Here is a 72089-nt window from a genome sequence, read left to right as displayed (position 1 = left end):
AGCAGCGCTATCAACAATAGTCAATTATGGAAAGAGCCCTCCATCAACTGATGAATGGATAAAGAAGATGTGTGTACATACATACACAAAGGACTACTACTCAGCGATGAAAAAGAATGAAATCTTGCCATTTGCAACAATGTGGATGGAACTAGAGGGTATTTAAGTCACAGAAAGATATATGATTTCACCTGTGGAATTTGAGAAACTGAAGAGGTGAACATAGGGGAAGGGAAGGAAAAAAAAGAGGGAGGCAAACCATAAGAGACTCTTAAATACAGAGAACAAACTGAGGGTTGCTGGAGGCAGGGGAATGGGTTAACTGGGTGACAGGCATTAAGGATGGCACTTTTTGGGATGAGCACTGGGTGTCATATGTAAGAAATAAATCCCTGGCTTCTACGCCTGAAGCCAAGACTACACTGTATGTTAACTAACTTGAATATAAATTTTAAAAAAAGAAAGAAAGAAAACACCATATATATACAAAGGAAGCCAGATAACTTGAAAAAAACTTGAAGAAAAAAAAAAAGAAGCCAGATGAAAGGAGAGTACATATCATATGAGTCCATTTATAGAAAACTTTAGGAAATGCAAATCATCTATTGGGACAGAACAGGGATTTGAGAGGAGGTACAGGAGGATAGGAGAGTAGGATTACAAAGAGGCACGAGGAAACTCTCAGAGGTAATGGATATGTTAGCAATATTGTGATGGTTTCACATGTGTATACATATGTCAAAATGTACATTTTGACTTGTACATTTAAATATGTGTAGTTTATATTTGTTAATTATACTCCAATAAAGACTAAAAAAACATAATTCTCACCATATGACTTTTGTTATAAATTCTACATTTTCCATAAAGAAACTGACAACTATAAAAGTAGTATGTGTAACAACCTTTTTAGTTCCTTCTATTTATTCTACATCAGGTGCATGCATTTTAATCTCAAAAATACACAATTAGGTTAAAGTTATTGCCTTCCTTTTACAAATAAAGAGCCACAGCTCAATGGAGGTTAATTCCATACCTTAGTTAATTCCACACCACAAGATACAGAGCTAGCATTTTAAGAACAGTCATTTTAGGACTTCTGGTTAAGCATAATAAATTGACTACATGTCTTCTTCCTGGAAACACATAAAATAACAGTAGGAATTAATTCACATGGAAAAAAGAGAACAAGTAAGGAGAAAACATGGGTAAAGATTTCAAATATTGTCAGTTCTGTAATAATCCTTTTAAAATGTATTAACATGATTATAAGGAAATAATTGGAGTTTACTATGGATTTTGATTTGCTTAAGTGTAATTTCATTTGAGAAACACTAAGTGAATGCAAAAAGTGCACTCAGCTGAACCAAGCTATATAGAACACTAACCACATATAGACACACACCTCATAAAAACAATGAGCCACACTCATGCATGTGTTACAACTTTCCGTCCAATTTCAGATAAGCATCCTCCCACCACTTCACAGTAACAAGATGGTCCTCAGGGCCTTGCAGCCTCACACCTCCCTTTCATTTCCCCTTCTTTCTTCTCAACCTGTTTGGTATTTTCCCTCTGTCTTTTGCTGTATTTCTGTCTTTTCTGTTACTGTTATTCTCTCTCTCTTTCATTTACTTCTTGCACATGGGGTGGTGGGAGTGACAGCGGGATTGGCTGGCCACTGAGAGTGTAGATACCCACATCCAAAACTTCAGGTCTTTTTCGAGGTGAATTACTATATATTGTAATACTTAATGTACTTAGCCATTTAAAACTGTGCTGCCATTTTTATTAAGTTCCTGTATTTTCTAATGAGTCACTGGTGAAATTTTTGGACATTGTGCCTTTATCCTTGTTTAAAAGCCTTGTGGTTTTTATCAGGTAACTTAGCATAACATGATGATTTTTAGGACTGCATATGTTGCATATAGAGACTGTATAGTTTTTCAAAGAAGATTAAAGTATGGAATACTGATGACTGATTCAGCATAGCATAAAATTCTGCAATTTAGTACATGTAAAAAGACATACCAGTGTGAAATTTGAGGTGATTTGCCTCAACAGAGCCCTAGACTCAGGAGATGCAAGAAAAAGGAGGCTGAAAATAGGAAGTTTGTTTCAAATCTGTATTCAGAACAAATAGATTTCCAAGTTTGCTGTCATCCACAAAGCCAAAAAACTACACCCACAAGGAAACTGATGACACCAGCCTAGGTGGCAAGGGCAAGGAGGCACAGAAATTAAATAAGAAGTAAAATTCTGAATATTGTATAGTAATAGGAAAGAAAGTCAGAAATAACAACAAAGGAGACATTAAAGAAATAAAATATTAGGAGCCACTATACACAATTAACTTTGAAAGCCAAAATGAATTGGACAAATTATTTATAATACAAAACTAGGTACAAGAGGAAATAGAACACTAGAATGTATCAATAACCTTTAAAGGAATTTAGTAATCAAAGCCTACTTCTCATTCAGGTAAATTTTATTCTAGGACTATAAGAATGGTTCAACATACCAAAAGCCAACTAAATAATTCCCCACACTAATGGTGTAAAGGGAAAAAATACAATTATCTCAATAGGTGAATACTGAATTGATTTAATTCAAGAACTAGTCACTGAAAAACAAAAGCAAAAAAAAAACTCTAACAAATTACAGATAAAAGAGATCTTTGATAATTAGATGCAGCTTACCAAAATCGCATGGCAAAATGTAATTCATAATGAAGAAACCTTAGAGTCAGTCTTTTAAATATAAATATAGGACAAGAATGACCACTACTGTAACATATTACTAGAATTCCTGAACAATGCTCTAAGACAGTAAGATGTGCAAGGACTAGAAAGGAAGGAAGAAAACTATCAATGTTTGAAGAAACTAAGATCATCTACTTAGACAATCCGATCAAATCAACATGTAAACTATTAGACAATTAAAAGAATTTAGCTAGTTTGCTGGATTCAAGATTATTTTATTAGAAACAACAGCATTTCTCTACATGAGCATTGAGTAGGAATTAACACAGAACACACAAACCTCTATGGAAAAACTTTTGAATTCTTAAAGGAGAAATTTTGAATAAAGATAAAGATATTCTATGTTCTTGGATCAGATGACATAGCAAAATAAAGATACCAATTTTCTCTAAATTAATATATAAATCCAGTGAGATTCCCAAGAAGATTCCAGTGGGACTTTTGAGTTATCTTAATATCTTATTCCAAAATCTATTCAGAGGAATAAAATCCATGAATAGCTAAGTCAACTGCAGAAAAGAGTATCAGGAAGTGACTTGCCTTACCAGATTAAAAACAAACTACAAAGCTGTATGTAGTAATGAAAATGGCATCGTACTAGCATAAGATCAGACAAATAGACTGTGTAGTAAAGAATTTAACCTTGCCCAAAAGGAGTTCTGGCCTTTTCTCTTGGCTTCCAGGAGGTAGTGTCTAGGCCCTTATGTGATGAGAAAACAACCTTTGAGGAAAACAACTTTGTTTTTCTGAGGTGCTGCCTCGGCATTTTATAGTACGATAACCCTGCTCACACCCAGAGTCTAAACATTTAGATAAGGACTTGAGTTTAGGATGCCGAACACAAGTTCCCACTTTATTTTCGAGGCACCTTTTTAAATAACCACTTAGAGGTAAGCCGATGAAAAGTTAGTGACCTCCACCCCAACCACCTGGTAAGTAATAGGTGCTCACTACCCTCCTCATTACCTCCTGCTTGCTCCTGACCTGGGATGGAGGACTCCCCTTCCCCCTGGCTTCCAACTTCACCCTTTCACTTCTGGGATCCATAAGTGATAATAAATCTTGTGACTCTACTTCCTTTATGTGGGGGTACTGAAACTACACTTTCAATCAAAATTACCCTGTGGGTCCCATTTCCCCAGAAGGGGAGCCTGGATGCTGAGAGAACTACCTATCAATCCCATGTGGGTGGCCTGTGCCCCCTCATTCATCAGGTCATAATCTCCATATTCTTAATTCAATACACTAGTTCCAGCCTCTCAACATATCTTTGAATGTCATGCATGGTAGGAATGTCTTTGCTTAGGGGCTTTAGATCACACTGGAGAGTCTAACAATGTGATTTAAAGTGGGAGTTTCAGGCATGTGGGCTCAATCAACCTCTGGAGGGGCTGGAAACAAGAGACTCAGAACTACCACATGCACAATCGGTGATGCCTATGTGCTGGAGCCTCAGTATAAACTCTGAACACCAAGGCTCAGGTGAACTTCCCTGATTGCAGTACTCTCTGTGTATTATTACACATCAGTGTTGGAAAAACACTGTCTTGACCTCATAGGGAGAGGACAACAGAAGCTTCACATCTCGTCCTTTTCCTGGACACATTTCTATCTACTTCTTCCCTTGACTTATTTTAATCTATATCTTTTCCCTGTAATAAGTCATACCTGTGAATATAAAAGCTTTCAGTGAGTCCTGAGCCTATCTAGCAAATTATGAGAACTGAGGGTAGTTTTAGGAGCCCCCCCCAACTTGCAACTGGTATTGGAAGTGAGTGTGATTTTGTGTGGACTCTTTCCTCTAACTTAATAGTTGCTTACTTTCTGTAGGAGGAGGTCTTCAAGACTCCAGTTGACCCATGAGTGGACTCAGACACTTGGAGGCTCCTTACCTCCTTCCCGCCCTTGGGATGTACATTCCACCACTCTTCCCATACTAGAAGCCACTTCAAGGACAAGCCTTGAGTCATGTGTTGTTGAGACCATCTGGATGGTATATGTGACTGAATCCTGTTAAGGTCTCTATATAAACCTTTAGGATTCTGATAGGCAGATGCGGGGATCTACTGGTCTTGCAGCCACCCAAGACAAGCCTCATATGTAAGTTCCCTTGCTTATTAAAACTACCACCTAAAAACAAAACAAATAAATAAAAATAAACAACAACAACAAAACCCTGCCACCTACCCAATCTGGAGTGGTGGGCCTCTTTCTTGAGTCTCTCCTTGCCCTCTGTGTATAGGGGCCAATTTCAAATTTCACATGGGGAACTATAGAGGTTGAGAACCAACACTTAAACATAGACCAATGGAATGGAATAAATACACACACTCTCTTTGTCAATGAGGAAATGATAAACTTTTAGAAAATAGTATTAGGAAACTGCTCATTACAGAGAAAAATAAAAGTGAGTTATTACCATGTGCCATATACAAATAATGATTCCATGTGGAATAAACTCCTAATTGTGAAAGATAAAATTAATGGGAGAAAGTCTTATAGAATATTTTTGTGACCTAAATTGGGGAGATCTTAAACAGGAGCCAAGAACAGCAGAAATTGTAAGTAAAAACAAAAGGAATTAATGGCTTTTACTACATAATTAATAGTTAACAAAAAATAATAATTAATTTACTAATAAATTAATGTTTATTAAGCAAAGCACCCCAAAGTTACTAGGAAAAAAATGACAGTCTAAGAGAAGATATTTGTAACATCTAACACTAACATAAATATCAACTAGTCTATGATGTAGAATACACAGCTAAGCTATACAAACCAAAAAGAAAAAGATAAATATCCCAGTTAAAAAAAAAAAAAAAGATATGAGAAGTCAATTTATAGAATGGGAAAACCAAATAGTTAACAAGTCAAATAAACAATATTTGAACTTTTCAATAGATAAATAAAACTTAAACAAGATACCACTTATACTTACCTGAATCTGAAGAGTTAGAAAGCTAGATAAATGCCAGATGTTGATTAGTAGTGTGGTAAAGAAGAACTCCTGTATGCTACTGGCAGGAATAGCCAGCCCTTCTCTTCTGGAAAGTGGCCTGGCAGTTTTTAGTCAAATGAAGCACAAGTGAGCCCTATATTACAGCAATCCCATTCCCAGGTATATAACCCAAAGAAATTTTTACATTTCCGTAAGAGAGATATAGAAGAATTTTAATCAGTCTTGTTTGTTGTGTTGTTGAAGGGGTGGTGTTTGATGGTGGGAGAGAAGCAATCTAGTATCCATCACTCAGGCAGTGGGCAAATAAAGTTGCAATGTTATGGAGCAGTTAAATAAAGAACTAGACATAGTTTTGCTGGGTAAAAGAAGTCTAACACCAAAAAAAAATCTGATTAAAAAATGGGCAAAAGACTTAGACATTTTTCCAAAAAATGACATACAGATGGCCAACAAACACATGAAAACATGCTCAGCATCATTAGTCATCATGAAAATGCAAATCAAAACCACAATTAGATATCAACTCACACCAGTCAGAGTGGCTAATATCAAAAAGACAAGAAATTTAACAAGTGCTGGTGAGAATGTAGAGAAAAAGGAGCCATTGTACACTGCTGGTAGGAATGGAAACTGGTGTAGTCACTATGGAAAACAGTTCTTCAAAAAAATTAAAAAGCAAAATACCATACAACCTAGTAATTCCATTTCTGGATATTTACTGAAGAAAACAAAAACACTAATTTGAAAAGATATATGCACCCCTATGTATATTGCAGCATTATTTACAATAGCCAGGATATGGAGGCAACCTAGATGTCCATAGATAAATGAATGGATAAAGAAGATGTGGTATACAAAGAATACAAAAATACTAGTTCAAAGGGATACATGCACCCCAATGTTTATAGCAATTATCAACAACAGCCAAATAATGGAAAGAGCCTGAATGTCCATCGACTGATGAATGGATAAAGAAGATGTGGTGTGTGTGTGTATATATATAATGGGATATTACTCTGCCATAAAAAAAGAATGAAATCTTGCCATTTGCAACAACATAGATGGAGCTATAGAGTATCACGCTAAGTGAAATACATCAGAGAGAGACAAATACCATATGATTTCACTCATATATGGAATTTAAGAAATAAAACAAATGAGCAAAGGGGGGGGGGGGTGAAAAGAGGCAAAACAGGAAACAGACTCTTAACTATAGAGAACTGGGTGGGGGGGATGGGTTTAAATAGGTGATGGGGATTAAGGAGGGAAATTGTTGTATGTAAGTGTTGAATCAGTAAAGTGTACACCTGAAACTAATATTACACCATATGTTAACTAACTGGAATTTAAATAAAAACTTAAAAAAAAAAAGATGTGGTATATATACACAAAGGAATGTTAGCCATAAAAAAAGAAACCATTTGCAACAACACGGATGGACCTTGGCAACATCATGCTAAGTGAAATAAGTCAGAGACAAACACCATATTATTTCACTGATCTGTGGAATCTAAAAACAAAACAAACAAAAAATAGAAGCAGACTCATAAATACAGAGAACAACTGGTGGTTGCCAGAGGAGAAAGGGAAAAGGGCTAGGCAAAATAGGTGAAGGAGATTAAGAGATACAAAAACTTCCAGGGTGCCTGTCTGGCTCAGTTGGAAGAGCATGTAACTCTTGATCTTGGGGTCATGAGTTCAAGTCCCACATTGGGGGTAGAGATTACTTGGATAAATAAATAAAACTTAAAAAATATTTTTAAAAAAGAGGTATAAACTTCCAGTTATAACATAAGTAAGTCACAAAAATGAAAAGTATAGAGAATATAGTCAATAATACTGTAATAGCTTTGTATGGTGACAGATGGTAACCACTTATTGTGGTATTTCATAATGCACATTATTGCCAAATCGCTATGTTGTACACCTGAAACTAATATGTCAGCTACACTTCAATTAAAAAAAAAAAAAAAAAATAAGGGAGGCTGGGTGTCTCAGTTGGTTAAGCATCCGACTTTGGCTCAGGTCATGATCTCATGGCTCGTGGGTTCAAGTCCCTCATTGGGCTCTGTGCTGACAGCTTGGAGCCTGGAGCCTGCTTCATATTGTGTCTCCCTCGCTCTCTCTACACCTCCCCTGCTCATTCTCTGTCTCTCTCTGTCTCTCAAAAACAAACATTTAAAAAAATTTTTTTAATTTTTTTTACTACAAATATTATTTAAATACAATTTAATTTCTGGAGTATTCTGGTTCATCGTGGTGAATATTAGCTAATATTTTTCCTAGTGACATTTTTTGTTTAATTTTTCTGTGATTTATTTCAAAAAGTAGGAATTTTTTAAATATCTACCTATGTCAAGAGAATGAGAAAAAAAGCAACAGATTGCAAGAAAATTTTTGCAGAAGATATATCTGATAAAGGAGTTAAACAAAATATATAAAGACCTCTTAAAACACAACAATAAGAAAACAAATAACCTGATTTAAAAATGGGCAAAAGACCGGGACACCTCACCAAAAAAGACATACAGATGATAAAGCATATGAAAAGACGCTCCATATCATGTCATCAGGGAAATGAAATTAAAACAAGATACCACCGGGGCGCCTGGGTGGCTCAGTCGGTTAAGCGTCCGACTTCGGCTCAGGTCACGTTCTCACGGTCCGTGAGTTCCAGCCCCGCGTCGGGCTCTGTGCTGATGGCTCAGAACCTGGAGCCTGTTTCAGATTCTGTGTCTCCCTCTCTCTCTGCCGCTCCCCCATTCATGCTCTGTCTCTCTCTGTCTCAAAAATAAATAAACGTTAAAAAAAAATTAAAAAAAAAAAAAAAAACAAGATACCACCACACGCCTATTAAAATGGCCAAAATCCAGAACACTGACAACAAATGCTAAAAGGATGTGGAATAGGAACTCTCATACATTAATGGTGGGAATGCAAAATGGTACAGCCATTTGGAAGTTTGGCAGTTTCTTACAAAACAAAACATACTCTTTTTTCATTTTTTAATGTTTATATATTTGAGAGAGAGAGAAAGAGTGTGAACATGGAAGAGGCAGATAGAGAAGGAGACACAGAATCCAAAGCAGGCTCCAGGCTCTGAGTGGTCAGCACAGAGCCTGATGCAGGGCTCGAACTCATGAACCACGAGGTCATGACCTGAGCTGAAGTCAAATGCTTAACCAACTGAGCCACCCAGGTGCCCTAAAACTAAACTTACTCTTAACGATCTGATCAAGCAGTCACACTCCTTGGTATTTACCCAATGAGCTAAAAACTTATGTCCACACAAAAATCTGTACACAGATGTTTATAGCAGCTTTATTCACAACTGCCAAAACTTGGAAATAACCAAGATATCCTTGAGTAGGTAAATGGATAAATAAATTGTGGTACATGCAGACAACAGAATATCATTCAGCACTAAAAAAATGTATTAAGAAGCCATGAAAAGACATGCAAGAAGCTTAAATGCATATTACTAACTGAAAGAAGTCAATCTTAAAAGTTTATATACAATATGATTCCAACCATATGACATTGTGGAGAAAACAAAACTACAGTAAAAAGATCAGTAGTTGCCAGAGATTGGGGGCGGGGAGGGGTGGTGAGGGATGCACAGAGTATTTTTAGGGCTGTGAAAATACTCTGTATGATACTATAATAATGGATACATGTCACTATACACTTGTCCAAACCCAATGACTGTACAACACAAAGAGTGAACCCTAATGTAAACCAGGGACTTGGGTGACATGATGTGGTAGTGTAAGTTCATCAACTGTGTACCACTCTGGTGGGTGATGTTAGTAATAGGGAAAGCTATGCATGTCTTGGGACAAGATACATATGGGAAATCTCTGTACCTTCTTCTTAACATTGCAATGTACCTAAAACCGTTCTAAAAAATAAAGTCTTGGAGAAGCCAAGATGGTGCAACAGCACAGAAGGTTTTGTTGCATCTTGCATCCATGAAATACAGTCAGATCGACACTAAACCATCCTGCACACCTAGAAAACTGATTTGAGGATTAACACAACAATTTGCACAACGTGAGCCACAGATCTCAGAAAGTACACGGCGTGGAGAGGTAAACTGGGGGAGAGAGTAGCCACGGAGGGCAGGGAGTTGTTTTTGCTTGCAGAGAGAGGACAGAGACTGGAGGAGAGTATGGGAAAAGCACTCTCCCAAAAAGCAGCTGGAGAGAAAGTGGAAAAGTGGAAACAGTCACAGGGACTGAACTAAAAAGGGAGAAAGGAGAAAGGAGAGGGTTTAAATTCCACTAAGACTCTATAAACAGGGGGAGCACAGAGTCTGAAACTCCGCAGCTCAATACCTGGCGGTGTGCTGGTAGGAAGGGCGAATCCCCAAGAGCAGAGTGAAGTCCAGGCAGTCCTCGGGCAACATGGGGAGAGGCCGTTCCCCTGCTGGGAGGACATTTGGTAGAAGCTGTGTGGCCCCCCCTACAGGCAAAGGTGCCAGCAGACCCCAGAGGAAAACCACATTAGCTGGTGCTGGAACAAGGTCACTAAGGGTGAAGCCTGGTGCCAGATGTGTGTTATGATTTTCCATAATCCTGAAATGCTGCTGCTACACAGTCACGTGAATGTTTTCTGGGGCGGGCTGGCACTCAGCTGCAGTCTCTGGGCATTGGCAGCAGCACAGTCCCGCAAACGTTCCTGGGTGTGGTCGGCACCCAGCCATTGCTCAGTGAGACCCTCCCCCAGAAGGTCTGAGTGGGACAAAGCCGCAGTCTCTCAGAAGTGAGGGGTTGGGAAACACAGCCACATCTGAGATAAAACTCAGGAGGGAGGTGCCACCTGGCAACCTGATGGCTCGGTGACAGTGTAAAAGCAGGGAGTGACAGAAGCCGGAGACAGAGGACGGGTGCGCAATTGCTGATCAGGGAGAACAGAGTTCTGATACTAAAGACTGGGTAGCTGGGTGATCCATTTTCACCCCTCCCATGCATACACATACACACCTACAAGCGCCACAACCATCCACCCAGTAAGCTCAGCAGTGCTATCTAGTGGAGAATGGAACCATTACACTAAGCCCTGCCCAACTGGGCCAACCTCGCTCTTCAGGAACACCACAAGTTTCTCTGCCTGCTTAGTTTACAGACTATAAGTTGCTTCATAGTTTGACTTGTAGGGGAAAATGATGTAATTTCAATTGTATTTCAGTCTGTTTGCTGGTCCACCTATTCAATATTCTTTTTTTTGTTTTCTTTTTTTTTCTCTTTTTCATTTCTTTTTTCTTGAATACAGAAAGAAAAAATTTATTTTTATTTTCAATTTTTATTAAAAATGTTTTCCCTTAATTCTACTATATTTTTTTATTTTTTTGTAAATTTTTCAAATTCTATTTTACTTCCATCATTTCATTTTATTCTATTTCATTGTGTTCATTTTTTCAAATTTTCAAACTTTTTTTTTCTTTTTTCCCCTTTTTCTCTAATCTGTCAAGCTCCTTTCAACAACTAGACCAAAACACACCTAGGATCTAGCATCATTTATTTGATTTGTGTGTGTGTGTGTGTGTGTGTGTGTGTGTGTGTGTTGTTTTTAATTTTTTAATTTTAATTTTTTTACCTTATTAACTTCTTTCTCCCTTCAAAATGACAAAATGAAGGAATTCACCCCAAAAGAAAGAGTAGGAAGAAACTACAGCCAGGGACTTAATGAACACAGATACAAGCAAGATGTCTGAACCAGAATTTGGAATCACGATAATAAGAATACTAGCTGGGATTGAAAACAGATTAGAATCCCTCTCTGTGGAGATAAAAAGTAAAAGCTAGTCAGGATGAAATAAAAATGTTGTAGCTGAGCTGCCATCTCAGATGGATGTCACAGTGGCAAGGATGGATGAGACAGAACAGCCAATCAGCGATATAGAGGACAAATTTATGGAGAATAATGAAGCAGGAAAAAAGAGGGAGACAAAGGCAAAAAAGCACAATTTAAGAATTAGAGAAATCAGTGACTCATTAAAAAGGTACAACATCAGAATCATAGGGGTCCCAGAAGATGAAGAGAGAGAAAAAGGGGTAGAAGGGTTATGTGAGCAAATCAGAGCGGAAAACTTTCCTAACCTGGAGAAAGACACAGACATCAAAATCCAGGAAACACAGAGGACTCCCATTAGATTCAACAAAAACCGACCATCAACAAGGCATATCATAGTCAAATTCCAAAAATACTCAGGCAAGGAGAGAATCATGAAAGCAGCAAGGGAAAAACAGTCCTTAATCTACAAGGGAAGACAGATCGGGTTTGCAGCAGACCTATCCACAGAAACTTGGCAGGCCAGAAAGGAGTGGCAGGATATATTCAATGTGCTGAATAGGAAAATTATGCAGCCAAGAATTCTTTATCCAGCAAGGCTATCATTCAAAACAGAAGGAGAGATAAAAAGTTTCCCAAACAAAAATTAAAGGAGTTTGTGACCACTGACCCAGCCCTGCAAGAAATTTTAAGGGGGGATTCTCTGAGGGGAGAAAAGATGGGGGGGAAAAAGACCAAAAGCAACAAAGACTAGAAAGGACCAGAGAACACCACCAGAAACTCCAACTCTACAAGAAACACAATGGCAGTAAACTCATACCTTTCAGTACTCACTCTAAACGTCAATGGACTAAATGCTCCAATCAAAAGACATAGCATAACAGAATGGATAAGAAAACAAGATCCATCTATATGCTGTTTACAAGAAACCCACTTTAGACCTAAAGACACCTTCAGATTGAAAGTAAGGGGATGGAGAACCATCTATCATGCTAATGGTCGACATGAGAAAGCTGGAGTAGCCATACTTACATCAGACAATCTGGAGTTTAAAATAAAGACTGTAACAAGAGATGAAGAAGGGCATTATATCATAATTAAGGGCTCTATCCACCAAGAGGACCTAACAATTGTAAACATTATGCTCCAAATGTGAAACACCCAAATATATAAATCAATTAATTACAAAAATAAAGAAACTCATTGATAATACCATAATATTAAGGGATTTTAACACCCCACTTACAGCAATAGACAGATAATCTAAACAGAAAAATCAATAAGGAAACAACAGCTTTGAATGACACACTGGACCAGATGGACTTATCAGATATATTCAGACCATTTCATCCTAAAGCGGCGGAATATATATTCTTCTCCAGTGCACATGGAACATCCTCCAGAATACATCACATACTGGGATACAAATCCGCCCTCAACAAGTACAAAAAGATCGAGATCATACCTTGCATACTTTCAGACCACAGCACTGTGAAACTCGAAATCAACCACAAGAAAAAATTTAGAAGGATAACAAATACTTGGAGACTGAAGAACATCCTACTAAAGAATGAATGGGCTAACCAAGAAGTTAAAGAAGAAATTAAAAAATACATGGAAGCCAATGAAAATGATAACACCACAGCCCACAACCTCTGGGATGCAGCAAAGGCAGTCATAAGAGGGAAGTATATAGCAATCCAGGCCTTCCTAAAGAAGGAAAAAAGGTTTCAGATACACAACCTAAGCTTACACCTTAAAGAGCTGGGAAAAGAACAGCAAATAAAACCCCAAACTAGCAGAAGACAGGAAATAATGAAGATTAAAGCAGAAATCAATGCTATCGAAATCAAGAACACAGTAAAACACATCAATGAAACCAGAAGCTGGTTCTTTGAAAAAGTTAACAAAATTGATAAACTGCTAGCCAGTTTGATCAAAAAGAAAAAAGGAAAGGACCCAAATGAATAAAATCAAGAATGAAAGAGACGATCACAACAACACAGCAGAAATAAAAACAATAATAAGAGAATATTATGAGCAATTATACACCAATAAAATGGGCAATCTGGAAGAAATGAACAAATTCCTAGAAACATATAAACTACCAAAACTGAAACAGGAAGAAATAGAACTTTTGAACAGACCCATAACCAGTAAAGAAATCGAATTAGTCATCAAAAATCTCCCAAAAAACAAGAGTCAAGGGCCAGATGGCTTTCCAGGGGAATTCTACCAAACATTTAAGGAAGAGTTAACACCTATTCTCTTGAAGCTGTTCCAAAAAATAGAAATGGAAGGAAAACTTCCAAACTCTTTCTATGAAGCCAGCATTACCTTGATTCCAAAACCAGACAAAGACCCCACTAAAAAGGAAAACCAGTTTCCCTGATGAACATGGACACAAAAATCCTCAACAAGACATTAGTGAACCGGATCCAACAATACATTAAAAAAATTATTCACCACAACCAAGTGGGATTTATACCTGGGATGCAGGGCTGGTTCAATATCCACAAAACAATCAATGTGATTCATCACATCAATAAAAGAAAGGAAAAGAACCACATGATCGTCTCAATAGATGCAGAGAAAGCATTTGACAAAATATGGCATCCTTTCTTGATAAAAACCCTCAAGAAAGCAGGGATAGAGGGATCACACCTCAAGATCATAAAAACCATATATGAAAGACCCAACGCTAATATCATCCTCAATGGAGAAAAACTGAGAGCTTTCCCCCTAAGGTCAGGAACAAGACAGCGATGTTCACTGTTGCCACAGTTAATCAACATAGTATTGGAAGTCTTAGCCTCAGCAATCAGACAACACAAAGAAATAAAAGGCATCCAAATCAGCCAGGAGGAGGTCAAACTTTCACTCTTTGCAGATGACATGATACTCTATATGGGAAACCCAAAAGATTCCACAAAAAAACTGCTAGAACTGATCCATGAATTCAGCAAAGTGGCAGGATATAAAATCAATTCGCAGAAATCAGTTGCATTCCTATACACCAATAATGAAGCAACAGAAAGAGAAATCAATGAATTTATCCCATTTGCAATTGCACCAAAACCATAAAATACCTAGGAATAAATCTAACCAAAGAGGTGAAAAATCTATATGCTGAAAACTGTAGAAAGCTTATGAAAGAAATTGAAAAAGATACCAAAAAATGGAAAAAGATTCCATGCTCCTGGATAGAAAGAACAAATATTGTCAATACTACCCAAGGCAATCTACATATTCAATATAATACCTAGCAAAATAACACCACATTCTTCACAGAGCTAGAACAAACAATCCTAAAATTTGTATGGAGCCAGAAAAGACCCTGAATAGCCAAAGCAATCTTGAAAAATAAAACCAAAGCTGGAGGCATCACAATCCCGTACTTCAAGCTGTACTACAAAGTTGTCATCATCAAGACAGTATGGTACTGTCACAAGAACAGACACTCAGATCAATGGAACAGAATAAAAAACCCAGAAATGGACCCATAAACATATGGCCAACTAATCTTTGACAAAGCAGGAAGGAATATCCAAGGGAATAAAGACTATCTTTTCAGCAAATGGTGCTAGGAAAACTGGACAGCAACACGCAGAAAAATGAACCTGGACTATTTTCTTACACCATACACAAAAATAAACTCAAAATGGATGAAAGACCTAAATGTAAAACAGGAACCCATCAAAATCCTCTAGAAGAAAGCAGGCAAAAACCTCTTTGACCTCGGCCGCAGCAACTTCTTACTCAACACGCTTCCAGAGGCAAGGGAAACAAAAGCAAAAATGAACCATTGGAACCTCATCAAAATAAAAGACTTATGCACAGTGAAGGAAACAACCAGCAAAACTAAAAGGCAACCAATGGAATGGGAGAAGATATTCGCAAACAACATATCAGATAAAGGGTTAGTATCCAAAATCTATAAAGAACTTATCAACTCAATACCCAAGAAACAAATAATCCAGTGAAGAAATGGGCAAAAGACATGAATAGATACTTCTCCAAAGAAGACATCCAGATGGTCAACCAACACATGAAAAAATGTTCAACATCACTCATCATCAGGGAAATACAAATCAAAACTACAATGAGATACACACAGGTCAGAATGGCTAACATTAACAACTCTGACAACAACAGATGCTGGTGAGGATGCAGAAAGAGAGAATCTCTTTTGCACTGCTGGTAGGAAGGCAAACTGGTGCAGCCACTCTGGAAAACAGTATGGAGGCTCCTCAAAAAAGTTAAACATAGAACTACCCTATGACCCAGCAATTACACTATTAGGTATTTATCCAAGGAATACAGGTATGCTGTTTCAAAGGGGCATATGCACTCCAGTGTTTATAGCAGCACTATCAACAATAGCCAAAGTATGGAAAGAGCCCAAATGTCCATCGATGGATGAATGGATAAAGAAGATGTCGGGGCGCCTGGGTGGCTCAGTCGGTTAAGCGTCCGACTTCAGCTCAGGTCATGATCTCACAGCCTGTGAGTTCAAGCCCCACATCAGGCTCTGTGCTGACAGCTCAGAGCCTGGAGCCTGCTTCTGATTCTGTGTCTCCCCCTCTCTCTGCCCCTCCTCTGCTCATGCTCTGTCTCTGTTTCAAAAATAAATTTAAAAAAACATTTAAAAAAAAGATGTGGTATATATATACAATGGAGTATTACTCAGCAATCAAAAAGAATGAAATCTTGCCATTTGCAACTACGTGGATGGGACTAGAGGGTATTATGCTAAGCGAAATTAGTCAGAGAAAGACAAATATATGACTTCACTCATATGAGGACTTTAAGATACAAAACAGACGAATATAAGGGAAAGGAAGCAAAAATAATATAAAAACAGGGAGAGAGACAAAACATAGGAGACTCTTGAATGTGGAGAACAACCAGAGGGTTGCTGGAGGGGTTGTGGGAGGGGGGATGGGCTAAATGGGTGCGGGGCATTAGGGAATCTATTCCTAAAGTCATTGTTGCACTGTATGATAACTGACTTGAATGTAAATTTAATAATAAATAAATGAAACAAAATTTTAAAAAATAAAATAAAAAATAAAATCTTTTAAAAATGATTTTTAAAAATGGTTTTATTGTGAAATTTTTCTAATATACAAAGGAAAGCAATGAACAGGCTCATAATCATCACTTATATTTAATGATTGTTCACATAGTGCCATATTTTATTTATGTATATTGCTAAACTACTTTAAATTAGATATGACTACATTTCAGCTCTAAATAGTTTAGATTACATCTCTAAAAAATAGCATCTCACAAAATGGCACCACACTAACAAAATTAACAATAAGTCTTCACATCACGTAATATCCAGTCTATATTCAGCTGTAATTGTGAACAATCAAATATGATTTATGGCTGTACAAAGTTCTATGGTATGTACAAATTACTTAGCTACATGTTTATGGTAAGTATAAATTACTTAGCTATACATTCACAGTTATATACCAATTCAGGGCAAGATTATTGCAAACACCCTTGCCAGTTCTTACAGTACAGTCTAGGGGTTCTTAACACTTTGGGGGTTGTTATGGACTGAACACATCTTCCCAAAATTCACATGTTGAAATCTAATACCCAATATGATGGTATTTGGAGGTGGGGCTTTTCGGAGGCAATTAGGCCTTGGGGATAAAGCCCTCATGAATGGGGGGGGTGGGGGCAGGTGCTTTATATAAGACAAAAAAGGGACCAGAGCGCCCAAAGGGATTCTTTGGGCGATGTGAGGATATAAGAAGTTGCCAGTCTGCGGCCTGGAATAGGGTCCCTACCAGAACCCAACCATGCTAACACGCTAAATCTGGCTTCTAGACTCCAGAACTGTGAGAAATGAATGTTATGTAAGTCACCCAGTTTATGGTATTCTGTTATAGGAGCCTGAACTAACACAGGAATTATATATCTCTTTAGGAATCTAAGCCAAATTCCAGACCTGGTGCCTAGAAAAATACAGCTAGGCCCCAACATGCAATATATACAACTCACTGTGCATACATCGAGAGTTCATGGGCTTCCAGGAACTTGTCTAGGGAGTCCCCAAACTTCAGGTTAAGGAGATCATCTCCCTACTTGTGACTTGTAACTGTCCACTGGACACCACCACACCCTGACGAACTGGGGAGGCTGACCCAGAGTTGCACATACATGTTCACGGCCCAAACCTTCAACTTTAACCGGACCCTTCAGAAATAATAATGAACTCTGTGCTTCATCTCCCATCAATTCTCTGCCCAAACTTACCTGTTGACCCACATCTCTGTGCTAAAGGCCTCAATCACAAACCTTTTAAAGCCCTCCTAAAGCAGGTGGCCCCTGTCAGGTGTCAGGACTATCTCCTTTGTGGCTTTAAAAACTGCTATGCATGATGCTGGCAAGGTTACTGTTATTTCATTAAACTGAACTGACTGAAAAACAAGCATCCCAACTTCAGAAATGTTAAAATGCAAAGAGAATGTGTCAGTCTTAGAGCCTTACAGATTGATAAAATGGTTGGTAAACAGCTGCTGCACCAACCACCCTCCAAACTGAGCTATTCAAATCCCCTTCCCCAATTTCCCCAATCTTGAAACTAAAGGTTAACATCAGATCTAGCAGGCGGCTTCCAAGGCCTTGCTTCATCCGGGACCTGTGTCTTTCTGGCTGGGTAGTGCCTGTGCTTCATAGGCTGGTAAATACTCCAGATGACCCCACAAGTTGCAAAGCTAATTCTCTCCAGGGTATGTATTTCTGCACCATCAGAGCTGTGCAGAGCACCGAGTTCCCTGGATGTGTGGAATAATTTCCGAATTACATGAAGACAGGGTGGGGAGGGAAGGAACAATCAGAGTGGGGAGTGGGCTAATTGCGAGCATATCTTTAGCCCTCTCACCCACTGTAGTGAGAGGACTGAGGACCAACTGCCCAGAGAAGCCTGTCAGGATAGCAACCTTTAGACAAAATATGGAGCATAAGCCATGAAAAATAAGACGGTGTTTGAAGAAAGAGGGAAGATACAACTCACCTGGCCAAGACTTTAAGGCTTTAAGTAGTGCAAACTTCTTCCCTCAGGCTCCTCTTGTTAGGACTAGAGTTCTAGAAGTCTGGAGGAAGAAAAAGGAGACAGAAGACTCCACACCTGTCTCGCAGCTTCCAAACATGCATGATTTCAAACTCATTCCGCTTCCTTCTCTGGCCCCTGATACACATTAAGATTCTTCACGCCGCCCCCCCCCCCCCCCCCCCCCGCAAAAAAACCCCAAAAGTCTGGTTTTGAGTCACTCAAACACCAAAGAGGGCCTGCATCCGGGTCAAAACGGCTGCATTCTTCCACAGAACTTGCCCCTAGGCTCTGGGAGTTTGAGTTCACAACTTTTTTTCCTGACGGGGAGTGGGAGGGAGGAAGAGGGGCAGGAGGCCGCACCACCTCACGTGCAGCAGGAGAGAAGCAGCGCCCAACGCCTTTGCGAAAATCATACCGAAACACACACACCCCGCCCCCTCCTCTCACCTTAAAGAAAGGCCAGGCACGCAGGCTGCCACGCGCTTCAGAGGGCCCAAAAGGGCCCCGGTGGACTCTGGGAAATGTAGTTGGGGGAAGGCTGGAAACGATCGTCTCGAAGGACGTTGGGGCTCGTAGTTCAGGAGGGAGAAGCAGGTGCTCCGAGTGATCTAACCCGCACAACTGGCGGGCACTGGTGCGCCCCAGAGCCAAATCCCCTCGGCTTCCGGTTCCAGCCAGCCAAGCTAGGGCTAGGGCCTCAAGTGGTGTTCTTGCACAAGAGAAGGGGTACTGGCGGGGGGCGGATGAAGGGCACCGAAGTCAGAGGTGGAAAGGAATCAACTCTGAAGGGTGGAGGAAGGACAGTTCTATGGACCCCTGCCCACCAGTGCAGCCCCCAGGTGCTGTTGTCAAGAAGCCCTGGAAGTGTGAGGCTCCTCCTGGGAGAGGAGCGCTCTAGTGGGGCTCGTCCAAAGGTACCAGTAAGCCAAGGAGCCCGAAGTTCATATTAATTTTGGCAGCTTCTTGCCTTATGACCTAGCTCAGAAGCATGGAGATAAACTTTGGGAGGCTTGGTTTTCCTGGTGTCACTGTTCGACTCAGACCGGGCAGAGCAGAAGAAAGACTTGTGAGAGCTGCGGAAACAGCAATGAAAGTATCTTTCTTGAAGGAGGCAGAACTCCTGTCTCCCAGATAGGAAAGGAACCCATGAGGAAACACTATGCCAGGGCAACTCATGATGCAGTACAGTCTTTCACGGGTGCTGGGCTCCTGGGGGGGGATTGTGGATGGGGACATCCTGGGGACTTCCAGCATTGAGGCTCACCAAGCTTTACTCCAGGTGCAACCCAAAGCAAGGTAATGGTCAACACCCCCATATGCCCAATTTTTCTGCAAGAATTGGGGGTATCCAATCTCTATCTTGGGACCAGAATAAGCTACATACCTGAATGGGTAGGAGGGAAAGGATTTCCCCCTTGATGACACTGGGGAGGAGGAGTTAGCAAAAGGGACAAAGAAGAAATGGTCCAGGTCATGGTGATTCCCAACCTTCATCACGGCACAAACAGAAACAAAATGAATATTTGTATGGCACACTGAGGCAGTATAAGCTAGGGTCTAGATTAAGCTGATATAACAAAGACCCCAAAACACAGTGATCTAAAAAATATATATCATATGATACATATATGATATATTTTTTAAGTTTATTTATTTTGTTAATGTTTACTTTTGAAAGAGAGAGAGAGAGAGAGAGAGAGAGAGAGAGAGAACCCGTACGAGTGGGGGAGGGGCAGAGAGAGGGGGAGACACAGAATCCAAAGCAGGCTCCAGGCTCTGAACTGTCAGCACAGAGCCCACCGAACGGCTCGAACTCACAAACCATGAGATCATGACCTAAGCCGAAGTCTGATGCTCAACCGACTGAGCCACGCAGGTGCCCCCAAAGTTTATTTATTTTTGAGAAAGAGAAAACACAACCAGGTGAGGGGCAGAGAGAGAGGGAGAGGGAAAGAATCCCAAGCAGGCTTCACACCATCAGCGTGGAGCCCGATGTGGGACTCAAACTCACAAACCATAAGATCATGACCTGAGCAGAAATCAAGAGTTGGAAGCTTAAATATATATTTTCTTCCTCCCTCATATGAGAGTCTAGGGAAGAGCAGTCCACGACTGGTGGAATTGCTCTGCTTTTCCTAACCAAGTAATTTCCATCTTTGGGGCAAAAGGGGATGTTAAAATTCTCAGTATCTCCCAGCCAGTAGGGCAGAGGAAGGTCAGAGAAAGCAGGCACAGAAACGACAATCATCCCCTTTGCTTACATCTCATTGTTCAAGTAAATTTGGCTTGATAAAAATTTAAAACTACTGTGCACTAATGGACATCATCAAGAAAATGAAAAGATAACATACAGAATGGGAGAAAATCTTTGCAAATCTTTTACAGACAATAGGATCTAGAATCCAATATATATAAAGAACCCTTTATGACCCAACAACAAAAAAGATAAATGACCCAGTTAAAATTTGGGCAAAGGACTTGAAAAGACATTTCTCCAAAAAAGATATACAGGAAAAGTTGTTTAACATCACCAGTCATTAGGGAAATGCAAATCAAAACCACATGAGGTACCACTTCACATCCATTACTATGGCTATAATTTTAAAAAGGAAAATAAGTGTTAGGGTATGGAGAAGCTGGAAACCTTGTACAGTGCTGCTGGGAATGCAAAATGCTTCAGCCGCTGTAGAAAAACAGTTAGCAGGTCCTCAAAAAATTAAGCACAGAATAACCATATGAGCCAACAGTTCTCCTAGGTATATATCCCAAAGAACTGAACATGTACATGCATGTTCATAGCAGCACTACACTATTCACAATAGCCTAAAGGTGTAACTATCCCAAATCTCTACCAAAATATCAACAGATAAACAAAATGTGGCATATACATACAGTGGAGTATTATTCAACCATAAAAAAAGGAGTACAGAAGTAACAGATAAGGCTTACATGAACGAACCTGCAAGCCATTATGCTAAAGAAGTCAGATACAGAAGGTCACATATTATATGATTCCATCTATATGGAATATCCAAAATGGATAGATCACACTTTACGTGTTCCTTTTTTTTTTTTTTTAACCTCCATGTATCTGTGCTCCTTCCACATTTTTTCTCGTAGTTGATTTTTAGTTTCATAGCGCTGTGGTTAGAAAAGATGCATGGTTTGACTTCAATGCTTTAAATTTTTTGAGAAAGTTTTGTGCATAATATGTGATATATTCTGGAGAATATTCCATGTGCATTTGACAAGAATGTGTATTCTGCTGTTTTAGGATGGAATGTTCTGAATATATATGTAGATCCATCTGGTCTAGTGTATCATTCAAAGCCATGGTTTCCTTTTTGATTTTCTGTTTAGATGATATGTCCATTGATGTAAGTGGGATGTCAAAGTCCCCTACCATTATTGTATTACTATCAATTATTTCCTTTATGTTTGTTATTATTTGTCTTATGTATTTGGGTACACTCATATTGGGTGCATAATTATTTACAATTTTTGTATCTTCTTATTGGATTGTCCCCTTTGTGATTATATAGTGTCCTTCTTTGTCTCTTGTTACATATAGTCTTTGTTTTAAATTCTATTTTGTCCAAACAGAAACCCATGGGGGAGGGGAAGGAAAAAAAAAAAAAAAAGAGGTTAGAGTGGGAGAGAGCCAAAGCATAAGAGACTGTTAAAAACTGAGAACAAACTGAGGGTTGATGGGGGGTGGGAGGGAGGGGAGGGTGGGTGATGGGTATTGAGGAGGGCACCTTTTGGGATGAGCACTGGGTGTTGTATGGAAACCAATTTGACAATAAATTTCATATATTAAAAAAATAAATAAATAAAAAATAAAATGCAGTACAGACAGAAAATAAATAAATAAATAAATAAATAAATTCTATTTTGTCCAATATAAATAATGCTATCCTGGCTTTCTTTTGACATCCATTTATTCAGCACTGTTTTTAGATATATCATGTTCCTCTATGGACAGTCACCTAATGCCATTATCACTTCTAACACTTGCATAGTAATTAATAGTATATATCTATTACGTTTTATTTATTCTTTTCTGGCTGAAGTGAAGGATACAACTCCTGGCTGCAACAAAGAACGTTCCAGAGTGTATCCCCTTGCAGATCTGAACTAGTTTAGAATATTTACCCAGGAGTATCGCATCTGCTTTTTTGTTTTTGTTTTTTTTTCAACACAATTTTTGTAGGTACAACCAGCTTACTTTCTATAGTGGCTGCATCTGTTTACATTCTCACCAGCAGCACCTTTTTCTATGTCCTGGTAAAACTTAATAATATCTTCCTTGGTTGTTTTTGTTTGTTTGTTTGTTTGTTTGTTTAGTTTGCATTCTTATTGACTACTGGTGAGTTGGAGCATATCTTCATATACTTCTAAGTCATTTGGACTCTATCAAATGTTGTTTCTTACCTTGTTTGTCTCCTATCAAATATGTAAACAACTGCATTCATAAAAGTTTGGTTAAAATTTACTTGTAAATCTATCTGGGCTTAAGGTGTTTTCCTTTGAGGAACTGTTTGTATACCATTTCAACTTATCAGGTTTATTCAAATTTTCTGTTTCTTATGCCAATTTTGGTATTTTTTAAGAAATATATTCATTTGTCTAAGGTATAAAATTTGTAAATAGTCATTCATAAGATTCTTTTATTATTCTTCTAACTTCATTTGGTTTCTTATTAATTTTCTTTTTTAAATAATTTATTTATTTTTAAATTTATATCCAAGTTAGTTAGCATATAGTGCAACAATTATATCAGGAGTAGATTCTTTAATGTCTCTTACCCATTTAGCCCATCTCCCCTCCCACAACCCCCCCCCCCAGCAACCCTCTGTTTGTTCTCCATATTTAAGAGTCTCTTATGTTTTGTCCCCCTTCCTGTTTTTATATTATTTTTGCTTCCCTTCCCTTATGTTCATCTGTTTTGTATCTTAAAGTCCTCATATGAGTGAAGTCATATGATATTTGTCTTTCCCTAATTTCACTTAGCATAATACCCTCTAGTCCCATCCACATAGTTGCAAATGGCAAGATTTCATTCTTTTTGATTGCCGAGTAATACTCCATTGTATATATATACCACATCTTCTTTTTTTTTTTTTATTTTATATCTAGTAATTTCTTTCTTTTTTTTTATTTTTATTTTATTTTTTAATATATGAAATTTACTGTCAAATTGGTTTCCATACAACACCCAGTGCTCATCCCAAAAGGTGCCCTCCTCAATACCCATCACCCACCCTGCCCTCCCTCCCACCCTGCCCTCCCTCCCACCCCCCATCAACCCTCAGTTTGTTTTCAGTTTTTTTTTTTTTTTAATGTTTTTTTTTTTTTCAATTTTTTTTTAACGTTTATTTACTTTTGAGACAGAGAGAGACAGAGCATGAATGGGGGAGGGTCAGAGAGAGAGAGGGAGACACAGAATCTGAAACAGGCTCCAGGCTCTGAGCTGTCAGCACAGAGCCCGACGTGGGGCTCGAACTCACAGACCGCGAGATCATGACCTGAGCCGAAGTCGGACGCTTAGCCGACTGAGCCACCCAGGCGCCCCTGTTTTCAGTTTTTAACAGTCTCTTATGCTTTGGCTCTCTCCCACTCTAACCTCTTTTTTTTTTTTTTTTTTTTTTTCCTTCCCCTCCCCCATGGGTTTCTGTTATGTTTCTCAGGATCCACATAAGAGTGAAACCATATGGTATCTGTCTTTCTCTGTATGGCTTATTTCACTTAGCATCACACTCTCCAGTTCCATCCATGTTGCTACAAAAGGCCATATTTCATTTTTTCTCATTGCCACGTAGTATTCCATTGTGTATATAAACCACAATTTCTTTATCCATTCATCAGTTGATGGACATTTAGGCTCTTTCCATAATTTGGCTATTGTTGAGAGTGCCGCTATAAACATTGGGGTACAGGTGCCCCTATGCATCAGTACTCCTGTATCCCTTGGATAAATTCCTAGCAGTGCTATTGCTGGGTCATAGGGTAGGTCTATTTTTAATTTTCTGAGGAACCTCCACACTGCTTTCCAGAGCGGCTGCACCAATTTGCATTCCCACCAACAGTGCAAGAGGGTTCCTGTTTCTCCACATCCTCTCCAGCATCTATAGTCTCCTGATTTCTTCATTTTGGCCACTCTGACTGGCGTGAGGTGGTATCTGAGTGTGATTTTGATTTGTATTTCCCTGATAAGGAGCGACGTTGAACATCTTTTCATGTGCCTGTTGGCCATCCGGATGTCTTCTTTAGAGAAGTGTCTATTCATGTTTTCTGCCCATTTCTTCACTGGGTTATTTGTTTTTCGGGTGTGGAGTTTGATGAGCTCTTTATAGATTTTGGATACTAGCCCTTTGTCCGATGATACCACATCTTCTTTATCCATTCATCCATCAATGGACATTTGGGCTCTTTCCATACTTTGGCTATTGTTGATAATGCTACTATAAACATTGGGGTGCATGTGCCCCTTTGAAACAGCATACCTGTATCCCTTGGATAAATACCTAGTAGTGCAATTGCTGGGTCATAGGGTAGTTATATTTTTAATTTTTTAAGGAATTTCCATACTGTCTTCCAGAGTGGCTGCACCAGTTTGCATTCCCATCTTACTCATTTTCTTATTTGCATCTTTGTACTTATCATCCTTGACAGAGGTTTATATAACTTATTGACCATTGATCTTTTAAAAATCTATCTCTTGGTTTGCTATTCCTTTCTCTTATTTCTTCTAATTCTCTATTGATTTCTGCCCTTTATGTTTATAATTTAATTCTTTGTTTGAGTGTGCTCTGTCCCTACATTTTTGAGTTGCGGATTTAGATTTTTTTGTTTTTCTTTAAAAAAAATTTTTTTAATGTTTATTTTTGAGAGAGACAGAGACAGAGATAGAACACGAGCAGGAGGGGCAGAGAGAGAGGGAGACACAAAATCTGAAACAGGCTTCAGGCTCTGAGCTGTCAGCACAGAGCCCAACACAGGGCTTGAACAGCTTGGGAACAGTGAGATCATGACCAGAGCCAAAGTCAATCCCTTAACTGATTGAGGCACCCAGGTGCCCCTGCTGCATTTCCCTCTACTATATAAGTTGTGTCCTACAATTTAGCATTTAGTGTTTTCACTGTTACTCATTTCCACATTTTGGAACTTGAAAATGAAAATACAATGGTCCAAAATATTTGGGCTTCAGCAAAAAGCAGTTCTAAGTGCAAAGTTTATAGCAATATAGGTCTCCCTCAAGAAGCAAGAAAAAATCTCAAACAATCTAACCTTACACCTCAAGGAGCTAGAAAAGATCAAAACCCAAAACTAGCAGAAGGAAGAAAATAATAAAGATTAAAGCAGAAATAAATGATTTAGAAATTTAAAAAACAATAGAACAGATCAATGAAACCAGGAGCTAGTTCTTTGAAAAGATCAACAAAATTAATAAACCTTTGGCCAGACACATTAAGAAAAAGAGAGAGGGGGAATGAAAATAAATAAAATCACTAATGAAAAAGGAGGAATAACAACCAACACTATAGAAATACAAACAATTACAAGAGAATATTATGAACAATTATATCCCAACAAATTAGACAATCTAGAAGAAATGGATAAGGTCCTAGAAACATATAACCTCCCAAAATTGGAGCAGGAAGAAATTGAAAATTTGAACAGACCAATTACCAGCAAAGAAATTGACTCAGTAATCAAAAAACTCCAACAAACAGATGTCCAGGACCAGCCAGCTTCACAGGGAAATTTTACCAAACATTTAAAGAAGAGTTAATACCTATTCTTCTCAAAATATTCCAAAAAACAACAAACAAACAAAAACAAAAAATAGAAGAGAAAGGAAAACTTCCAAATTCATTATATGAGGCTAGCCTTACTCTGATACCAAAACCAGATGAAGACAACACCAAAAAAAGAAAACTACAGGCCAATATCTCAATAAATATAGATGAAAAAATTCTCAACATTATACTAGCAAACCGAATCCAACAATATGTTAAAAAAATCATTCACCACAAGTAAGTGAGATTTATTCCCAGGATTCAAGGGTGGTTTAATACTCAGAAATCAATCAACATGATACCTCACATCAGTAAACTAGAATAAAAACCATATGATCATTTCAATAGACACAGAAAAAGCATTTGACAAAGTACAACATCCATTAATGATTAAAAAAAAAAAAACCTCTAAAAAGGAGGTTTAGAGAGAACATACCTCAACATAATAAAGGCCTTATATGAAAAACCCACAGCAAACATCATATTCAACAGGGAAAAACTGAGCTTTTCCCGTAAGCTCAGGAACAAGACAAGGATATACTCTCTCACCACTTTTACTCAACATAGTACTGGAAGTCCTAGCCACAGCAATCAGACAACAAAAAGGAATTAAAGACATCCAGATTGGCAAGGAAGAAGTAAAAGTTTCACTATTTGCAGATGACATGATACTACATATAGAAAAACCTAAAGAGCCTCCCCCCACACACACACTACTAGAATTGATAAATTCAGTAATGTCACAGGATACAAAACCAATGTATAGAAAACTGTTGCATTTCTATACACTAACAATGAAGTAGCAGAAAAAGAAATTAAGAAAACAATCTCATTTACAATTGTATCAAAAATAATAAAATATCTAGGTGAAAGACCTATACTCTGAAAACTATATATAAAAAACATTGATGAAAGAAATTCAGGATGACACAAAGAAATGGAAAGACAATCCACACTCATGGACTGGAAAAACAAATATTGTTAAAATGTCCACATTACCCAAAGCAATCTACAGATTTAATGTGATCCCTATCAAAATACCAACAGCATTTTTCATAGAACTAGAACAAACAATCCTAAAATGTGTATGGAACCACAAAAGACCCAAATAGCCAAAGCAATCCTGAAAAAGAACAAAGCTGGTAGTACCACAATTCCAGACTCTAAGTTATATTACAAAGCTGTAGTAATCAAAATACTATGGTACTGGCATTAAAAAAAACTACATAGATCAATTTCTATTGACCAGAATAGAAGTCCCAGAAATAAACTCACAATTATTGGTTAATTAATCTTCAACAAAGGAGGCAAGAGTATGCAATGGGAAAAAGACAGTCTCTTCAACAAAGGGTGTTGGGAAAACTGGACAGCTACATGCAAAAGAACGAAACTGGACCACTTTCTTACACTATGCACAAAAATAAACTCAAAATGGATTAAAGACTTAAATGTGACACCTGAAACCAAAACCATAAAAATCGTACAAGAGAGCGTAGTCAGTAACCTTTGATATCAGCCATAGCATTTTTCTAGATATGTTACCTGAGGCAAGGGAAATAAAATCAAAACTAAACTCCTGGGACTATGTCAAAATAAAACACTTCTGCACAACAACAACAACAACAAAAATCACAAAAACTAAAAGGCAACCTACTGAATAGGAGAAGATAAGGGACGCCTGGCTGCCTCAGTCAGCAGAGTATGTGACTCTTGACCTTAGAGTGTGAGTGCGAGCCCCACGTTGGGCATGAAGCCTCCTTAAAATTAAAAAAGAAAAACCTGGGAGAACACATTTGCAAATGACTATCCAATAAGGGGTTAGTATCCAAAATATATAAAGAACTGATACAACTCAACACCCAAAAAGCAAATAATACAATTAAAAAATGCACAAAAGACATGAACAGACATTTCTCCAAAGAAGACATACAGATGGCCAACAGACCCATGAGGATCATCAGATACTCAGGAAAATGCACATCAAAACTACAATAAGATGTCACTTCACCCCTGTCAGAATGGCTAAAATCAACAACACAAAAAACAACAGGTATTGGCAATGATGTAGAGAAAAAGGAATCTTTGTACACTGTTTCTAGGAATGCAAACCAATGCAGCCACTGTGGAAAACATTATGGAGTTTCATAAAAAAATTAAAAATAGAACTACCCTATGATCTAATAATCACACTACTAGGTATTTACCTCCAAAATACAAAAACACTAATTCAAAGGGATACATGCACCCCTATGTTTATCACAGCACTATTTACAATAACCAAAATATGGAAGCAGTTCAAGTATCCATTGATAGATGAATGGATAAAGAATATGTGGTATATATATAAAACAATATTATTCAGCCATAAAAAGAATGAAATCTTGCCATTTGCAACAATAGGAATAGAGCTAGAGAGTATAATGTGAAGCAAAATAAGTCAATCAGAGAAAAAAAATACTATATGATTTCACTCATTTGTGGAAATTAAGAAACAAAACAAATGAGCAAAGGGGAAAAAAAAAGAAACCAAGAAAAAGACTCTTCACTATAGAGAACAAACTGATGATTACCAGAGGGGAGAAGGGGGTAGGGGAATGGGTGAAATAGGTGATGGGAATTAAAGAGTACATTTATCATGATGAACACTGAGTAATGTATAAAATTGCTGAATCACTGTATTGTACACCTAAAACTAATATAATATTACATGTTAACTCTACTGAAATTAAAATGAAAACTTTAAACACACACACACACACACACACACACACACACACACACACACCACAAACAAACAAAAACAGTGAATAGGAAAAAATGACACTTTTATAGCATAATACCATTGGTATAAATTTCAAGCATATATGTGACTGATTTTATAAGCGATTTATACACACTTAAGGATGCATGCCTATGGAGAATCAGAATTGGGAATTATGAGGGAAAAAATAAACCAAGAAATGAGTGTTGGACTAAACAATTTTGATAATGTACTATGAAGTCCAAAAATATAAATGGAAATTTAAATAACCAAGAGCCATACCTTCTTGGCCTCTATCTTAATAGAAGGCAGAGTCCTAACAGCCTCAAACATCCAAACAGAGGGAACTCCGAGACTCTGGAGCTGCAAATTCACAGGGGCTGAATTTACAGTTCTGTCTCACATGAGCAGCTGGCTCTCAGGCATGCAATTGAACTTTCTGCTTGATTTCATGATTAATAAATCCCATCTTAACCGTTTACACATATTACATTCTTTCAAGTAATCCTTACAAAAACTTGAAAGGCTAGAATTATCACTTCAGTTTTATAGTTAACTAAATTGAGCTTGAAAGAAGTAGTCAGGGACATGTGGGAGGCTCAGTTGATTAAGCGTCTGATTTTTTTTTTAATTAAAAAAAATTTTTAACGCTTATTTATTTTTGAGACAATATGAGAGACAGAGTGCAAGCAGCAGAGGGGCAGACAGAGGAAGACACAGAATCCAAAGCAGGCTCCAGGCTCTGAGCTATCAGCCCAGAGCCCGACACGGGACTTGAACTCACAAACCATGAGATCATGACCTGAGCCAAAGTTGGACACTTAACCGACAGAGCCACTCAGGCGCCTCATGTGTCTGACTCTTGGTTTCATGGCTGAAGCCATGATCTCACGGTCATGGGGCTCTGCACTGAACATGGAGTCTGCTTGGGATTCTCTCTCCCTCTCCCTCTCTCTCTCTCTCTGACCCTCCCCCTGTACTTGCTTGCTCTGTTTCTCTCTCTCTCTCTCTCTCTCTGAAAATAAACATTAAAAGAAAGAAAGAAAGAAAGAAAGAAAGAAAGAAAGAAAGAAAGAAAGAAAGAAAGAAAGAAAGAAAGAAAGAAAGTATAATCACTTTTCAGTTTTTCCTAAAAGAGTTGACATCCATATGAAGGTCTAACTCCAACACCTCTACTTGTGCCAATAAACAAAAGAGCAGATCTTTTCTGGAAGAATATGTGATGAATGATCATGCAAGTGCCTTTAAGAAAGCTGACCAGTCAGTTCTCTGTCACTAATATATCCTCACCTCATGGCCTCAAGGAATCTGCTTTTCTCCACCATATAACCCATTGTCTCTCTTTTGAGCTTTATGGACAAAGTAGAAAATCTTAGTAGGATACAGCAAATTAACATGCTAGGTAGGAACTCAAAATCAATATGAAATTATATTCAAAAAAGGAAACATTTTTCCAGCTGTCTCTAAAAGAGGCCCTATCATAATGACAGCAATTTTGCCCTAAATTCACGCAAAGTCCTAGCATACAAATATAGTAACTACAAAAAGGTACAGGACTCTGTGGGAAATTTACGTATATATCAAAGTTTTGTATTGTGTTTGCTCAGGAAGAGAGATCTGGAAAACTTTAGAAAAGGATGGAAAACGTCTGTGTGCAGAAGAGAACAAGTGGAATCATAACACACCTGAAGAAGCTTAGCCACATTTCCTTTTGACTCATTTACAACAGTTGAGGTAATTTTAAATTATCATTAATTTTAAATTGGTAATTTTTAACTTAAAACAGTGTTTCAAAAATTCTGAAACAAATTCAAGTTTTATAAAAGGTAATTAATACATAGTTCTTATTAGTGTGAGCTTAGTATATACTTATTTAAAGTAAGTTCTACCATGAAATTGGGATTTTTCTTGTTGGGCAACAGGAATGATAGAAAATACAGTACGTATGGCAAATGCAATCTTACTTTACACTCTTTCTTAGGTCCCCAAGTCTAGCTAGCAATACCTTTAACTGAAGAACATTATTTCCTTTCATAAGGGGGGAAACGACATCCAGATGGCTAACAGACACATGAATAGATGCTCAACATCACTCATCATTAGGGAAATACAAATCAGAACCACGAGATATCACTTCACACCTGTCAGAATGACTAAAATTAACAACTCAGGCAACAACAGATGTTGGTGAGGATGCAGAGAAAGAGGAACCCTTTTGCGCTGCTGATGGGAATGCAAACTGGTGCAGCCACTCTGGAAAACAGTACGGAGGTTCCTCAAAAAATTAAAAACAGAATGACCCAGCAATTGCACTACTAGATATTTATCCAAAGGATACAGGAGTGCTGATTCAAAAGGGGCACATGCATCCCAATGTTTATAGCAGCGCTATCGGCAATAGCCAAAATTTAGAAAGAGCCAAATATCCATTGACATGTGAATGGATAAAGATGTGGTGTGTGTGTGTGTGTGTGTGTGTGTGTGTGTGTGTGTGTGTGTATATATATATATATATATATATATATATATATAGGAGTATCACTCCGCAATCAAGAATGAAATCTTGCCATTTGCAACAACGTGGATGGAACTAGAGTGTATTATGTTGAGAGAAATAAATCAGTCCAGAGAAAGACAAATATCATATGATTTCACTCATACGAGGACTTTAAAATACAAAACAGATGAACATAAGGGAAGAGAAGCAAAAATAAGATAAAAATAGAGAGGGAGACAAACCATGAGACTCTTAAATACAGAGAACAAACTAAGGGTTACTAGTGGGGTGTTGGGTGGGGGGGATGGGCTGAATGGGCAAAGGGTATTAAGGACACTTGTCGGGATGAGCACTGGGTGTTAAATGTAAGTGATGAATCACCAAATTCTATTCCCAAAATCATTATTACACTATATGTTAACTTGGATTTAAATTTTTAAAAAAGAGGGAAATTTATCTTTCTGATTTCATATCCCCTTTGGAATGCATGCTTGTTTTCTCCCTCCCTAAATTCCTTGCAAGGTAGCTAACTTCATGACTTTAGGCAGGAAACAATGATGATGGGCCTGGAACATCCTATTAATGCCAGAAAGTACGGATGCTTGCAACAATGTCAGAGCAGTGCTGAAGGGAGCAAAGAGTTAGCCTAAAGCAGCTCCCAATGGCTCATTCTGACAATGAGCATCAAAAAATATACATAATCAATTGAAATGTATTAGGATTTTAAAAGACCATGAATGCATGAAACTAAAAAGAAAAATGTTAAAATGCAATAATGCAAATACAGAGGCATAATAAAATATGAGAATGAATTTGGTAAGTATAAAGTGTAATATTTACATACATGGATTACATATATATAAATATATCTATATGGATTATCTTTCCAATAGGCATATAACTCTGTGTGTGTGTGTGTGTGTGTGTGTGTGTGTGTGTGTACACAGTATAGGTAGACAGATCTCTTACCTTTCCCAGGTCTTTAATCAAAAGTCAACTTCAAAGGTGGCTTCCTTCCCTGGCCATACAATCTAAAATATCAACCCAGTCCCCTACCTCTTCTTTCATCTTCTTCTCCTTAGAATTTTCTCTCTTACATACTATATTTTTTCATGTGTATATATATATATATATATATATATATATATATATATATATTTATTGTTGGTCTTCCTCACTAGAAATTAGCTCTATAAAAAAGCAGTGATTTTTGTCCGTGTAGTTCACTACTGTATCTCCAATGCCTAGGTTAGAACAAAGCCTGGCACACAGCAGGTACTCTATACAAAGTTTTTCAATAAAACACACACACAGGCACACACCCCTCCTGTTTAATCAAGAGTAAATAAAAGAAAACTTTTAAATATGAGAAGCAAAAATTGCATAAACTGACAAGGCAGAAAGATATGTTCAGCATAATAACCAGATTAAAAAAGGAATCCAATAGTTCCATCACCATTGATCATATCGAATAACCAAGTGGAAAGGGTTTTGCCATTGTGTTTAAATCAATTAGTCCATGTTCTAAAGAGAATTAACTGAACAAACTCAAACCACATCTCTTTGGACAAGAAATCTCTAGATGATCCTAATAACTCTAAGATACTAATAATGCATAATTTTTTTTATTTTTTTCAACGTTTATTTATTTTTGAGAGACAGAGAGAGACAGATCATGAGGAAGGGAGGGGCAGAGAGAGAGGGAGACACAGAATCTGAAGCAGGCTCCAGGCTCCAAGCTGTCAGCACAGAGCCCGACACAGGGCTTGAACCCATAAACCATGAGATCATGACCCAGGCCGAAGTCAGACACTTAACTGAGCCACCCAGGCATCCCAATAATGCATAAGTTTTTAATAATGCTAAAAGATCAAGTCACTATATCACAATAAGACAGTGGGTTGTATAGTTGCAGATAAATAAAATTTAATACCTCACTGTGAGGTAAAACACCAGATATAAGTACAAACACCTATGCTAAAGGCATGGGTGTAAAAGATTTTACAACATTACAAGTGAAGTTTAATTGAAAAAACAATCAATCAGAGGAAGAAATCAGGTGCCATACTTAGATCAGAATCAGTTAGTGAATAACTCAAACTCTTCTTTGGTCTGAGTCATTATTCTTTTTCCTTTAGGCCTGTTAAGTTTACTGTAACCTTGGGGAGTGTTCCAAAATAAGTTATTACTCAACTCTTAGAAAGTATTAAAATAAGTATTTCTATACACCTAGGAAATATAAGAAAGAATAAAGAAGTGACATGGATTTTTAGCATATGATTTTGACATTTTAGGTTAGATGTGGTATGTTTGGCAGCGTTTTATAATCATTTTTTTCTGTTCAAGGTTTGAAGTATTAAATCATACTAAATCTATGGTTTAAGTTGTTTCAAGGCCATTTGTCTTAATATTTGGGAAATTTTCAGATTTGTATTAGATATAAGAATAAGTTGACTAATAAAGAACTTTTAAGAGTAGTAGTCATTGTTTCACTCCATGCGCATATATAAATCCTTTATTCTTTCATAATTCCTTTGTTCTGTTGTTTTCATAGATGCTGTCCAGACAATGTCCAAAATTCTAATGGTTCTAACTGTTCAAGGTGGCCCCATTACCATATCATCAAAGTTTACTTCCCTACATCCACTCAAATAAAATAGGAATATACTGCCCTATACCCTCATATGCCCTATTACTCTGAAGAATGGTAATAATTTATGCCCTCAAAATTTTACGCTCCAACTGTTTTACCTTCGCCATGAGTTGAAAATGTCTCATCCTTTCTGCCAGTAATGTCTGTCTGAATCTCTAGTTCCAAACAAGATAAAAATTTCTTAAACCAAAATTATAATCTACCCACAAACGAAGACCTCATTTACAATTCTGTTATATTCTATTACACAGTATATTTAAATCCATACTGTAAACAGAAAATCAAATAATTCCTTTAAGATGAAGAGCCATTCATGAACTTTTCTCTCAGCTTGTCATTCTTTCTTTAAAGGCCTACGGTGAGTCATTACCACAGATGTTTTTAATTCCTTATGGGAAAGCCTGTTAAGGAGTTTTACTAAGTGAATTTTTAAAAAAATTATCCTTATTATGAAGCAGTCTAATAAATACTAACTTTTATCAACAAATAAAATGTAAAAATTCTCTCAGCTTTGTGAAGGCTGTATATTGAACTTCCATAAACTTGTCTCAGCAAAAGGTTTCTCAGGATAATTACACCATGTAAAATATTAAGGCTTTCTCACATGTAGCAAATACAGGGTGCATAAATCAGTACTATAATTCCAAGAGGCAAAAATCCAATTCAAATTAACTTAAGCAAAAAAAGGAAATTTATTGTATCACAAAAATGAAAAAGTAAAAGATGGTATAGGCTTCAGGCATGATTGAATTAAGAAGATAAAACAATGTCATCAGATTTCTGTCTCTCTGTGTTGGACTGATCCTGGGAAGGCTTTCCTCATGTGGTGGCAAAAAGGCTACTGGTGAGTTTTTAACCTGGAAAAAAAGTCCTTGCAGCTTGCAATTCCAGGAAAAACATTATCTTCTCTGACTATCCATAACAATACCCTGTTATAGGGTTCTAGTGGTCGAGACAAGGCCATCTGCCAATCCCTTATTAACTAGCTTGTGGCCAGCCCATGACCAATCCACTGCTTTCCCTGATTAATAGTTTCATCAGAATGATATGCAATGAGGGTGAGGTAAATTTCAAACGGGGCATAGAACAGATCCAAAAGTAACAGATGTCTACTATTCAGGCTATTTCAAATAAGGGATGCTCATAAACTGAAGGCTTTTTCCATATTTACTACATTCATAGAATCATTAACCAAAGAATTAATTGACTGATATTTATTTAATAAGGACTGAGTGGTGACTGTTTTCTTCCTTATACTTGTTATAATCAGAGAGTTTCTTTATTATGAATTTTCTGATGTCGTCTAAGGGCTGAGGCACAGCTAAAATTAGTCCCACATTCACTGCAGTTATAGGGTTTGTCTCCAGCATGAATTCTCTGGTGTAGCCTAAGGGACAAGATCTGATGGAAAGCCTTCCCACATTCATTACATTCATAGGGTTTCTCTCCAGTATGAATTCTCTGATGTTGATTAAGGTATGAGCCACAACTGAAGGCCTTCCCACATTTGTTACATTCATAGGGTTTCTCTCCTGCATGACTTCTCTTATGATGAATTAGAACTAAAGCATCACTGAAGGCTTTCCCACATTTACTGCATTCAAAAGGTCTCTCTCCAGTATGTATTCTATGATGTCGATTAAGTTGTGAGTCAGTCCTAAAAAACTTCCCACATTTGATGCATTCATAGGGCTTTTCACCTGTATGAATTCTCTGATGTTGATTAAGGTGTGAGCGATAGCCAAAAGTCTTCCCACATTCGTTACATTTAAAGGGTTTCTCTCCTGTATGAATCCTTTGATGCAGAGTAAGGGCAATGCGTCTGCTGAAGGCTTTTCCACATTGATTACATTCATAGGGTTTCTCTCCAGTGTGAATTCTCTGATGTTGATTGAGGTGTGCGCTCTGTCTGAAGGCTTTGTTACATTCCTTACATTCATATGGTTTCTCCCCTGTGTGAATTCTCTGATGTTCAACAAGGAAGGCATAACGGCTAAAGGCCTTCCCACATTCATTGCATGCAAAGGGTTTCTCTCCGGTGTGGATTCTCTGATGTTGAGCAAGGTGTGCACTCTGTCTGAAAGCTTTGTTACATTCCTTACACTCATAGGGTTTCTCTCCAATATGAGTTCTTTGATGTTCACTGAGAAAGAAGTCATGGCTAAAGGCTTTTCCACAGTCATTGCATGTGTATGGTTTCTCTCCACTGTGAATTCTCTGAGGTTGAGTAAAGAATGAGTAACAGCTAAAGGCATCATCACATTCATTGAATCCATGTGGTAATTTTCCAAAATGAGTCGTCTGATGTTGAGTAAGTAATGAATGGAAACTTAAGAGATTTGAAAAATCATTACTTTCATAAGGTTTCTCCCCAGGAGGACTTCCTATATCTTTACTAAGGTATGTATTCTGGTTGAATTCTTCACATTCATTATCTATCAAAGATTCTTTCTCAGCAGGTAATCTTTTATGTTCAATTAGGATGGAATGTGGGGGAAACATTTTATCATAAATATCAAATTTATGCATTTGCTCTACTGTGGGAACTCTCTCTTGTGTCGAAAGTACTGACTTCAAGAGAACACTTCTCTCGGAATTGTTATATTTATTGTCTCTTTTCACAGCAGAGATTTCCCTAAGAGTTGTCACTTGCCTGAAATGCCTCTCCTGATTTTGTTGATGCCGCTCAAATTCACCCTCGTATTTCCAGGCTTCTCTGAAACTGGAATATTCAAGGTTATAACTTGTAAGTCTTTCCATTACCATGCCCTGGGATATTTCCTCTTCATCAATGTACCATTTTGGAGGTAATTCCTTGATTTCATACCAAGACTCCCAGTCTGAAAAATATCAAGAAAGCAAATGTGTCCTTTTTTTTCCTTTGCAAGGAGAAAACTGTTATAGAAGAAATAAGAATTTATTTGGGGGGGGATGGAGGGGAGAAAGTACGTGGTTTTGACACCTTTCAAATATGGCCATGCAATATGAACAAAACACAAAGAAAGAAGAACGAAGAGAGCTGATAAAGGAAGATATATGTGTTGGTGATGGTGAGGAGGTGATGGAGGAAACATAGGGCACAAAGCACATTTATATACAGATAAAATGTAGGGTACTTAGATGCAGACAAAGGTAAAGGCTGAGAAAATAAGAAATTGAAAACAACTGATTAGATCATAATCAGTTTCCCTGCCTTGAAGTCTCAAGTCCTATTCACTATCTAGTCCTATTCATAAGACTAAAAGCTCCATGAGTCAGTGACTAATGTTTACTTCTTTTTCTTCTTACTGCTGCATTTAGTGCCTAGGACAATGGTAGCATTTTGTTGAATGAATGAATGAATGAATGCTAACAAAAAGCTCAACAACTTCTAAGATTTTACCAAGGACCAGAAAAAAATTATCATGGTTTTGGGTTTTTTTTTTTTTTTTAGGTGTCTAGAATAAATCTGGAGGTCAGCTTTTCTCATCATTGAGAGAAAAATGCTACCTACAGAACAGACACTTGATATTTTCAGGAGAGGATGTTGGTTGAGACAAGATGGAAAGAAAACTGTTTTTAAAAGATGACCTCAACAAAAAAAGGCAAATGAGGGGAGCCTGGCTGGCTAAGTTGGTGGAGCATGGAGCATGCAACTCTTGATCTCGGTGTTGTATGTCTGAGCCCTATGTTGGGTGTGGAGATTACTTAAAAATAAAATCTTAAAAAAAAAGGAGGGGTGCCTGGGTGACTTAGCGTCTGACTTCAGCTCAGGTCATGATCTCGCAGTTCTTGAGTTCAAACCCCGTGTCAGGGCTCTGTGCTGACAGCTCAGAGCCTGGAGCCTGCTTCATATTCTGTGTCTCCCTCTCTCTCTGCCCCTCCCCTGCTTGCACTCTGTCTGTCTCTCTCTCTCTATCAAAAATAAATAAACATTAAAAAAAGGAAAATGAAAAAGTCCTTTTCTTTTTTTTTTTTTAAAGTTTACCCATTTTTGAGAGAGACAGAGCATGAGCAGGGGAGAGGCAGAGAGAGAGAGGGAGACACAGAATCCAAAGCAGGCTCCAGACTCTGAGCTGCCAGCACAGAGCCCGACGCAGGCTCGAACTTATGAACCGTGAGATCATGGCCTGAGCTGAAGTTGGATGTTCAATCAACTGAGTCACCCAGGAGCCCTGAGAAAGTCCTTTTCATGTCACACACAATAATCAGCCAATATATTCAACTGTACAGAATCTACTACTATGTGCCCAGCATCCAGTAGAGGAAAAAAAGTCTGAGACACACACAGGGCCTTCTCCCTTTTTTAAACTCTAAGGAGGTGAAACTTGTGCATACAAAAATTCAACATGACACATAATGAAGGACTAGCTAATATGATACAGATTATTAGTAGTATAAGTGTCAGAAAAGAGGGATCAAAACTCACTAGTTTAGTTAAGGAATAATTCCTGGAGAATCTGAGCTTTATTTTCAAGGCTATGATCAAGCTTCCAAAATGCAGTGATTATTTTATTAACAGTCACTTTCATGTTTTGATATTCACAGGGATTATTTTAGAACTGTACATGTTAGCATTTTTTTTTTTTTTTTAGTTAATTAGATATAGTCTTTTCCAGAACCGCATCCCATCTATTGAAAGAAAAGCTGCTTCCAGCCCAGGTCAGCACAAATTAAAAAGCAAAGAACACATTATGCATCTGTATCTTTCTTCTTTCCAATACAGCCTCCACTCAAGGAAAGCCCCATCCCTACCTATCCCTCCTATGCACAGCCACAGATTTTCTCATACTTGGGGCTCTATCTCAACCAAGGCCTGAGAGGAATTTGTTCACTTATCCTCTGTTAGGTCTACACTGTTGTTCTTTTCTTTCTTTTCTTTTTTTTTTTTTTTTTGGCAGAAACTCATTCTGTTCCCTCACCAACTCTCCTAGAACCTCCTTTCCTATATTCATCACCTAGGGTCACTACATTTCCTCTTACCAAGAATAAACCTATTCTCTATTCCAGAAGCTTTACACAATACCTACTGTAATGCTGAGTAAAAGAAAACTGATGGGAGAAGACTACAAACATTTTCCAACATCAGATGCCTAGAGCTCCAACCAGATGCCTAGAGCTCCAAGCTTTTTTGTGGAAAAAAAAAAAAAAGATATTCTGTACTTAGGCAAATGAATACTATAGGGGAAGGAACTCCATATAGGGCACTCCAGGGGAAAGTATAGAGTATAGCCTAGGGAAAGTATACAGCAAGAAGTAAGTATGAAGGAAGACATATTCATTATGCTTGGAGTAGAGAAATACTTAGAAATCAGTGGTATTAAGATATTATGGTGACATTCAGCAAAAGAGAGAAGACAACTCACTCATATCAGTGATTGAGGGGAAAAGGGAAGTTATGGATTCAGGTAAATTGGGAGAGAGCCAAATGGGCATCCATGTGTCACAATGGAAACAACATAGGGTTTGGGGTCATAGGCGAGTTTAATCCTACTTCTGCATCTAGCTAGCTAGTTATTCTACCTTTAACAAATTGATTAACCCACCTCTTAAGCCTCAGTTTCACAGCAGGCAAAATGAGGTGACCTTACTAGTATGGTATAAGAATAAAGGATAATAAATTTAGAAAATATCTAGGAGTATCTGGTTCATTATAGGTATTCAGTGACACTTATCACACAATGAAACAAATTAATATGTATTCATTCAGTTATTCTTATACGTACACCATTATGTCTGAAAAGGGATTATGAAATAGACTGATGGTCAAGTGGCAAGACACAGAATGGGAGAAGTAAACCCTTTGGGGTTAAAATATATCCAGGCAATTAGAGATGTGTGATTTCAATTAGAGATGTGTGATTTCCAACTAATTATAATCTACAAATGGATGAAATTAAAAATCAAAGAATGATCAACTTTGGAATCCAATCAGAACTGCACAAAAAGTATTAAGCATTGTTATTTATTGTTGGAAGAGGAAAAGTTCTTTCTTACTAGACTGTAGAGTCTCTCACATGCTGAGCTGATGAGCAGTAGACAAACTGGTAGATATCCTGATGAAGTAAGTAATCTCCTGGCATGAAACCCAGAAGATTCTAGTAGGAAATCTGGGGAAAAAAGGACAGGACCTAAGGAGAAATCTTAAGGAGAAAGTTTACTGCTAAAGCCCAGAATTCATGTTCCAATGAATAGCCTGACTGACCAATGACCCATAGACTTAGAGATTGGATCTTCACCTTTAAAAAGCCATATAGAGGGGAACCTAGGTGGCTCAGTCAGTTGAGCATCGGACTCTTGATTTCAGCTCAGGTCATGATCCCAGGGTAATAAGATTGAGCTCCGCATCAGGCTCCACACTGAGCATGGAGCCTACCTGGGATTCTCTCTCTCTGTCCCTCTCTCCTACTTGTGGTCTGTCTCTCTCCAAAAATAAAACCAAAAAGCAAAAACAAAACCTGTATGGAGCTATGCTGTCCAATATGGTAGCCACTAACCACATATGGCAATTCAACACATATTTAAATTCATTAAAATAAAAAAAAATTTAATTCAGTTTTTCAGTAATGCCTCGTCATATTTCAAGTGCTCAACAGCCAAATATGGCTAGTGGCTACAATACTGGAAAGCACAAACACAGATCATAACCATCCTCACAGAATGTTCTACTAGACAGCACTGGATAGAGATCCAAAGTAACATGACAAAGATCTTATGTTTGAATGAGGAAAAGACAGAAAAATAGGGACAGGAGTAGGTTAAAGGGAGAGAGAAACAGAACTTTGGACAGAGAAAAAGGATAGCAGAACTATCTTATACATCTCAGTATGCTGACGAGTAGAAAAATAAAGATACCTGGATTTAGCAAAATTAGAGGGGTAGAAGCCAGACTGCAAGTGGTAAGACAATGCAAGAGAATTTGAAGTAAAGGAAATGAGATTACAATTGGTACAGAAGTGACTGAAAGAGAGAAGGGAACATGGTATATAGAAACACCAAAAAGGTCCCATAAAATGGTATGAAATTATTTCAAAGATTTTTTCAAAGAAGATTTAAGTAAATAAAAATGTAAGATATAACTGTACCAAAAGAAAAAAAAAATGGATACACATGCTTGTTTACCCCAACTTAATTTGTATCAGGTCAGTTTCGATCAGAATTTTATTTTTATAAAATCAAGGATTTATTTCTGAACTTATGAAATTATTTTAAAGGATTCATGGCAAAAAATGAGCAATAATATAAAAAAAAATTCTGAAGAAAAAAAGTTTCCGGACCAATAATATGACCTAAGCGTTGCATTTTATACCTTCATTTCATTAAAATCCCTAGGAAAGGACTCAACCAGGGTGACTTGTAAAATTCTCTAATATTATAGGGAAATGTCAAGAGAAACACCTGAAGCATGCAAGCTTATGGGATGTAGAGAACAGAGCAAAGAGCTCTGTAGTTCATCCCCTTCCCCACTTCTCTCTCACAACCATAAGTTTGTTCTCCATATTTATAGGTCTGATTCTGCTTTTTGTTTTAGTTTCTTTAGATTCCACTTCTGAGTAAAATCATATGGTATTTGTCTTTCTCAGTCTTATTTCACTTAGCATAATGCCCCGTAGAGGTCCATCAGTGTTGTCACAAATGGCAAGATTGTGTCTTTTTATGGTTTCGTAATATTCCATTGTGCATATATACACCATATCTTACTTCTCCATTTGTCTATTGATGGACACTTAGGTTACTTCTATATCTTGACTATTACAAATGATGCTGCAATAAATATATGGGTGCATATATCTTTTTGAATTAGTGTTTTCATTTTCTTCAGGTAAATACTCACTGGTGGAATTATTGTAACATATGGTATTTCTACTTTTAATTTGGGGGGTAACTTCTATACTGTTTTCCACAGTGGCTGTACCAGTTTACATTCCCACTGGCAGTACACTAGGGTTGCTTTTTCTCCACATCCTCATCAATACAATGTTTTAAGTTAAAAAAGTTTTTTTTAAGCAAGTTGAAAATAGATGCATATAAAAATTGTGTGTGTGTGTGTGTGTGTGTGTGTGTGTGTGTGTATCTGTGCAAGAGACATTGTAGAAAAATACAGATCCAACCATGAATAGGAGTGGTCTTTGGATGATATCTTGAGAGAGTATACTTTCTACTTTATACATTTGTTAATTGCTTGAATATTTTCTAATAAATATTATTTCTATTTAAAAGAAAAAAGGAGGGGTGCCTGGGTGGCTCAATCAGTTAAGCATCCAATTTCAGCTCAGGTCATGATCTTACGGTCCTTGGGTTTCAGCCCTGCATCAGGCTCTGTGCTGACAGCTCTAAGCCTGGAACCTACTTCGGATTCTGAGTCTCCTTCCCCCTCTGCCACTCCCCCACTCACATTCTGTCTCTGTCTCTCTCTCTCTCAAAAATAAACATTAAAAAAATTTTTTTAATAAAAGAAAAAAGGAAAAGGGTGCCTGGTTGGCTTAGTCAGTAGAGCATGTGACTCTTGATCTTGGGATTGTAAGTTCAAACCCCACATGGGGTGTAGAGATTACTTAAAAAAAAAAAAAAGGGAAAATGTTAGCTGGTCCTTAGTTGCACCTCTCATACATATTCAGATAGATATGGAATCCTTCCATGTGTTTTTTCCATAAGATTCCCTTCAACTAAGTGTGTTCAGGATGATGGAATTTACTCAAATAAAAAAAAATATATTTTAAAAAACTTAAAATACTGTTGGGGTGGATGGGTGGCTCAGTTGGTTGGGTGTCCAACTTCAGCTAAGGTCATGATCTCACGGTTTGTGAGTTTGAGCCCTGCATTGGGCTCTGTGCTGACAGCTCCAAGCCTGGAGCCTGCTAAGGATTCTGTGTCTTCCCCTGTCTCTGCCCCTTCCCTGTTCATGCTCTGTCTCTCTGTCTCAAAAATAAACATCTTCTTATTGTTACTTTATTTTTTAAATTTACATCCAGATTAGTTAGCATATAGTGCAACAATGATTTCAGGAGTAGATTCCTTAATGCCCCTTACCTATTTAACCCATCCCCCCTCCCATAATCCCTCCAGCAACCCTGTTTGTTCTCCATATTTAGGAATCTCTTATGTTTTGTCCCCATCCCTGTTTTTATATTATTTTTGCTTCCCTTCCCTTATGTTCATCTGTTCTATGTCTTAAAGTCCTCATATGAGTGAAGTCCTATGGTATTTGTCTTTCTCTAATTTCGCTGAGCATAATACCCTCTAGTTCCATCCATCTAGTTGCAATAAATAAACATTTTTCAAAAAAAATTTTAATGAGTGTTGAAAGAGATTTAAAAAAAATGTTTTTGAGTATAGCTGACACATAATGTTACATAGTTTCAGGTACATAACCACATCTAGTTAAAACTCACTACATTCTGGCCAAGGACCAAACACTGCCCACTGCAGGCAAGGAGAGCCTCTGCAGATGACTGGCCTGAAAGAGCAGCCAAAAAACATAACAACAGAGGGCACATAGTACACACCAGAGACATTCCTTGAAGCGCCATGCCCTGGACACTATATGAGCTCTTCTTCATAAAGCCATTACTCTCAGGAGCAGGAAACATAACAGGCTTTTCTAACATACAGAAGAAGTCAGAGACAGAATGTCAAGGTGTAGGAATTCATCCCAAAAGAAAGAACAAGGTCAGAGCCAGAGATCTAATGGAAACAGACATAAGTAATATGCCTGATGGAAAATTTAAAGAAACAATCATAAGAATACTTACTGGGCTTGTGAAAAAAAATGGAAGACTTCAGGGAGGCCCTTACCACAGAGATAAAAGAGTTAAAAAAACAATCAGTGGGAAATGAAAAATATAATAACTGAGATCCAAACAGAATGGATGTAATGACTACAAGGATGGAAAAAGCAGAGGAACAAATAAGTGATATTAAAGATAGAATAATGGAAAATAATGAAGGTGAACAAAAGAGAGAAAGAATTATGGATCAAAGAATAGACTTCAAAAACTCAGTGACTCCATCAAAAGTAGTAACATTCATATTACAGGAGCCACAGAAGAATAACAAATGTTGTTAAAATGTCTATTATTACCCAAAGCAATCTACACATTTAATGCAATCCATATCAAAACACCAACAGCATTTTTCACAGAGCTAGAAAAAACAATCCTAAAATTTGTATGGAACCACAAAAGACCCCGAATAGCCAAAGTAATCTTGAAAAAGAAAAGCAAAGCTAGAGGCATCACAATTCCAGACTTCAAGTTATATTATAAAGCTGTAATCATCAAGACAGTATGGTTACTGGCACAAAAACAGATACATAGATCAATGAAACAGAATAGAAAACCCAGAAATGAACTCACAAGTATATGGTCAATTCATCTTCAACAAAGCAGGAAAGAATATTAATGGAAAAAGACAGTCTCTTCAACAAATGGTGTTGGGGAAACTGCACAGCAACATGCAAAAGAATGAAACTGGACTAGTTTCTTTACCATACACAAAAATAAATTCAATATTGGTTAAATGTGAAACCTGAAACCATCAAAATCCTAGAGGAGAATATAGGCAGTAACCTCTTAGACATCGACCATAGCCACTTCTTACTAGATATGTCTCCTGAGGCAAGGAAAACAAAAGCAAAAATAAACTATTGGGCTTAATCAAAATAAAAAACTTCTGCACAGAGAAGGAAACAATCAACAAAACTAACTAAAAGGCAACCTACAAAATGGGAGAAGATATTTGCAAATGATGTATCTAATAAAGGGTTAGTATCCAAAATATATAAAGAACTTATCAAACTCAACACCCAGAAATCAAATAATCCAGTGAAGAGATGGGCAGAAGACATAAATAGACATTTTCCCAAAGAAGACATACAGATGGCCAACTAACACATGAAAAGATGCTTATCATCACTCATCATGAAGGAAATACAAATCAAAACTGCAATATCACCTCACACTAGTCAGAATGGCTAAAATGAACAACTCAGGAAACAAGTATTAACAAAGATGGGGAGAAAGGGGAATGCTCTTACACTATTGGTGGTAATATAAACTGTTGCAGCCACTATGGAAAACAGTGTGAAGGTTTCTCAAAAAGTTAAAAATAGAACTACCCTACAAATCAGCAACTGCACTACTAGGAATTTACCCAAAGGATACAAAAATACTGATGTGAAGGGATACATGCACCCTGATGTTTACAGCAGAGGTACCAACAATAGCCAAATTATGAAAACATCCCAAATGCCCATTGACTGATGAATGGATAAAGATGTGGTACATATATACAATGGATTATTACTCAGCCATAAAAAATGAATGAAATGTTGCCATTTGCAATGCTGTGGATGGAGCTGTAGAGTGTTATGCTAAGCAAAATAAGTCAGTCAGAGAAAGACACAGACCATATGATTTCACTCATGTGGAATTTAAGAAACAAAAACAAATGAATATAGCAGGGACAAAAAAGAGAGGAGCAAACTAAGAAACAGACTCTTAACTACAGAGAACAAACTGATGGTTACTGGAGGGAGGTGGGCAGAGGGATGGATTAAATAGGTGATAGGTATTAAGGAGGGTACTTGTAATGAGCACTGGGTTTGTATGTATGTGATTAATCACTAAATTCTACGCTTGACACTAATATTACACTGTTTGTTAACTAACTGGAATTTAAATAAAAATTTGGAGAAAAATAATTTTTAAATACAATGTTACATTAGTTTCAGGTATACAACACAGTGATCCAAATTCTGTATACCTTATGCTATGCTCCCCACAAGTGTACTTACTATCTGTCACCATACAATGCTATTATAATATCACTGACTGGATTCCCTATGCTGTGTGTTTTATTCCCTCCCATGACTTACTCATTCCATAACTGGAAGCCTGTATCTCCCACTCCCCTTCACCCATTTTGCCCATCCTTCCACTTCCTTCCCTCTGGCAAATGTCAGTTTGTTCTCCATTCTACTTGAGTTCTCTGATTCTACTTTGAGTTTGTTTCATTTGTTTTTTTTTAGATTCCAGATATGAGTGAAAACATATGGACCTAAAGGGAATTATGCTAAGTGAAATAACTCAGACTGAGAAAGACTAAGAAAGTTGTTTTTTAATGAAAACTAAGTTGAAAGTTTTTAGAAAAATAGGCTAAAAGTGTGTCACTTAAAAACTTGCTTTTGTATTCCATGTGGAAAAGAATTGTGAAAGCCTATTAAAAACGTTAAAATCTCTACAAAGATTCTTTACTCACATTGGTTTGAAATGTTATGCTTTGCTTAAAAAAATGAGCAATAGATATTGTAGATAGTGCATCATGAGTGTGGCTTATATAAGGAGGACAGTGCTAAACTCCAACAGATCATATTCAAATAAAGGCTTTATAACTATATCAGAAAATTAATGAATATTTATATATATGTTATACAGTTAAAATAAAATGGCTCACGTGTGTATTTTTCATGGTTCCTCATAACCAACTTTTTAAAAAAGTAATCACTTACAAATTAAATAAACAGCAGTCTGTTTTGCACAATTTTATATTTCTATAGATTTATAAAAGAAGAATTAAATAACACTATATAGATACATATTTTAACTATTAATATCCATTGTCAAACTGCCCTCCAAAATAATTCTTATCAATTTGCATTACTACCAGAACATAAAGTACATGTCATCAAACTCATCTATCCTAACATCATTCTAAAATCTTTGCCCCTGTAAGGAAAGAGTACCTCATTATTTTATAATTTCCAAATTTCTGATTATAAAAAAGAGAATTTTTATATATTGATATAAAATACATGTACTGACTATGTATTTTGTGGTTTCATCTTTGGTGAATTCTTTATTCATATCCTTTACACATATTTTAATTGCACTAGCATTTTCTTTTAAGTGGTTTAAAGAAGTCATTTATACATTTATGGCATTAAGGCTTTATAATATTTTTTTCCCTCAAATTGCCACTTTTTTCAAATCATCATTTTTTATTGTCACATGTCATCTTCATTTATAGTGCTTTTGATAAAATTTTTGAAAACATGTTATGAAGTCAAATCTCCCAGTTTTCCATTATAGAGTCTTGCCTTGATGTCATTTTAAGAAAGACTTTCCAAAATCCAGTATTATAAAAATACCATCCTTAACTTTAAAAAAAATCTCTCCATGCTGCTGATTGGAAAAGCTACCTTTATCAAATACTAAGTTCTCATGTGTACATGGGTATATTTCTGTACTTTCTCTGTTGTTCCACTGATCTATTTCACTGCCTTTATATCAAACTATTCTCCCCCATAGATAACAGGCAAAACTTTAAATATTAAAAATTGAATCAAGCACTATATTGAATGAATAATACACAGAAGCAAGTATGCAATCCAGAAATATAAAAATAGTTCAGCAAGAGGAAATCTTTACTATAAATTCTTTTTTTTGTTTGTTTTTTAAATTCTTTTTTTTAATGTTTATTTATTTATTTTGAGAGAGAGACAGAGAGACAGAGAGAGAGCATGAGTGGGGGAGACAGAGAATCTTAAGCAGGATCCATGCTCAGCATGGAGCCCAACGCAGGGCTTGATCTCATGCTCATGAGATCATGACCTCAGCCAAAATCAAGAGTTGGATGCTTAACCAACTGAGCCACCCAAGTGCCCCTATTATAAATTCTTATAGAATTTTTCTTCTATAACTTTTATAGAAGAAAAAATAGTAAAAGAGAAAAAAATAATTGCCTTGAAAGATGCTGAAAATATATAAAATTCAAAAGCCTCTCATGCTTAAAATATATACATCCGTACATATAATACATAGTGCTAGGGATAGAAAAAAATAGGCACATTTAGTTTGAAACCCCTAAAAATGTCCCACCATATCAGAAAGAAAAAAATTATAGCAATTGTTCAACACAAATATGGAAACTGTGGTTGATAAAGTAGAATTAAAATAAGAAAAGGGAAAAGGGAACATATACACTGGAAAGGTATTATTACATCCAGCAAATAGTTTGCCTTTTCCTCTTAAGTCCATAGAAACATCTCCCAGACTCCCTTGCAACCGAGTGACTGAATCCTGGCTAATCAGAAGTGATAGATGCCACAAATGGTACTTCCAGACCAGTCCATTAAAAACGTCCTGAGAGATCCTTCATCCATTTGTGTGTGTGTGCGTGTGTTTCTATCTCCCCCTTTCTTTCTCAGTGGCTGGCTTCAGAGGATTCAGCAGAGGACTTCCAGGCAATGGTGAGTCCTAAGAGATGACACAGCCAACAGATGAAATAGAGCTGTATAGCTGAATGAAAGCATGCAGCAGAGGCCCAGGATAACCTCACACTGGACTGTGACATGTGCAAGAAACAATCCCTATTGTTTTTATTCACTGAGGCTTTGTTAAAATAATTAGATTTATGTTGACTAATACACTCAGAGACTTGTTGAAAACCTACTACAAAAAAGAGTATATTGAACTGGCTAGATAGATGATACAATAATGCAAATTAATAGTTTTTCTATATACCAACAATAACCAAACATCTAAAGGTATATAATGCTACATAGTAAGGAAAATAGTATAGCATTGGCTTAGGAATAAGTAAATAGATCAATGTAACAAAAAAACAGAGGACAGAAACAAGATTCATGCAAACATAAGGACTTAGCATATTTCAGAGGTGACATTATAATTAATAGAGAAGAAATGGACAAATAAACAGTACTGGGAAAACTCCATGTGGAAAAAAAGGCCTAATACATCATATTTTAAAATTAAAGCTCAGATGGATTATAGGAGAAGACTGTAAAAGTATGGAAAGAGCCCAAATGTCCAATGATGGATGAATGGATAAAGAAGATGTGGTATATATATACAATGGAGTATTACTCGGCAATCAAAAAGAATGAAATCTTTCTTTTATTTATTTATTTATTTATTTATTTATTTATTTTTTTAACGTTTATTTATTTTTGAGACAGAGAGAGACAGAGCATGAATGGGGGAGGGTCAGAGAGAGGGAGACAGAATTGAAACAGGCTCCGGGCTCTGAGCTGTCAGCACAGAGGCCCGATGCGGGGCTCGAACTCACAGACCGCGAGATCGTGACCTGAGCCGAAGTCAGCGCTCAACCGACTGAGCCACCCTGGCGCCCCAAGGATGAAATCTTTCAACTATGTGGGACTAGAGGGTATTATGCTAAGTGAAACTGGTCAGAGAAAGACAAAAGTCATATGACTTCACTCATAGGAGGACTTTAAGAGACAAAACAGATGAAAATGAGGGAAAGGAAACAGAAATAATATAAAAAACAGGGAGGGGGACAAAACAGAAGAGACTCATAAATATGGAGAACAAACTGAGGGTTGCTGGAGGGGTTGTGGGAGGGGGGGATGGGCTAAATGGGTAAGGGGCACTAAGGAATCTACTCCTGAAATCATTGTTGCACTATATGCTAACTGATTTGGATGTAAATTTTAAAAAATAAAAAAGAAAATTAAAAAAAATAATAAAAAAATAAAACAAAAACAAAACACAAAAAAAAACCTCTGGGTGAGTTGGGGCACCTGGGTGACTCAGTAGGTTAAGGGTCCAATCCTCTGTCTCCCTTTCTCTCTGCCTCTCCCTATTTCGTGCTGTCTCTCTCTCTCTCAAAAATAAATAAACATAAAAAAAAAAAAAAAAAAAAACCTGGGTGAGAGAAGGCACCACAATGGTAAAAGGCAAGGGAGAGTCTGGAAAAGACGACAAAAAAACGTATCATAGAAAAATGATTAATACTCAGAATATGTTAAAAAAAAGTTCTAGTGGTACCTGGGTGGCTCAGTCAGTTGACTGAGGTCATTTTGACTCAGGTCATGATCCCAGGATTGCAGGATCGAGCCCCAGGTCAGGCTCCACATTCAGCATGGAGCCTGCTTAAGATTCTCTCTCTCTCCCTTTCCCCACCCCACTCCACTCACATGCACTTTCTCTCTCTCTAAAATTAAAAAAAAAAAAATTTTTTTTAACAAAAAGAAATTCTAAAAGTCAGTAAGAAAAAGCCAAATAACCTTACCTGAAAGAATGGGTTAAAAATATGAGAAGGTAATTCACAGAACAGAAATTCTGAATGGACAGTGCATTTCCAGGAAAATGCTCAGTCTTACTAAGCAAATTAAAACAACTTCAAGAGCATTTCTCTTTCATCATACTGGTAAAAATTTATCAAGGGCAATATCACAAACTTAAGTTGGAGAATATCAAGGGAATAAGGAAACTAGAACTCTCAGATATTGTTAGTAGAGGTATAAGTAATACCATCATGTTCAAGAGCAGTTTGAGTATCAAGTAAAACAAAGTGTGCACTCCTATGCTCCAGCAATTTGACTACTATGTACAAATCCTTGACAAACTCTTATGTGCATGTGCATAGAAACATACCCTGCTACTATGTGAGTTAGCAAAAAATAGAAACAATCTAAATGGCCATCTATAGGGAAAGAGTTGCATAAAATGTGGCAAATTCAAAACATGCAATAGTATACAACAGTTTAAAAAATGGAAATATATTACATATAGATTTACCAAGGATAAATCTCAGGAAAATGTTGAGTAATACAAGCAAGTTGTAGAAGAAAATGTAAAGAATACCACCTATGAAAATAAAAACACTCTTGGAGTGCCTGGGTGGCTCAGTCAGTTAAGCAACTGACTCTTGGTTTCGGCTCATGTCATGATCTCACAGTTGTGGGATTGAGCGCCACGTCAGTGCAGAGCCTGCCTGGGATTCTCTCTCGCCCTCTCTTTCTGCCTCTCCCTGGCTTGTGTGTGCATGCACACATTTTTTCTCTCTCAAAATAAATAAACATTAAAGAAAAGAAAATAACTTTTTTCAACAAATGCATAGATATTTACAAAATATGTTTACAAAATGAATTAGAAGGACATATGATGAACTCATGACTGTTGTTGCTTCTCAGAGCAAGAAGCAGATGAGGAAAAATGAACTGAGAATGAGAAACAAAGAGAACTTGTACTTAAGACAGTTTATCTCTTCATCAAAAAATGAAAATATGTGGGGCGCCTGGGTGGCGCAGTCGGTTGAGCGGCGGACTTCAGCCAGGTCACGATCTCACGGTCCGTGAGTTCGAGCCCCGCGTCGGGCTCTGGGCTGATGGCTCAGAGCCTGGAGCCTGTTTCCGATTCTGTGTCTCCCTCTTTCTCTGTCCCTCCCCCGTTCATGCTCTGTCTCTCTCTGTCCCAAAAATAAATAAAAAAATTAAAAAAAAAAAAAAATGAAAATATGTCAAAACATTAACAATGATCAATTCCGGGTGGTAGCCATTTATTGTATTAGTCACTGTACTTTCCTGTATTCTTCACTTTGTCTATAAAAAGAAATAAAAATATGTCCTGAAATAAAAACTCGATTCTACATCCTGAAAGACAACACACATTTCAGGAAAAAGTGATCCAAAATGGTCAGACTGAGACGTATCTAATTAAATAACTTTAAAATTAAAGAACCATCAGGGTGCCTGGGTGGCTCAGTCGGTTGGGCGTCCGACTTTGGCTCAGGTCATGATCTCATGGTTTGTGAGTTCAAAACCTGCGTCGGGCTCTGTGCTGACAGCTCAGAGCCTGGAGCCTGCTTTGGATTATGTGTCTCTCTCTCTCTCTGCCCCTCCCCCGCTCATGCTCTGTCTCTATCTTTCAATAACGAATAAATGACAAAAAAAAATTTTTTTTAATTAAAGAACCATCTAGGAGACCAGAACAAAATATAAAGCTAATTATATACTTAAATGGAAAATATCAAGTTGGCATCAGACTTCTTCATAAACAATATTCAACATTAATACGATGCTATAATAAATTTAAGGAAAGAATGGCCAATTATGAACAAGATAGAACTTGGGGGAGGGGACATTATTTTCATGAGCTCTTTTTGAGGAAACTGCTAGAGGACAATCTAGAGAAATTTCCAGAGAAATTTTAGCAAAAGGATCTAGTGAAAAACACTGAATATATTTAGCCATAAAAGACAAAATGAAAGGCTGGAATAAATGTGACAGAACAGCATGTAAATATAATATGCTGTGACAATATAAAAAACATACAACTAACAAAATTTGGGAAGAGAAGGTGTGACATAAACCTACTTATTGACTCATCTGTAATAGATTAAAAAATCAAGGGCTAGTTTATTTAAAGCCAACTTATTAATAGAAAGAATAAATATTGTATATAGAAACAGAGCACAATAACACTAGAACACAAGGGGATGCCTGAGTGGCTCAATCAGTTAAACGTCCAACTCTTGATTTTGGCTCAGGTCATGATCTCAGGGTCAAGAGATGAAGCCCCATTGAGACAGGCTCTGCACTGGGCATGGGGCCTGCTTAGGATTCTCTAACTCTGCCCTTCTCCTGCTGTCTCTCTTCCCCCGCCAAAAAAAAAAAAAAAACAAAAACAAAATTCAAAGACAACACTAGAACAACAACAAAAAATCTTCCTCATTATTATAAAAGCTATAGTATTAGATGACCAAAATAAAGGCTAGGAAAACAGACAAGTGAAAGTCTTTTTTAAAAACTGTAAATACCAGAAAACATCACATAAAACAATATACAGAGTTAAGCCCAAACATATCAAAAATGAACCTGGATTTTCACCTATTAAATTGAAATGATACTTAGATTGGTTCACAAAGCAAGACTCAATTCTATACTGTATGTAAATGCCACATGTAAAATAAAGTGCTTTTTTTTTTTTTAATGTTTATTTATTTTCCAGAGAAAGAGAAAGAGAGTGTGAGCAGGGGAGGGGCAGAGAGAGAAAGACACAGAATTCAAAGCAGGTTCCAGGCTCTGTCAGCACAGAGCCCGACACAGGGCTCGAACTCATGAACTACAAGATCATGACCTGAACTGAAGTCAGATGCTTAACTGACTGAACCACCCAGGCGCCCCTAAAATAAAGTGATTTTTAAAAATTAAAAATAAAAGTCTGAGTAAAGGTCCTAAAAAAAGCATAAAAAGGCAAGAAACCGATTCTTCCCTAGGGCATTCACAAAAAAGGCAGGCTGCTGACTTTTTTTTTTTTTTTTTTTTTTTGGCTGACATCTTGATTTTAGTCCTATATGACCCATTTTCTACTTCTAACCTCTAGAGCTATAAGATAATAAATTCCTGTTGTTTTCAGCCACTAAATTTGTGGTACTTTGTTACAGCAGCAATACAAAATTAATACAGAAGTAGTCTGGCACAACCTTTCTGGAGGGGAATGTGGCAACTCCTAACAAAACTACATATGCACTTACTCAGGAATCCCATTTCCAATAATCTCTCCTGAAAACATAGCCTTGACATTATGAAAATATGTATGAACATGGTTATTTACTGAAGCACTGGTTATTCTCCATGAATCATGGAGTGATTGCCTGTGTATATAGTTAAGTGAGAAAAGTAAAATGCAAAGTGTATCTACAGTATGCTACCCTTCATGTAATGTACAAAGACTTACAAGAAACTATACATATGTTGGCTCATTTGTACAAATGAAACATAAAAAGGACAAACCTGAAAATACAGAGATTGGTATCTACAAGAAGCAGATAAGAAAGAGATAGGAAGAAGTTAAGGAGATAAAAATAGGATAGTGGGGATGAGGAGAGAGTAACACATTTCTGAGGACGTATTTTTGTATAGCTGATTCTTAAAAGCATAATAATGTTTCAGATACCAAAAAAATAAGTAATTAAAATCAACCAGGATGTGGTAAGAACCCAAACAGAATACAAACAGTAACAAATGAACCTAAAAGAACTAACCTAACTTTTTTTTAAATGTTTATTTATTTCTGAGACAGAGAGAGACAGAGCATGAGTGGGGGAGGGGCAGAGAGAGAGGGAGACACAGAATCCGAAGCAGGCTCCAGGCTCTGAGCTGTCAGCACAGAGCCCAACGCAGGGCTCGAACTCACAAACCATGAGACCATGACCTCAGCCGAAGTTGGTCGCTCAACAGACTGAGTCACCCAGGCGCCCCTAACCTAAGTAACTTTGAAAAATAGTATTTTGGCTGAATACTATAAGACTAAAGACAAAAGGAACCATATATGAATAATGTAATCTAGTTAGTAAATTTGTTTCTCACAGAGGAGTATCTTGGAAATTCTGAAATTTTGTGTATGCTAAAATTGAGTAAATAAGTAAGTACATTGTTTCTTATTGTTAGAACAACAAATTACAGATAAGGAAGAAGGCTACAATAAGCCCTATGGAGTAAAACTAGAATCAAGATATCAAAATAAACTGGTAATTTTAATATATATAAAAAAAACTGAGACAGAAATAAATATAGAAGTGTCTGTGTACCTGTGTGTGTTGGTATATATACATATATTTTCCAGCTCAATCTGCTGTGAGGGTCTAGGAGCAAAGACATCCCAGTAGCAATGAGCACTCATAGCACCTACACCTTGGTTTCTAAACATCATTTCCCAATAAAAGGAACCAGAGCTCCTAGGAGCAGGACCTGATTCAAGGCTGGGGCAAGGAAAACAAGATGAACCGGGAACACCCAGAGCTGGGGAGGAAGGAAGTGCTCGAAAATGGATAGGAGCATGTTAAAAGGTCAAAGAAACCAACTGGAATGAAATCCCAATGGTCAAAGCTAGGGCAATTTGAGCAACAAAATAATGATTTATTGGCTTTATCTCCCTCAGAAAAAATAAAAATCCATGATTCCATAAAGAAATAATTGAATAAATAAACAAATGGGAGAAAAGAAACAGTTTTTCTAAGACAATCCTAATTAATATATGTAAAGGAGGGAAATGGAAAAATCAACATTAGGTCAATATCACAGTAATAACTATTGCAGACAAGATCCAATGGGGCAATGGATGCTAAAATTAGTGGGCAAAAGTTTCAAAGACACTGAATAGCCTCAAAGTATCTCCCCTAAGATACTTATTAATTACAAATAGAAAAATAGTAACTTTACATTGGAGAAACCAGACAGACACTACCTTACCAAGTGATCAAAGACATATCAATATTATGAATCCAGTATGTTGCACTGAGTGGAACTTAACATTATTTCTGTTGCACTTTTCCCAAAAATGCGTTACCTCAATCTAATCACGAGAAAACATCAGATAAACCCCAACTGAGCACAAGCAGATGTAATGAGCGATTTGTCCAGACTGAAGTATATCTGAAGAGTCTGGGAGAGATTCCTCCAAGATGATAAAATCAATAGATTAGCTAATGTGTCTGACTGTCTTAAGAGATTTAGATAGTTGATGGAGAGTTGGGAATTGAGTGAGGAATAGGTATACAGAAAATCAAGGGGAAAAAAAAACAAACAAATAGACAACCCCACCCCCACCCCAGAAATTATTAACTCCAGGAAAAATAAAAAGTTGTATGGAGGGGCACCTGGGTGGCTCAGCTGGTTAAGCGTCTGACTTTGGCTCAGGTCATGATCTCACAGTTCTGAGATCGAGCCCTACATCAGGCTCTGTGCTGACAGCTCATAGCCTGGAGCCTGTTTCAGATTCTCTGTCTCCCTCTCTCTCTGCCCCTTCCCCACTCATGCTCTGTCTCTCTCTCTCTCTCAAAAATAAATAAACATTAAAAAAAAAGTTGTGTAGGAAAAGTAATCTTGGTATATACACAGAATGGCTATGACTAGCACTTAATAGCCACAATAATATAAACCCTGAACAGTGATTCAATCAAAATTATGATACTGAGGAGATGGGAAGTGTGTGTGTGTGTGTGTGTGTGTGTGTGTGTGTGTGTGTTTGTGCACGTGTGTATGTGTGTATGTGTGTGAGCACATACATGTATTTGATTTAGGATAAGAAAGTATTAAATTCTTATTTTCAAAAACAAAATTCTTATTTTCTTAGAAGATACTGGTTGAGGACTAAACCTGAAAAAGTAATTAAGAAATAGCAACATATACGTATTTGTTAAAGAAATGAAGAAAACATCAAAAAAGTTGCAAAAGTAAAGAAAGTTGGTCCATTTAAGGAGAGGGAAGCTAGGCAGGTGGACAAAAGACTGCCTTTTTAAAGGGAATATGCCTTGTAAACCTACTTGACTCGTTAAGAAATGTGCATGTATAACTTTTATAATAACTTGGATAAAAATAAAAACTCTAAAATGAAATCTGGAAATGTACACATTTCCGATCCTAAAAGGAAAAGAGCTGGCGAGGACTGAGATTTGGGTTATTTCTAGACGAATCATAGAGCATATACTTTGATAGAAATAGAGAGAAACCCACCCCCACCAAGCCCAGGGTAGCCTCCTCAAGTGCAGGGAAGCATTCTCATGACCAGTTGGGCTGGCACCTTACAACAACACTCCTTGTCCAGTTCCCTGTCACTCACCAGCATATTGACCATCTGACATCTCTTTCTCCACCATCCAAGGTTCCTTCCCTTGCTCCAATAAGGAGATCATGTTGGGCTTAGAAATGGAGAGTCCTGTTTACAGGAGAAGAAAAATGAGAGCAAGAAAGAGACACACAGAGACAATCAACTTGCTTTAGCCTTTCTAGGACTCAAACGCAATCTTTTGGTCATTAAGCAAGAAAGGCAATTAGAGGAAGGGCCAGAGAAGGGAATGATGTTGGTATGAAGGATGAAGATGAAACTCTTTCCGTAGCAGTGGTTCTCAAAGTGCTAGAGCAGAAGCACCACCACCTAGGAACTTATTAGAAATGCAAATTCTCAGGGCGCCTGAGTGGCTCAGTCAGTTAAGAGTCCTACTCTCGATTTCAGCTCGGGTCATGATCTTATGGTTTGTGAGTTCAAGCCCCAAGCTGGGCTTCACCCTGACAGATAGGAGCCTGCTTAGAAGTCTCTCTCTCTGCCCCTTTCCTGCTTGCTCAGCACACATGTGTTCTCTCTCTCTCTCTCAAAATAAATAAATAAACATTAAAAAAAAAAGCAAATTCTCAGGCCTCAACCCAGACCTCCTGAATCAGAAACCACAGTGGTTCTCAAACTTTAATGGGCATCAGAATCATTAGGAGGGCTCATTAAAACCCAAATTACTAGGCATATTCCCAGAGTTTCTGATTTTGTAGGTCTATAGTGGGATGCTATAATTTTCAATTTAACAAATTCCTACGCCATACTGATGCTGCTATTCCAAACCACCCTTCTCCAACAATGGGAACTATTCATTTCTAACTCTTTGAAACTACTTCAAATTATTTCCTGGGAACAGGAAGAAGAAATTCAGCTAAGCACTTAAGATGACCTAAATGTCCTAATGGAGGAAGCAAAAACACCCGAGGGAAGATTCTGAATTATGGGGGAGACATCCTTACCAAGCCATACCAAGTTCCTGTAGTTCTCCAACATGACATCTCTGTATAAATCCTTCTGAGATGGGTCCAGCCATTCCCATTCCTCTTGGGAAAAATCTAGAGCCACATCTCGGAAGGTCACCAAACCCTGAAATTATAAAAAAAGAAAAAAGAAAAAAAAATCTCATTTGCCAAGTGCTCCCATATGGTCCTGGCAGAAAAGATGAATTCTGCCAGAGTTCTCTAAGTGGTCCAAGGAAACTGATTATTGGGGAGCAAGTACATGTCCAGGTTTGTCGAATATTTTGAGAGAAAAACATTTCACATTTTTGTAAATAAAAAAAGACCTATACACAGGAAAAAAATAGCTTATGGCATGAAACATGAGTTTATAGCATGCAAGTATGTGAACAAGGGTGTTTTATGTTACATACACTATGTATCAGGAAATTCTTATAGGGATGATTCCTTTATATTCCCCAAACTGGGATATCACATGGGTCAGAGAAGTGAAGAAAGGCCTTAAATTGGGCTTTGACTAAAGGGTATGGTCTGAAACTTAGATTCTATATGTAAGGAAAAACTTCCACAAATGTGTCCTGAAGACATAATAAAGTATATGTGAAGATATTTAGATAGAATTTTCATTGGAAGGTTACATCTGGAAAAAAACTTACATATCAAAAAATAAGAGTTTAGCCTACACCACTGAACTATAACCTGTATGAGGGAAGGATATCTGTTTTACAATCTCTTGATTATCCAGTGTCTATTATAAAACCGGTCACATGGTAAACAGTAAATATTTGCCACTCAGTGAATAAATGGTAGTTTCCTATAGTATATCCATAGGAAGGAAGAGTACTCAATGCTTAAAATGACATTTTAAGTTCCGTTTTGCAGAGTATGATCTCATTTTTTATTAAAAATAATAAAATCGCTATCAGTGCCGAGAATGAATCTAGTGCCAAGATCTCAGACGCCAGCCAAATCAACCTGCAAGTGGGTTCTTCTAAACACAGCAGCTTCGGGCCTGCTATGTTAACTCTTTCTTGCACATTGCTCTATTTAGTTTTCTATTTTTTGAGATGGTTTTTATATTTTAAATTTATGGAGAAAATAATCTCTTCTGCTAGTGCTTTCAAATTAAATGTTCTATTGTTGTCCATCAAATTGCAAAAATAAGTAAATATTAAATATGGTTATTCTACATAGTAGAAATGTGGGTGAATGTGGCCAGAGAAAAAACATCAGACAAATACAGACTGTTGTATAACTTCCGTGTGCCCCTCTACACTTCTCTATGTCCTGTGAGGTTGACCTGTATTAATTGCATTAATAGACTCCCTTTCCCGACCCCATCTTCAGTTGGGTTCAGCCACAGACAAGAGATGAGAGAGAGGCAAGCGAAGCACAATTTTTACTCTGCTGGCACCCTCCTTGCAGCTCCGCCCTGTGTGGCCCCTGTCCTTCACTCCTAGGTCACAATGTCTGTCAGTGGCCCTCTGCACTCAGATCTCTCTGTCTCTGGGTTCAGGCCCAAGTTTTATTGTTATGAGTCCCAGGGTATAGCACTACCCTCTGTGGTTTCTTTATACACTGATCATAGCTTATAAAGAGTCCCCTTTTGAGTTTCTTGCTGGAACCCTGACTGATAAAATGTTAACCCAATGTACTTCTAGGATATGACCAGAGATTCCACAAAAGCACCACTACACTTCCCTAATAAATTCACTTTCCATCTCTCATAGTTTCTGTCTCTCTTTCTCAAACTACCACCAACTCTGTTCTCTCTTTGAACTTCCTCATCTTCTTGTTCATTACAAGTCCTTGCTGCCCTGTATCCATACTCATATATTCTGTCTTCCCTCCGTTTCAATGCATAAAACTCTAGGCTGCTATCTATGACCAATCCCTTCACTTGTCCATACAAAGACACTGTCACCTCTCTCCCTTGTAATTATCAGGAAGATATAAGATATCTCCCTTATCGGTATTTTCTCACTTTACTAGATTATTTCTATCAGTATACAAACTGATGCAATACTTTCATCTTATAAATAGATAAAGTCCCTTCCACAATCTCACTGTAGTTATTGTCCCATTTCCTTACTGCTCTTAACAAAACTCTTCCAGGGGTGCCTGACTGGCTCAGTCAGAGAAACATTGAACTCTTGATCTTGGGATCGTGAGTTCGAGCTCCATGTTGGGTGTGCAGATTACTTAAATGAAACTTTTAAAAAAATAAGAAAACTCTTCCAAAGAGTTGTTTACATCAACAATATCCAATAGAAATACAATGTAAGCCACGTAATAAATTTTTTTAGGGGGCGTCTGGGTGGCTCAGTTAAATGTCCCACTTCTGCTCAGGTCATGATCTCACAGTTCATGGGTTCAAGCCCTGCGTCAGGCTCTGTGCTGACAGCTCGGAGCCTGGAAGCTGCTTCAGATTCTGTGTCTCCCTCTCTCTCTGTTTCTCCCTCACTTGCACTCTGTCTCTCTCTCTCAAAAATGAATAAATGTTGAAAATTTTTTAGTAGCTACATCAACAAAGCAAATAGATTCAATAATGGAAAAAATAAGAATAACTGCTATTTATATTCTGCTATTTATTACCCAATTACTACATTTCAGACACCCTAATAAGCATTTTACAGTTATTATCTTATTTAATCTCACTGTAAAACTTATTTTAAAAAAGTAAGAAAAAAGTATAAAACACATTTTATAGATGTTTAAGACCAAATGTCATGCTGAATCACTAGGTTATATTGCAAAAAAGGAAAAAAAGGTAAACAGAAATAGGTAAATTTAATAATATACTTAATTTAACCCATTATATCTAAAATATTATTTCAACATATACCCAATCTAAAAATTATTAATGAGATGTTTTACATTCTTTTTTTGTACTAAATCTTCAAAATCTGGTATATATTTGGTGACTTGGGTGGTTCATTCGGTTGAATGTCTGACTCTTGATTTCAGCTCAAGTCATTATCCCTGGGTCCTGGGATCAAGCCCCACATCAGGCTCCTTGGAGCATACTTAAAATTCTCTCTCTCTCTCCCTTGGTCCCTCTCCCTGACTTGTACTCTCTCTCTCTCTCTCTTTCTCTTTCTAAAATAAAAAAATAACAATACTAATAAAAATTAAAAATCTGGTATATATGTTATAGCACATCTTAATTCAGAGCAGTCTTATGTGGCTACTGGGTACATTACTGGGCAGTGTAGGTCTAGACTCATCTCTATTCTCACCTTTTAGGCCAGTGTTCCCTCATGAACCCACTGTAATGATGCTTTCATCGCAACCCCTCTATGAAGTAGCTCTTGTCAAGAATATCAGTAGTTTCCATGTTACCAAATCCAATGGTCAGTTCTCAGTCTGCATCTTCCTCAGAAGAATTTAATTCTGTTGGTTACATCCTCTATAAAATACTCTGTACTTTTGACTTCCCCACTCTTCTGGTTTTCCTTCTACATCAGTCCTTCTCAGTCTCTCTTGCTGCTTCCTCTTCGTCTTGTCAGCCTCTAGATACTGAATACCTAAATTGAGTCCTTGGGCATCTTTCCTATAGACACTCACAATCAGATAATCCTATCCTGTCCTACGGCTTTAAATACACTAATCATTCTCAAATTCACACCCCCAATCATGATTCCAGTGTATAATCAATATTGCACTTGGATACCCAATCTCACAAACTTAATATATCTAGAACTCAATTTTTGTTCCCATCTCATTCTGCCCTGTCTTTCCATCTCAGTAAATGGCACAACCATTTGTACAGTTGCCCAGGTCAAAAATCTTTGTAGTTACCCTTGACTTCTTTCTTCCTCTCACATTCCGCAACCCACCCCTGACCAAATCCCACATTTTCTATCTCCAACATATACCCCAATCCCAGCAGCTCCAATGATACCACCACAGTCCAGGCAGCTATCACCTTCCACCTAGATTACTGTGGTAGTCTCCTAACTGATCGCCCACTCCACCCTTAATTCCTTTCTATTTTCCTTTTAAAATAAAAATCAAATTGGGGTGCCTGGGTGGCTCAGTTCGTTAAGCATCTGACTTTGGCTGAGGTCATGATCTCATGGTTTGTGGGTTGGAGTCCCGCATGGGGCTCTATGCTACCAGCTCAGAGCCTGGAGCCTGCTTCAGATTCTGTGTCTCCCTCTCTCTCTGTCCCTCCCCTGCTTGTGCTCTGTGTGTCTCTCTCTCTCTCAAAAATAAACATAAAAAAAATTTTTTTTAATATAAATCAAATTACATTACAAACACTCCAGTGACTCTCCTTCACTCTTAGAACAAACCTCAAAGTTCTGGTCATGAGTTTCAAGGGCCTATATAACTTGTTCCCCAGCTACTCCTCTGATCTCATAGTGTTCATTTCCCTCTGAGGATACTGGCTCAATGATATTCCTAGAGCTCATCAAACATGTTCCCACCATAATAACTTCATATTTGCTATTCCTTCTACTTTTAAAGGTCTTCTCCAAATCTCCACGAAACCTAATCCCTACTTTCACTGAAGTTTTTCTTTGCTTAAATGTCACTTCCTCAGAGAGGCCATCCTTGACTTCCCTATTTAATAGGGCGCTCAATAATCACACCTCTGTCCTTTATTCCACTTGCACTAATCCCCAGCATAACAAATCATGAGCTATCTAAAAAGGATAGTTCTCTTCCATCACATATTTGAGCACAGCACTGAGTAAAAAAGATACTAAGTGATTTATAGAGAGATTATATGAAGTAGTTGAGAGAGACAAGTGTGAGAGTGCTCACTGGGCTATTTGTGACTTTCTGAAGTCACAAAGTCCTAAAAAAAAGAAGTAGAATTTCTGGAAACAAAGTGAAAACACCAACTTACTTGAGACATGGCTTTACAAAGTCCAACAGCCATTCTTCCTTTCTTCTTTAATCTTCTCTTTTGGAGAACAATGTCCTGAGAAACGAGAATTAAAGGGGAAAAAAAATGGCAAACCAGCCCCAGATTGCTGATCTGAGATTCACAAAGATAGAACACCTGTCCCTTTATGGTCTCTACAGCCTCCTTGCATAGGCCAGCCCTAAGCCTTCTAAGATCTGAGAAAAGGCCGCAGATTAATTTAACCCCTGAAGTCCTCACTGGTATTAAGAACATATAGCTTGAACTCAACAAAATCTAAATGGCCAACAAGGTGGTTTATGATCTGGCCCTTGGATGCCCCTTAGACTTCATTTCCTACCCTCATTCCGCTTGCTTGCCCCACTCCAGGCACACAGGTTTTCTTACAGTTCCTCAAACACTGTGCACAGTCCATCTTCAGGGCCGTTACCTTTGATTTTCCTTCTGCCTGGACATGGCTCACTCCCTCTCTTCATTCCTGTTTGTGCTCAGTTGTTACCACATGAGAGGCACTTTCCTGAAAATTCTATCTAAAGATAACTTCCCTTCCAGTCTCTTTTTCCTTATTGTGATTTTTCTTCGTAGCTTTTGACACCATTGGACATGTTACTTTTTTTCTCTGTTTATTGTTGTCTCCCCAAACAACAGTGTGGGATCTAATAGAACTAGGATTTGTCTGGTTCACTGATTGTATCTCTAGTGTTAGAATAATGCCAGAACCTTTGCAGGCACTCAAAAATTATTTGTTAAATGGAGGCGCCTGAGTGGCTCAGTAGGGTTAAGCATCCAACTCTTGATTTTGGTTCAGGTCATGATTTCACGGTTCGTGGGATCAAGCCCTGCATTGGGCTCCCAGCTGACAGCATGGAGCTTGCTTGTGATTCTCTCTCTCCATCTCTTTCCGCCCCTCCCTCCCTCACTCATTTTCTCTCTCTCTCTCTCTCAAAATAAAAGCTTAAAAAATATTTATTAAATGAATAAATCAATCTTACTGGGCCTCCTGTAATATAAATAGCGATGTTACACATGTTGTACATGCCATTATCTTTTTTTTTTTTAACATTTATTTGTTTTGAGAGAGAGAGCGCGCACGCACACGAGCAGAGAAGGGGCAGAGGGAGAAGGAAAAAGAGAATCCCAAGCAGGCTCTGCGCTGTCAGTGACCCCTGAGATCATGACTTGGGCTGAAACCAAGAGTCAGATGCTCAACTGATTGAGCCACCCAGGCACCCCTACATATGTCATTATTTTCTTTATTCTTCACAAAACGCAAAGGTAAATATTATTATCCTTATCTTGCCAACAAGTAAAACTGAGGTTCAAAAAGCTAAAGCAACTAACTCAAAGTCGTAAGAATCAACTGCCACGAGACTCAAAACTGGTCCTCTTTCAAGAGCCTACAATGTCTGAATGGGAATTATTTAACATAACCTGGGGAATCAAAGCCATATATCTACTAGAGAGGCATTTTCAGAGATGCAGATATTACCTTTATTACTTCACAGAAATAGAGCTTGAGGCAGGCATTGCTAAATTTTAATACAAACCAATAACAAATTGCACAGCCTGAAATATTCGTTGTTCTCTCAGAGCCAACATTTCTTCAATCTGAAAACGAGGACAGTCATGTTTGACCTAGAATTCAGGATATACGACTTCCTAAACCTGGGCTACTCTGCACTGGCCAATCAGTCTCTGAGAAAGTTATTTCCTTAGTGCAACACAGCTTGAAATTGTCCATAAAAGCCTTTGCAACCTGAGAGGAGAATCAATGAAGCCTTCTCTGCATCTGGGAGCCCTACATAGCATCTGCATAAAAGAAATGTCTTTTACTTTTTTATTGTTTTATAGAGAGAGAGAGAGAAAGAAAGCGCAAGCAGGGGAGAGGGGCAGAGGGAGAAAGAGAAAGAGAGAAAGAGAAAGAGAGAGAGAGAGAGAGAGAGAGAGAGGGAATCTTAAGCAGGCTCCACACTCAGCACAGAGCCCAACATGGGGCTGGATCCGGGGACCCTGGGATCATTACCTGTGCTGAAATCAAGAGTCAGAAGCTCAAGTGATTGAGCCACTCAGGCGCCCCCAAAAAATGTCTTTTATATTTCTGTCTGCAAAGAGTGGTGCATCACTTGGGTAATATTTCCAAAGTTTGAGATAAGCCATCAGTCTCCGAAAGAAGGTGATGTTAAAGACTTGGGCTTCACATAGCCCCCAGGCGCATGGTGACTCTCCACTCCTTCATTCATTGGCTGCATGACCTTGGGCAAGTTACTCCATCTCTCAGAACCTTTCTTTCCTCACTGTCTCACTGCCAACTGCTGGTGTAAAGAAGTGCTACCTTTGTCCCTGCTTACATTCTCTACACACATCTGGAAAGGAAATGAGACCGTTTTTCTTTATTAACTATGAAAGTCAGAAGCAAAATTTAGCTAACTTGGTATATCAGAAAAAGAGCCATGGATTGGCCTCTCTCAGCACCAAACGTGGAAGAGTTTTGACAAAGACAAAGCTAAAATCTGAAACTGCATGGCCTAAGGTGAGGAAGACCTGGCTTTCAGACTGAGCTCTCCATCCCAAACTGAGCAGTCAGTTTGAGGATGGTCTCACTACAATGTCTTTAGACTGGGTTCTGTGACTCACAAGGGGACTGAAGGACGAGACCCACATTAAGTTCCCATATCCTGACAGTTCCTCGTCCAAGACCAGGGACAATCCTCTCCAACACCCTCAGAATCCAAGGCCCCCAGTTTTCACTCTCACAGTATGGGAAAGACCAAGAGAGTTTAGTAATTAAAAGCAAGGCCTCTGCCTAGGCTCAAGACCCTGTTCTGTCACTTATAAACTGTCTGAACTTGGGCAAGTAATTTTAATCTTTCTGCGCCCACAATCACACACTAGGTCCCACACAATCAAGCCTTCAGTCTCACGTACACATACAAATTCTCACCCAGTCACACACATACACTATACATGGTCACACAAGCTCACCTGTAATGTCAAACACATACACAGTGGCATTAACCCAAAGACAGAGATGATGACACACAATTACTCCGACAGACAGTCCCACGCAATCTCGCAGTGACTTGGGACACAAGGTCACACATCCGGTCACCATTACTCATACAAATTTATACCTGCAGAGAAAGATGCTCATGGGTTCGCAATCACACCTGCTGTCACACACATTCAAACACTGTTATATCCACAGAGACAAGCAGTCAAACATAATCACACATATTCATACAGCGACACAATGTCACACCCGCTGTTTCTCACAAACCCATATACAGTAACACATAGTTACACCTGCAGAAACAGACACACACACACACAGACACACACAGTTTTATACCTGAGACATACAATCTTTCATAATCACACACACGGTGCCACACAAGATCACATTCTGTCACATCGCGACCTCTCACACAGTTATACAGGAACCCCTGAGGGCACCCCCCTGGCCCCATCCCGGTCCCTAACGGTCCACCTCAAGCCCGGCCCTGACCTCTGGCTCCCGCGCTCAGCCAGGCCCAACTCACCTCCCGTCGCCGCGGGCTCTGGAAACCCGCCCAGCGACCCGAGACCCACGACGTCCCCTCCCAGAATGCCCCGCGGAGCGAAGCGGAGCAGGGACTGAGCCGTGCGGGACCCCGAGCTCCTCTGGGGACACATCCAGCTGGACTGGACGCAGCTCAGCTTTTCCTTAGGACCCTTCGAACCACCAGCCCCAGAGAGCTTTGCGCCGCGGCCTTCATTTGCTGAACTACATTTCCCAGAGGGCCCCAAGGCCCGCCTCTACACCGCGCCTGCGCAGGTGGCCGCAGCCGTGGGAGTCTTGACCCGAGAACCGTGTGCCACCCTGGCGGATCTTGGGCACGCAAGTGACTGTGGGCGGCTGTGCGTGAGGAAACCGTGAATTTGCGCACTTCCGTGATTGTTACTGAATTCTCAGATGTGGCGATTTCTGTGTGACCGTCGCTGCACACTTTTGTGCTTGTGCACCACGGGGCGAAGCCTTCTGTCAGTGCAGTCAGCTTCTGTATTTAAAATCACGTCCCGTGATTGTGGGTCGATGTGTGACGCCGAGAATGTGAGGGTGCCTGTGGGTTTGTGAGAGGGACTGTGCCTGAAATGGACGAGCATTTCTTTGTGTTCTTACGCCAGAGGTCGAAGGAGTTTACCTGTGACCAGAGGTGGAGCTTTATTCGTTTCTGGGCTGGCTTTTAGTGTTGAGCCTGTGGAAGAGGTTTCTTTGTGTGCCTTTGTGTGTGACTGTCTCCAGATCTAACTGTTCTCCCAGCCCCCCACGCCACCCCTCATCCCCGGCCATGGGCCGGGTCACTGCTACCTTCATGTTTATATCCCTTTTCTGCTAGGACCTAATATGATACCACAGAAGGGTGATTACATTCCGTTTGTTAGGGAGACGCTCATTTGCACCAGAGCCCTTTATAATATGATAGCCAGTAGCTCTGGGGGTGCTCCTGATGCTGTTTCCACCTTTTTACCTTACAACTTCAATTAGGGTCCAGCTTCAAGAAAACTATCCACAGTCAGGAAGACAAGAAAGCGAGGCCCTGAGTGATGATAAAGAAAACCAAAACTGGGGGCTCCTGGGTGGCGCAGTCGGTTAAGCGTCCGACTTCAGCCAGGTCACGATCTCTCAGTCTGTGAGTTCGAGCCCCGCGTCGGGCTCTGGGCTGATGGCTCAGAGCCTGGAGCCTGTTTCGGATTCTGTGTCTCCCTCTCTCTGCCCCTCCCCCGTTCATGCTCTGTCTCTCTCTGTCCCAAAAATAAATAAAAAACGTTGAAAAAAAAAATTAAAAAAAAAAAAAAGAAAACCAAAACTGAACAGTAGTTAAAGAAGTTCAAAAATAGATTTTATTCAGGAACACTGCAATAGGGGAGAAGAACTTCAGCATAGAACCAGGCTCAGTTCCAAATACAGAAAGAACAAATAGGGTTTATATGCAATAGCAAGTTGGTGGGATTGGGGGAAGTCAGTGGATGGAAAATTAAGAGGAGACATCAAAGGTAAGGGGAAATTCTTGCTGGACTGACCAAGAGAGTTCTTGATATCAGATATCGCCTGGGTGGATGAAGACTTTAATTAGATATTAAGAGTAATGAGATATCAAGAGCTCTGGCTAAACTGAGTTGACAGAATTCTTGCTAAAACTGGGTAATGCAAAGACAAACACTGAAGCCAAAAGTTGAATCCTAGTTGAGAAGAGAGTCCAGAGGAGCCTAACTAAAATTTGGTCAAGGAGGAAGTATTTGACAGTCAATATATTTTTTTCTTTTCTTTTCTTTTTTTTTTTTTTTTTTTTACATTTACTTATTTTTAAGAGACAGAGAGAGACAGAGCACAAGTGGGGGAGGGGCAGAGAGAGAAGGAGACACAGAATCCAAAGCAGGCTCCAGGCTCTGAGCTGTCAGCACAGAGCCGCACGCGGGGCTTGAACTCACAAACCCTGAGATCACGACCTGAGCCGAAGTCAGACACTTCAGCAACTGAGCCACCCGGGTGCTCCAACAGTCAAAATTCTGAACAAAGCAGCATTCTTCCCCACCCCCAGACCCTGGAAGATCTGGAAGGTGCACCCAAGTCAAGATCTTGATAAATAGAGGTATGTGGAAACAAGAGGGGGAAGTTCTTGAAATGAGAACCAATCTTTGGAGAATAAATCCTCCGATCCCCATCCCATCAAGAAACCTCTAGTAGCTAAGGCTGGAGAGTTGGACAAAAGGAGTGTGGCTAGTAGGGTTGAGCGATTTGCTGTTTATAATGTGAAATTGGGCACTGTTACTTTCAGAAGAAGTCAAGCACCTTTTTTTTTTTTTTTTTAAGGCTCTAGAACATTTAATAATTGGGTTGCTTCAGTGGGGAAATGTACTAGGTAAGTGTTCTTTGGATAACTGTGATTGGCTACTTGACCAATACATCAAACAGCTCTTCCCTGGATCTGATTATCAGTGCAGGATAGAGATCATCTTGGACATTTCATACTAAATGCTAGAAATTTAAGATACTCCATTCTTGACTGGCATAATATACCTTCAAGAGAAACTTTGAGGGCACCTGGGTGGCTCAGTCGGTTAAACATCAGACTTTGGCCTAGGTCATGATCTCGCGGTTCTTTAGTTCAAGCCCCATGTCAGCCTCTGTGCTGACATCTCAGAGCCTGGAGCCTGCTTTGGATTCTGTGTCTCCCAGTCTCTCTCAGCCCCTCCCCCACTCTCACTGTGTGTGTGTGTGTGTGTGTGTGTGTGTGTGTGTGTGTCTCAAAAATAAGCATTAAAAAAAATTTTTTTTAAAGAGGAAGTTTGTGTACGACTATCTCTTCAAATGTCAGTAATTGATCATAGGAAGACTTTTTGTCCCTTATTTACTTTTCTTATGTCATACCACCAAGTCCAACACTGGTTTGAGTCTAGTCATCTCCAGTAGAGTAGGACAGTGGTCCTCAAAGTATTCCCACAAGTAAGCGGTTGTACTGCTAAAACAAATTGTGGTTAGGACTATGTCCATCAGGATATAGTAAAAAAAAGCAGAACTATACTGGTAATTTCAAACAATATTTAATTACAGGAAATTGATTATACAATGTTGGATGACTGAAAGAGCAAAAAGGGGACAGATTTGTAACTTCAAGAAACAGCTAACACCATAGAGCTTAGGGAACAAAGGAGAGAGGAAGGATTTACCAGAACCTAAGAGTTTGGAAGAGGAGTCTGTTAACATGGCTGTTAACTGGGTTTAGCAGTCTGGTGCTGAGAAAGCAAAAAGAATTTGCAGGTAAGCTATAGCCCTCCTCTACTGCTAGAGATACTGAAAGAACTGGAAAACAGAAGTGAGTTCCTTCTCCCTTTCCTCTTTTCTTCTCCCTACTGAGCCTACCAGTCTCCCTTTAATGCCTCCATTGGCAAACTATAACAGTAGCAAGGGAGACTGGGACATCTTTGTCAAAGTCCCAGCTCCAGCATCTCAGAATAGAGAAAGGCATGCTTGAAGCCAAAACTATGACAGGGAAATTATCAGTCTATGATCCTTTTTAAATTTTCTGGAAAATAAATTAATTCATATAATTTTTCATGTTACTTTTTCTTCGTAGAACGTTTTCTTAACATTGTCACTACTTCCTTATAAAGGAATCCTATTAAATAACAAAAAATGGTGCATATTTAGTAATAGTATCTTAATAACAAAGCAGTTCAAATTCTGAAATAGCTATCAGTATATAACATGTAGCTATTTGGATGAACTCATGTTTTTACCTATTTTGTTGTAATTTTGATAATAAATATTGATTTATACATTTTCTAAATTTGTGTCATCTAATATAAATATTTCATGGTGAACCACTAATTGCCCCCATGACTTAACAGTTCACAATATCCTAATAAGTGTGAAATTCATGGTATGTGATTTTTTAAAAATAAACTTAGATTATATTAGTTATTTCTTTTTTAAATTGAGATATAATTGATATATAATATCATTTTCAGGTGTACAACATAATGATTCAATATTTGTATATATTGTGAAATGATCACCACAATAAGTGTAGTCAACATCCATCACTATACATAGTTACAAAAGTTTTTTTTCTTGTGATAAGAACTTTTTAACTCTTAGCAACTTTCAAATATGCAATACAGTATTAACTATAGTCACCATGCGGTACATTACATCCCCATGATTTATTTATTTTATAATTGGAAGTTTGTACCTTTTGACCCCCTTCACCTATTTCTTTTTAAGTTTTACTTCAGTAATATCTAAACCACATGGGGTTCTAACTTACGACCCGGAATCAAGATCTGCATGCTTCTCCAACTGAGCCAGCCAGGTGCCCCTTCACCCATTTCACCTAGATTGCATACCCCACCTCTGGCAACCACCAATTTGTTCTGTATCATTCATGTGTTTTTTTTTAATTAAAAAAAAATTTTAAACCCCAGTGTGAGGCTTGAACTCATGACCCCAAGATCAAGAGTTGCATGCTCTACCTACTGAGCCACCCAGCTGCCCCTCTTTGATATGTTTAGGTTTTTTTCTTTTTTTAGCTTTTTCTTATTTGAAGGCAGTCATTCTGAATTGAGAATAAAATCAAATTTAGAATGAAGAAGCCAAGAAAGATTTCTTGTGTTAGTTATTTTGATTGACCACCCATATTCTTTTTTTTTTAATATATGAAATTTATTGTCAAATTGGTTTCCATACAACACCCAGTGCTCATCCCAAAAGATGCCCTCTTCAATGCCCATCACCTACCCTCCCCTCCCTCCCACCCCCCATCACCCCTCAGTTTGTTCTCAGTTTTTAAGAGTCTCTTATGCTTTGGCTCTCTCCCACTCTAACCTCTTTTTTTTTTCCCTTCCCCTCCCCCATGGGTTCCTGTTAAGTTTCTCAGGATCCACATAAGAGTGAACACATATGGTATCTGTCTTTCTCTGTATGGCTTATTTCACTTAGCATCACACTCTCCAGTTCCATCCACGTTGCTACAAAGGGCCGTATTTCATTCTTTCTCATTGCCACATAGTACTCCATTGTGTATATAAATCACAATTTCTTTATCCATTCATCAGTTGATGGACATTTAGGCTCTTTCCATAATTTGGCTATTGTTGAGAGTGCTGCTATAAACATTGGGGTACAAGTGCCCCTGTGCATCAGTACTCCTGTATCCCTTGGGTAAATTCCTAGCAGTGCTACAGCTGGGTCATAGGGTAGGTCTATTTTTAATTTTTTGAGGAACTTCCACACTGTTTTCCAGAGTGGCTGCACCAGTTTGCATTCCCACCAACAGTGCAAGAGGGTTCCCGTTTCTCCACATCCTCGCCAGCATCTGTAGTCTCCTGATTTGTTCATTTTGGCCACTCTGACTGGCTTGAGGGACCACCCATATTCTTTACACTAGAATGTTTTTCTCTAATCCCGCCTAGGGACGGATAAAGCACAATTTTACCAGGGCTTACTTAGCACTGCCTATTGGGGCATTTGTAAAGAATCCAGACCCTACTATTAATGCTAGTGAAGAATCTTCTCACACCATAATTCATGAATGTCAAATCCAGATAAATAAAAAACCCATGGCTGACTTCTGGGGAATGTCTAAGATCCAAACACTGTGCAATTTCCTTTATAAATGTTATTTCATTTGTTCTTCACAATAGTACAAATAAATATTCCTATCCAATTTTTCAGTTGGGGGACTCAGGAGTGTGACAACTTGTAAAAGTTGAGATAGCTGGTATGAGATAGGAGTCAACCTCATTTACTTCTCTTTAGCATCACGTGTCTGTGATGGTACACCTTGATACATCATTTACTAAACTTGATCTTCTTTTATCAGAGTAGTGGTCTTTCAAATGTTTTGCTACCTTCCCCTTACAACAGTTTCAAAAACTAATGTATCCCCTTTTACATTATTGACATCTACAGTATTTTCTTTATAAGTTTAAATGATTCAAAGATACCATTGTAGCATATTTTCTACACCAATATCAATTAAACATACATAAGCTTTTTTAACGTTTGGAAAGTGTGCACTGTGCCTTTTTCTTGAAATCGTTTCCATTCAACTTTCACCA

At 38.1% G+C, this 72089-nt stretch overlaps 1 protein-coding gene across 4 annotated transcripts; it reads right to left on the bottom strand.

The window, feature by feature from the left end:
- Positions 1-34975: 34975 nt before the first annotated feature.
- ZNF527 (zinc finger protein 527) lies at positions 34976-66241 on the bottom strand. 4 transcript variants are annotated; one of them, XM_019431964.2, is made up of 5 exons: positions 66029-66241; positions 62472-62546; positions 57614-57740; positions 56667-56762; positions 34976-37142 (listed from the first exon to the last, which is right to left on the bottom strand). In XM_019431964.2, the coding sequence occupies exons 2-5, from the start codon at positions 62502-62504 to the stop codon at positions 35569-35571; spliced, it is 1830 nt and encodes a 609-aa protein (XP_019287509.1). In that variant the 5' UTR covers positions 62505-62546; positions 66029-66241; the 3' UTR covers positions 34976-35568. The 4 variants fall into 4 exon arrangements, with proteins under 4 accessions (XP_019287509.1, XP_019287510.1, XP_053762350.1 ...); XM_019431965.2 differs by lacking the exon at positions 66029-66241 and having other exon boundaries at positions 57624-57740; XM_053906375.1 differs by lacking the exons at positions 56667-56762; positions 66029-66241 and having other exon boundaries at positions 57624-57740.
- Between the last annotated feature and the right edge of the window lie 5848 nt (positions 66242-72089).

This window comes from Panthera pardus, unplaced genomic scaffold (assembly GCF_024362965.1).
Source record: "Panthera pardus isolate Hobbes unplaced genomic scaffold, ASM2436296v1 HiC_scaffold_18, whole genome shotgun sequence".
NCBI lineage: Eukaryota > Metazoa > Chordata > Mammalia > Carnivora > Felidae > Panthera > Panthera pardus.
Note: the sequence above shows the minus strand (reverse complement) of the source record. Positions and strands in the feature narration are given on the sequence as shown.

Coding starts and splice junctions, on each gene's coding strand:
- ZNF527 (XM_019431964.2), bottom strand. CDS start 62,504: ATGGCTGTTGGACTTTGTAAAGCCATGTCTCAA. Junction 57,741..62,471: donor TTTGTAAAGCCATGTCTCAA/GTAAGTTGGTGT, acceptor TTATAATTTCAG/GGTTTGGTGACCTTCCGAGA. Junction 56,763..57,613: donor CAGGAACTTGGTATGGCTTG/GTAAGGATGTCT, acceptor TCCTGTAAACAG/GACTCTCCATTTCTAAGCCC.